Raw genomic sequence first — 72,089 nt, forward strand, 5'->3', positions numbered from 1 at the left:
CGCGCCCGCGATATGCTTCATCTCGCGTTCGCCGTACGGCGAACAGCGCGCATACTCGAGACGAAACGAAATTCCAAGGGATGTGGGATCAAAGGGCAAGGCACCTTCGCATCGTTTCGTCTTTGCCTCTGTTATTCGATATTGCGCCGCCGGGCGTTTAGAGGAAATCAAGCCGCTAGGTTAATGCTAAGATAGAAGAGAACTGATGCATATATAATCCTTTCTTTTTAAGTAAATCTCTACATTGCTCAAATTTGTATTTTTCATTATAATAATGTTGCGTGCATAATTTGCTATACAACTATTCTGCTGCATTAGTATCCCTCTAAAGTCGTAATGATTAATTAGGATAAATATATATATATATATAAGTACTATCGTATATATCTACGTTTTATATATCTTAATTTTATTTGTATCGTTAACATCTTTATAAAACGTCGATGCTGAGAAAAATAAATAAAATAATAAATTACTTGTTGCAAGATAAACCTTATCTCTTTTGCACAAAATGATCACGTTTTATAGGAATCTGTTTCCGCTTACTAAGCTGCCCTTTGTAATACTTATTCCACCACACAGGAGCAAACTCGCACTCGGTCGTTCCTCTTTCGTCGACATTTCGGTATAATCGGGAGCGTTTTACTTTGACAGCTCGTAAAAACCAAATAATTTATGCCGTAATTGCACGGCTATTAACGCAGCAATGAATAAGTAATCGGTTTACGCGACCTCCAAGATCGAGGAGAACCAATTGAATCTTTGATTTGCGCGCATTCGAGAATCGGCACTCACGGTTGAATGCCGTTGCGCCAATTTCTTACTTCGCGCACAAACTGATGCGAGAACAAAACTAACTACTTTGCAATTATGCAAAGTTTCCCGATAACTCGCAAATTTACGGCAAACAGTTCCGTGATTCCGAATTAGGACGCCTTGATAATTGACGCGAAAAGGGATAAAAAAATTATTATTATAAAACTTTGATTGTCAAAAATAAATATATCAAAAAATATAACATGTATTGCGATTATAATATAATTCACGAAATAATTAATGTCAAAGGCCAAAGAGATTTACGAGAGAGAGAGAGAGAGAGAGAGAGAGCCATAAAGCTATTTTATATTCTGATAAGAAAAAAATAGCTAACAAATAGAATAGAAGCGCGGGGAATACATAGAAACTTTACACTTAAAAATAATATCAAATTAAAGAATATATTCCATTCACACACACAATATCAATATATCAATCAATGCAATAAATCCATGTAATATTAATTATTGCAAGCAAAGAAAAGAAGAGATAGCATAATCATATCGGTTTCACTTTTGCCGACTCGTGTCTTCGATTAATTAATGATAGTTAACCGTTTAATTGTGCAGAGTTCACACAATTTTTGTATTTGACAAATACTCGATCAACGAGTAATAGTAGCCAATCTTCGATGTTCCTCTACAAGTCCGCCTCTACACAGACTCGTACTACTTAACTCGAATAAACAGGAGCGTTCTGCAAGAAGATAGTATTGACCATCCCTTTTCCAGCTCGTCACAGTTTCACAGATCACCAGCACGTTGCAGGTTCGTTCTCTCTGTCGCCTTCGGAGCGATCCGTCTCGAATTCAAACGGCGGCAACCATTGAAAAGAGATGGCAAAAGGAGCGGAAAAGGAGCGGGCTGGAATAAAACAGAGACGGAAACACGCAACTCCGGGATAGATCCCGGCTACAACGAGTTAATATTTATCGAGGCCGTAATTTTCTCGAGACTTTCCGAGACTACCGCGGACGATACGACTCGAGATGGCAACGAAAGAAAAATAACTAAAATGCTCGAAACATCGGGATTAACATACATATGATTATGTTATCGCAAATCATTTTTCTACATGACGTAGAACAGTAACGTCGAAGATTTTGTTTCGCGACAAGTCAAATTTGCAAAAAAGACATGCCTCTTTCTTGCTTTTTCAATTAGTTAAATTCAATATAACAAAAGGATAAACGTGATTTAATTCGCGCATATTGTTATATGCATACGATATCAGAAGAGATATTGAAATCTAGTTTATACATCACGCCGCGTTGTCCATCTCATCGTAAACATAGTTATAAACTTGGTACTTGGTAGCAATAATAAACAGAAATATTTTTTTCCGATTTGCGATATGACGCGCGTTTCCGCGCAAAATCACACATAGTGGGTTATGATTTCTAGGTCGTCGACTGCAAAACGTACATCATTGCCGGGAGAATAACGTGCTTTGGTGATACAGAACATATCTCCATATGATGCACGGGCAAACCACATATTTCTCTACGTGGCAGCTCGATCTACCAGTTTTATGTTTTCTTCCATAAAAACAGCTCGCTCCCTTTCACACGAGAGAAAGTTCGAGAAACGAGCTGTCGTCGGTAACCACAACCGGTATCTACTTTTTATTGCAATATATCTTAAAAAGAAAAAATCAGTCGTATGAAAAGAAACATGTATGATAGTATCTTTGTGCACTATAATTTTCAATCTTCGAGAAATAGTGACAGATTGACATATTTTTAGAGAGCAAAATTGAACTCATTTTGAAACCTCTAAAAAAGTAAAAAATTTGTAATTGCAAAAGATTTTTAATTGTTCCTAATAATTAAGAAAAATTTTTACAAGAATTTTGAAAATTAGATTCTTTCATATTCGAGTGCTGATTTCATATTTGTAATTCATTGCTATCAAATAAAAAAATTGAATATGATTTTTTTAATGATTTTTGTGGATTCGAAAAAAGTTACGTCGAGAAAAAGCGGTCGGTTGTTTAGGCCTATAAATCGATTTGTCATTGTTAATAAATAGTAATCGAATTTCTTGCGAGGCAAATAGAAAATAGAAACGATAGCATAATTAGACATGATACCGCTTGTGATTTGCGACCTCGCATGTGTAGTATCGAACATTTCTAGCGTCGATTAATTGAGATCCAAAGATGAACACATCGCGCAGAATTAATTTATAAAAGTGCCGATCATGTTTGTCAACAAGTGGCCGATTCGTAGACTATCGTCCGAGATAATTGCGAGAGACGATCTCTGCATATGTTGCATACATCGGAGTTACGAGCGCTGCTCGCTTGCATTTCCGCCCTCACAATTCTCACCTACTCTGTTGGTAATCTGGACAAACAAACTCCGTGATTACGCAATGGAGAGAGATTTCATGCTAATTTTTATGTGGGATTGCGATTATGAATATGAGTAAGCAGTGGTGCAGAATTCACGTTTCCTGTGGCGTTTCATGAAGCCGAAATAAAAGAAGAAAAAAATAAATAAGAACAACTAAAACGTTTTTTTTCTATAAAGAAAGCACAAAAAAAAGAAATCAATATTAACTAAAGATTAAAACAAAGAGCAAAATAATCTTTTAAATTTCTTTGAGAGAGGGAGAGAGAGAGAGAGAGGGTATAAGAGAGAGATCTTTATCGGGATTGTAGAGCGTTCCTAGATTTTAGACATTGTTGATATTATAGATATTGTGTGTGTATTCACAAAGAGAACGCAAGCAATAAGTTTCAAAAACGATAATATATTGCATTTGCGCTGCAATCCGCGTTGTAATGAACATTCTCAGTAATCTATAAATTCTCACGGAGATATATTATACTTGAACAGTGGTATGTGGTAGCAGGGAATAATTCGTAAAGCAAATATTTACTGTAACTTATATTTATAGCGCCGCGCGCGAGGTCTCTTCATACCACGACTTTTTACCGCAAACGCGAGAATAGTGTGGAAAATAACGGAAAAATGCGAAGACAACGGCATCGCGGTCCTTCGGGAGAAGCCAAAGATGCACTTTTTATCGAGCCGCGGCATCTTTGCATGCACTGCGAAGAGGTCGGATCCGTGCATGCATATTTCCCGGCACGTTTCCGCCGAGTATCCCAATGTACACGCACGTACTTTGTTCCTGAGCCCGGCTATCTGGATGAATAAACCGTGCAAGGTCGATCAAGACTGCATATTCATGGAAGTTCAGAGAGGCGATTTATATATATTTTTTATTTTTTTAGGTTGCGAGAGATGTTTTAAAGTGTGTCGACCGGGTAGAAATACATATCTGTCTCGCGGATCAAATGGCCATATGAAATTTTCCGAGTGATACTTTTAGAACGAGTGTCGTCTCAAATTTCGTCGCATGATCTCTTTATTTTTCAAATACAAATAAAATGTTTTTAAAACATATATGTTTTCGGACCATGCTTAAATTACGCATGAAGCGCCGGTTCCTTTGCAACGGAATTTTCGATTCATTTGAAAAAAAGTCATCTCTTTTGAATGTGTTTTTATGTTCTTCATCTTGAGTCCGAAAGGCCACCCATTTCGCAAGATCTTTTCCATTTCCCGAGCGAAAAGAACTATCTCCTGGTTTCTTCGAAAATATACTTTATCTATATCGAAATATATATAAAGAAAGCAACCACACGTACATTTCATGCTTATACAAAATCACTCTTTTTCAGTAAATCTATCTATTTTTCAAAAATAAGGTAGGGAAATAAGAAGAAGCATTTTTTATAATGTCTTTCTCCTTTATCTTAAAGATTTCCAGAGAGAGAAAGAGAGAAAGTTCAAATCCTTACGTTTTTTTAGAGTCTGAAGTATTTTGAACCTCGGCAAAAAACCACCACAAATATTCCGCCATACAAATATGTCTCGAGAAGCATTCTCGCTGATTGCATCCCTCTTCCCTGGGCAACGTAGCGGAAATAATAAATTTGTGCGTCATGAAGAAAATATGTAATTAGGAATATTTTTGAAGTAGAGCCAGTGGATGGGGAAAACAAAACTTTTTTCCTCTCGTATCCTGCACGCACTGAGGACCATGGCGTCGCTACGAAATTAAGTGCGGTCCACGGTCGCGGTGCACCTTCCGGCAGTTTAGTCACCGAGAAAAGAGCGCACAGGAGGAAAGAAAGAAAGGGAGATGTGAAAGCACGACTTTGTCCCCTCGATAAGCGGATTCTCCAATTCGCCTGGCGTTTTCGCGAATTTCACTCGACCGTTTCTCTCTCTTTCTCCCTCCCTTGTTCCGCTATTGTGGCATACCAAGTACGTAGAGCACGAAGAGCCGAGCAATCTAGCGAACGATGTATTTAAAATCCCCTACAATGTCTTCTCTTTGCTTAATGATTTTATACAGTGTTAGCCAATTTTTTAAACAAAGAATTTTGCACTTAATGGCGATGTATATTATTCGATTATCTCGGTCTTGTTTCGCGTTCAAAAATTTCATGATCAAACTACAAAATTAAGCCTGACAATTTGACGGCTACTTTATTCGCAAGATTGAGAAAGTTACATGATGAAATAGCAGTGATGCAACGAAAGCCAACAAGAGAAAGAGAGAGAGAGAGAGAGTGAGAGAAGTGAGAGATCGAAAAAGTATGAGGGTAAGCCAAGCGGTAAAGTTTCGGTAACTTCATATACACAACGAAAATCCTCGTTTCTCTACACTCGTCTACGATATGTTGGCGCGTGAGTAAACCTATGATCTAAAGGCGCATTCATATCCGCACGAAAGATAACTTTCGAAAGATAACTTTCGAACGCAGCTAAAATAAAGTGAAATAAAGACGAGTATTTTAAAGTACGATCTAATAAAACTCAACAAGGCAGTGTCGTTGAGAATTAAAATAAAAAGTCGGGTAAGCCGGAAGGTAGCTCGAAACGTCAAACGTTTTCGAACGCAGCTAAAATAAAGTGAAATAAAGACGAGTATTTTAAAGTACGATCTAATAAAACTCAACAAGGCAGTGTCGTTGAGAATTAAAATAAAAAGTCGGGTAAGCCGGAAGGTAGACAAACCAGGAGGTGAAAGAGATAAAGAGCAGAAGATTTAATAAAAATGGAGAAAGGGCGGATGGACAAAGAGGAAACGTAGCTAGTCGCCTCGCAAACTTTTCCTCGCTTCATCCATAAATTCTAGTAATCGCGTACTTAAGATGTACTCTGCAAATAGTAGAAGCGCAGTCGAAACGCAGTCAATGTATCTTACGAGCGTTCATTAACAAACTTACACAAATTATGCTTGTGAAATTCTCGCTCGTATGAAGCACTTATCGCAATATAGCTGTAGGACGAGAAACGTTGTGACGCCATCTTAATGTATCATTGCGCAACCCTCTCAACCCCCCTTAATAGCTTATATATAGCGCGTTCCACTGAAACGCAAGCAACACACTCGGATAGTACGAGTCTTTAATCAATTATGCAAATGATTTGCGGACGACTACACTGTATATCCATCTCCTCCCTATCCCCTCCGTCGCACTAGGACGCGCAATCTAGATGTATCCTTGTCTTTGTCTCTCAGCCTTGTCCTGCGTATAAACTCCTCACGGAAATACGTCTCGCTTTCTCTTTCTTCCTCGCACTTTTCTCTCATTTTCCGAGAGCGCCGACCCAGTTGGCACGGTTGTTTATTAAAACTTACAAATTAACCAGCTTTAATTGTGTTTGTTTTACGCGTTTTGTTACCTCGGTTTATTATTTATTACGGCGACCAGTTCTCGCGACCTCCCTCCGGTCCTTAATCCTCTTGCACAAATCGCGTCCGTCTAACCCCACCTCTCGCACTTCGTTCTCTCGCTGTGCGCTTTCATCCGCGTCTCTTTCATTTCCACGCTATTCCATATCCTTTCTCTTTTGCTATGCCGTTTACACCTCCGCCGAGTATCGTTCAACCCATCGTAACGTAGTTTTGGCCTTTGTACAAGTACTCTTTTACCCTTCCGCCTGACGGCTCATCCGCATCTTCTCTCCTCTCTACATCCCTCATCACTCGCTATTCTATTCTATTCCACTCTATTCCTTTCTATCTCTTGTTCTAGCACACATTTATTTATCTTTCGTATTCTCGCATCTCTTCCGTTTCCTCATGTATGTCCAGCGAGTTATGTTTCGCACCCTCTCTACGGAAGTTTAAATACTGAATTACGGCGGTGGTCAAGCACGGACTTATGAAAAATGCAAATGGCGTGGAAATGCAAGTAGAAATAGAAAGGATTTCCGTTTAAAAAAAAAAAAAAAAGGAAAAAAAAACGATCACCAAAAAACGGTGATGAAAAAAAATGTGTAATAACATCCTTCGCGTTTCATAATTATTATAATATACGCATAAAATAAATTTGATAATTTCAATTTCTAATAATTTCTAATAATTGGAATAGTAATAATTTATACAATAGCAGTTCAAGTAATAACAATCTTGACAATTAAAACAGAAACAGTTTAAATAATAATAATGTGATAAATGGTAATCTAAAAGAAGAGTGTGACATGTGAGACTAAAAATAAAGGGTTGCATGAGGTTTCGAGGTTCAACGCGCGTGCTTGTATGCGCGACACAGTTTCGGAAACTCCGACGTTGCCGTGAGCACCCGCGAGACTCGTATCCTAGGACAAACTGGATGAGAAACTGCACGAAACGCGTTCAGACTAAGATCTAACGGGGAACATGTGCTATGTATATAGAGTGTATATAGGTACATGTTTGCGCTCGCATCTTTGTCTCAAAACGTGCTGGATCGCGTGTTCTTTAGGTATTTCCGTCCGCATAACACACGACGAGTCGCGTCGCGATCGTTGCAAATAAAGAATTCGGACTGGTAATAATCTGTGGAATCAAATTGTTCACTTAAGGACAGAATGGCACGTTGCATATGACGTTTCGAATCTATTTGTTAACTTTTAACGCTCCACAGTTCAATAAATCATTGGAATCAATTTTTTATTCGTGCAAATTCGATAGAATATTCGCGGATTTTATCGATCAAATAAAAAACGGTCGTCGCTGCGAATGATTCCGGAATAATCGTTATCGAACTTGGATGACAGTTCGGCGATGAATCGGGAGTCGGCTGACCAAGATCCGCCGTTAGGTACATCCCGTCGGAAATCGGCCGGCGAGTCTGTGCGACGGGACTTCCCATCGAATTAGAGAAAAGTGTTCTCACGGCATCTTGCACATTCCGCCACAAAGACAAACTTCTCCGTTAATCTCCTGGAAACCCCTACGGGGCTCGATTTATCGAGGATACTCGATACGCGGAAGCTTTCTCGGTGGTTCTCGATTTATTCCGGACCCCTCCGGGCCCCGTCCGTCGCACTCGACTCTTCCTTCTCCCTGTCTCCTGATTCTTTGGCAACTTTCTGTCTACCGGGGAGCCACGTTTTTTCCCATTATACTTTACTCAGACGTTTTACAATGAGGCACTTGTATATTCGAGAGGACAACGCGACGGATCTTGAGTCGCGCGAATACGCCGATCGTGGGATATCGTGCCTTTGTTTCGAGATTTAACACGATGTAACTCGAAGTCAGGAATAAGTTAGCATGAATGGAATATCTACGAGCTTCTGAAACTTCGGAAGAGATTGCTTCGTTTACGCATACGTATTTCGAATATATCAGTACTATTGGATCGTGATACGTGATGTTAACGTTAATACACACGGCATGTCCTAAATTAGGTTTCTCACATGTGTATGTTCTTTAATTCACGGATTTATTGATAAAATTTTACGTCACTTAAAAAAAAAGATTTCATTGAACATCATACTTTTTCATACATTTATATGTAATATATAATGTAATATATTATATAATACGACGTAATATAGTATAATATAATTGAAAAATATTACGTTATTTTAATTTCTTTTATCTCTTTGTACTTCTATGATTTGAATAATGTTTCATTGCAATGGCAAAGTCACTGTACAAAAGATCAAAAAATATTCTGGCCGCAGGTTCAATGTAACATTTCTAAAATTTAGAATTTGCTGGTAGACGATGAGAGAATGAGACCGAAAAATCCGCAGCGGCTTAACTCGAACATATTTTGCAAAATTAGCGAATGCAGTAAATGAGACTGCGGATCGAAATTTCCAATTTGTTAATAGCGCTATTCTTTTCCGCACTGCCGGCACGCATCGGTCATTTCGAATATTAAAGAATAAAAATGGTATCGGAAGAATATGTCTCGGTAGTGACCGAGAAACAAATGTTAACTGTTCCACATGGAAAATGGCTCGAACCCGAGACTCCCACACTCGACTCATTAACTTGAATTATTCGAATAATATTTTCTTGCCTAACAGAAAAATCAATGCGTCTGCCGGAGAGATGCATAATTCATGTCATAGTATCAGACAGATCGAGGATTAATAGGCCTGATCTACAATCGAGTATTTAGCGTCCTTTCGCTCTCTATTCCTTTCGTTCCTTCTCTCCTTTTTCTTCTCGTGTTACGTTACTTCGGTTCGGTTAAAAGAAATCGATAAGCCATACCGACGAGAAAGCTTTTAAATGATTCAGGATATCATTAGAACGGTGTTTCTGCAATTCATTTCGCAACATTATTACCCAAGTCCAATCGATCGTTCGTCGACAAGAAAGGATTATTTTGTTTCGCCGCGTCCTATTCAACATTTCATTTTACTTAATATGTTCACATTGTATGACATATAGACAAAACGCAATTTAATAGACCAACTTTTAAACATCGCTACCTTGGTAACGTTCCTTTCTTTCTACATCCACAAAAAATTGATTGCAGAGCAGGAATTTAATTATTCTTCCTGGGTACACGGTTTGTGCCGGTTGAGTTCGCATCAGGAAATATTTAACCTCTTCAGTTGAAATAAAAGTCTTGGCGTGAGCTGCAAATTAACGATTCAAACAATGACTTGATTCTTTCGCTTTTTTAACCTTCCGAGGCAAAAAATGAATAAATACGAATAGAAATGGAATTATAACCAAATCTTGATTTCAAAGATTAGAGAGTCATTGCTTTGAAAAATAAATTTCTACTAATTAAGAATTAATTATCAAAATTTTATTCCTACTGATCCTTAGTAAAATATAAGGATTATACAAGAATTATACACGAATTACACGAATTTTATATTCTATTTATTGTTTAGGAATTTCGAACTTCTATAATTAGATAAAATAAAAATTTGGTTGCGTATTGGAAAATCAAAAGTTTGTTCAAGATTCTAACGGTAAGTAATTTTAACGCATATACAGAGATTGTAGACACTGTTCGCGATCGGTATTAAGATTTAATCGAGTCAAGCACGTACCGACGGATAATTCAACGACTCGTCCCCGGAAGTTAAGTGACGTGACGTAGAAACTAAGCACAGTTGGGAGGAAAAAAACAGTCGGCGGCTGGATTTTAAAAGAGCGGTCGAACGGTAGGTTGAAACGCGGTTAGCTGCGGTCACGAGTCGACCAAACTTCGATAGCACGGGCTAAGAATATATTTCAATTGAAATCGTTAAAAAGCAGTACGGCAAAATAATACGGAGAGAAAAGAAAAGAGAAGAACGTAAAGAATAGCAAGAATATCTAATGTTGAAAGAAGCGACGTGGAAGCGCTATTTAGCTCGATGTTATTCTCGAAGCGTTCGTTAATCTTATTACGAAGTCGAATATTTTTAGATGCGCTTATTTCCAGTAATCAATATAATTTTTTCATTTTTGTGTATATATTAGGTACGTTCAAATTAAACAAAGTGAAATTTTTATGAAACAACGACCTTAGTTCATGTTTCATTGTCAATTGAACGTATTTAATACTTAGAATTTGTATAAAGCGCGATGAAAAGATGGCAGAACAAAAAAGTTCTGAGATAAAAATTATTAAAAAAATAAAAAACATTTGTATGTGTGTGTGATCTTAGAGAAAAATCGCTGTCTTCATTTACAAATATTTTTATAAAACGATTTTGTAATGTGCGCGCGTGTATGTATATGTGTGTATACATATATATCTTTAAAGTCTTTTCACGAATATATTAATTATACAAATTGTTCTAGATTAATTATACTTCTTTTCCATTGCAGAATTTTAAATTAATAATTTTTATTGAAAATTTGATACAACGTTTTCTGTAATGTTTTAATTTTTATGAAGACATCTCAATAATTAAACTTTATTAAGATTTTGTTTAAAAATGTCTACCTGAGAGAGAGAGAGAGAGAGAAAGAAGCTATATAAAGAATAAAACTACATTGTACATTTCCATAATTAATACTAAAATATAAAGCAGAAAAGTTTACTCTACACAAAAATTTCTTTATTTTCAATCCGTAGTTAAAAGAAAGTTTAATTTCCACGCGGAGTATTTTATATAAATTTATTATTTCTTTTATATATTTTGAGAATCAAAAATATTTTTAAATTTCTATGAAATTTGCTTATAGCCTATTGCTCATACGTGAAACTGATATCAACTAAAGACCTATCGGATACATTTTTATAGTCATTTTATTTCCTTTTTTTAGACTACATTTTAATATTAAAAGTTTAGCATAGTTGTTGGCTATTCATTTATATCATAGCTAGTAAACGCGATAGCATACATTTAGATTCCTCATACATATTAAAGTCTGTGTTTACATCAACACATTAGAAATTCTGTGCTAACAGAATGCTAGTCGAGAATTTCCTCAAAATATTCATTGCTCAGTAAAATCGCTATCATCTTTCATTTTCCTACAAAGTTATTGATTAAGAGTTTAATGATAATTATATTAAAGATAAGTAGTTATACCGCCGTTAAAAATAGAATATTATATTGTATATACCAAATCTTTCTTTTGTAAAATTAATTTTTGTAGAATCTATTTTTCAAAATCTATATTTTTTGTAGAAATTGTAAAAATTTGTAAGGGTTGTAAAGTTATATTATTTTAAAAATGCTAATTGCTTTATCATTGCATATAATTACTGTATATATTATCATGTAAGTACTTTAATATAAGTTTCTTTAGTTTTACAACAATTAACAAAAAACCAATCAAGTTACAATAATCGTGTGGACGATAAAAAAAATTTTTTTGATTACTATTCTAATACTGTTATCTTTATATTCCTATAAATAAAAAAATTGAGATATATTAGATATTTTGGACTAATTGCGAGGTTCTTGATAAAAACGGTTACAATTTAAGTAAATATGAATAGAAACAAATGACTAACTAATCTTCTCTCTGTCAAGCGGCGCCTCTTTACTCTCGTCGGCCATCATGCGATTCAGTATCGATTCAACCGGATTTTTAATTTCCCCGAAAGCCGTGCGGGTATCCTATATAGCGTGTCACGTGGCCCGAAGAGTCTCCAGATGTTGGCTATACATCACGGTTGTTCGAGCATTGCGGTGCCCGGTTATATCAATTTTGCGCTGGCGCGCGCGCGTCCGCGTCCGCTTCCCGTCGTGAAAACCACCGACGTCCTTACAAATTGCCATCGCGGGTGCTAACTAAACGTGCACCGTACCCGCTCAACGAGAAACGGCGACCCATTAATATCGCGAGAATGGCGCCGCGGGATCGCCGATGCTCTCGTTGGCGCTCGTACGTTTTCCCAACACGGACTGATTGCAATCCACGAGGAACGTGCTGAACGACGATAAAAATTGGACAATCTGTGGTCGTATTTTTCTCTTTTTTTATAATCTAACAATTGATTCTCTGAGAGAGAACAATTGTACCGAAGTGTCAAAATAAATATCTATTTATATACTCTTGTTCAGCAATATATATATATATATATAATTATTTCTATAATATTATCACATAACTCATCATTTTGATAATATTTTTGGAAAATTCACACACACATTATCAATTCATTTAATAATTTTATCGTTTCATCATAATTCATCGATTAAAGTCCATTTTAGGCCATTTATAATTTATGAAAGAGAAATTCATTCAATACACATACACACACATATACATAGCCACAGACTTTAATTTTTTTATAATTTTACGTGCCATGTATTCTGAATATATATCTGTTTTTATTCTTTTTTAATGCTATTTATTATATCCAAAGCACGTAGAATTATAAATAAAATTATATCTTATCTTTTATTGCAATTTATAAATCATCCAAAGTATGCTTGAAATATATAAAAACATAGTAAGAGATCTGTCGACTAAAATGTAAAACAAAATGGCAAATTGACAATGAATTGGCTTATATAAGTGGACCGGATCACGCGCATACAACGATGCCTCCGAAAATTTCAAGGTCGATAGATATCACAAACGATTCGTAAGCCCGATATGATATTAAGAGGGGCCAGTAGCACAAATTAATGATTCCTGCCAGCGGCGTTCGATAGTATGGGATGAGACGTATCGCGCGAAATCACGCGACGGCGCACGTAGCTACCAGCGTGGCAACGTTGTTTCCCGCACAACACAACGCGTTGTTCGCCAGCTACTCATATTATATCACCCCGCATTAGATTCGTCGAAGGTGCGCCAAGAGTCCGTGCATATAGAGAACCGAGAAAGAGGGAGGGTGAAAGACAAGCGGGCGCGGGGATCAGACGAGAGAAACAGAAAGGGTGTGCGGGAATAAGGGGACATATAATGGCGAGTATTACGGGCACTTAGTCACTTTTGTGCCGCGGTCGCTATTGTGCTAAGACAAAAGATGACGAATCCCCCGGAGCGTTTCAACCAACTGTCCCGTACGAACCAGTCGCCGCCCGCGCGGCATCGCTCCGCTCAGCGCGGCTCGGCTCGGCTCGGCGCGACGCGACGCGAATGCTCGAATGAGCATGATGCTCGGGGCTAAATTAAGCCCCGTTTTGCTTCGGTGTCGGCGATATATGTTCGCCTTCGTTCACAAGGCGAATTGCAAGCGAGTACCAAAAGCGTATTCGCAGCACGAGCCTTCCTTCCTTCCCGAGCAAACTCAGACACACATTGTGCGCGTACCAGCTTTTGTTATTGCACTGTTCTATTTTAAGCTTAAATAGGAAAGACCGTGCGCCTGCGCAGTTATTGCCATTGCCACTTGTAATTTCTGTCTACTTGTTCTCTCTTTGATGTTCTTTTACAAGGTATATAAGTCACTCTGACAGAATGATTTCTCTTTTGTTTTAAATATATAATTAACAAATTTATAAAATATTAAGAGAGAATAAAGTCCTAATCAACGCGTGTAACTACTATAATTTTCAATAAGATTGGCTGCGAAATGGCATACTAATCATGTGTTAAACGTATTAATGAATTGCCTTGGGAACTAATCGCGAAACTCGTCAAAGTACGACGATCTCAACCGTTACACGGTTTGCTAATCGAAAATTCGGTAGGGAAGGGGAGATTATCGTCTTCACTGAAACGCAATGACGGATTTTCGTGAAACTCTCGTTTCATTGTATCTTTCAGAACTTTTCGATTTTTTTGTTCACAAAACAGCTACGAACAACAAGAAAGACGTGTTGAATAAAAGAAAAGGCGAAGACTCGCGCGTAGGAGGTTAAAGCATTCAGCATCGCGGGGCTTTTATCTCGAACATCAAAAGACAATTCTCGAAATTATGGTGATTTTTCCGAAGAATTTCGCGAAATTGACGTTATCCTACTGACAGGTCACGGACTCTTTGTCAGTGCTAACACGCTCTGGGACGTCACTGACAAAGGAGGGAATAGGTTGAAGGAACAAATGAGACGTTACCTCAATTGCCGTATACGTGCCTCGTCTAAACCGTTAGTTTCAGTTTACTTCTTTGCGTTTCCACAGCGAAATTCTTGTATATTTTTATTTCGATGTCCGAAACAAATAGACCAGTTGTTTTTTGTGGGACATTTATTTCCAATGTAATCGCAATATATTTTCAATATATATACAAATTTTTGTAATAATAATCTTATAACAATTTTATCTCAACAAGATAAAAAGTATTAAATGCTATTGGTAATTTTAATTATAAAAAATATGTATATTTATTATTTATGTATATTTTAAAATAGAGTGAAAGTGATTACAAATAGAAATAATATATGTATAACGAGCAAGACTTATATTTGTATGATAACGATGCGCCAACAACCTCCATATTGATTGTTCTAGCAATTTCGCTGGATTCTGAGAAAATAATAATGCATAGTTAATGAATTTGCGATTATCAGAACTATAATGAGCGACGCAATGTTAACGCGTTAATCATGTTCGCGGTGCAACGAGCCGCGATTGCGCTGCGCAGAGGCCGACCAAGATAATCCATTTCCACTTTATTCAGCATCATCCGGCTGGCTGCTTCGAGCAGGCCGAGTCAAAGTCGTTCGATCAAATCGATCCGCGCTTCGGCTGTGCGCTTCGTTTCTAGTTGTCGGATCTGTCGCTTTGAGAACATTTGCGCTTACAGTTGCATCGACCGCAACGAACGTCAAGATCGAATTGCCGCGGCCGTTTGTGTTTCCATCGGGAATTGTACGTTGCCGAAGAAAAGGGAAACGCCCTACTGTTCCCGAGACAACTTGTAATGATAACAAGAGAGATATGGATACATTCAGATATTGGAAAGAATTTATAAAAGTCTTACGATTATCAAATTATCGCGCAATTTATGATTTCTGTAATACATTGTTGTGTAATTCTTTTTTCTACTTTTTATTATTTATTGTATTTCTGAAATACATGGTTATACAAAAGAGTTTTGTCATCATCGTAAAATAGAGAATTTGCACCGACAAACTGTATATAAGTATAAGTAATCTCCTTATAGAAACGTTATACCTTCAATACACATTCATGCATGTTTCTCTCTCTCTCTCTCTCTCTCTCTCTCTCTCTCTCTCACACCATTCAAGCGCATTTCGTCTTGCGATATCGTGCAATACGCTTATTTTGAACGATGGATGATATTACGCTTTTGGAAATTGTGGTTCCCAACAATCGATAGATTTCTACTCGCCGCGTGCAATCAGCCGTAATCACTCGACCGCGTACACAATGTGTACTTTCTGCACAATCGGCGGTAAAAATTTGCGTCCATCGTAAAGTATCGAACGACTATGCATCGCTCTTTGCAGTATTTTTTCCATTTCGATAATGACTACTTTACCATCAGTCACCGCCGGTTTTTTGTGTTTGCCTTTCTCTCGTACGGGCCAACTTTCCTAAAATGCGAAGCGGGAGGATGAGTTTTCTTTTAATCGAGCGTCGAGATGAATGCAAGCGTATTCGCGCGTAGAAATATCCTCACGAGAGATGCATATAATGCGCTTTATTTTCAGCGACACTATATCTTTGTATATAGCTTTTCTCTCTCTTCTCGCGTAAAAATAATCGCAACATAAAAGCGTATAACGACCGCTGCATATCATAAGCGGCTAAAAAGCAAAAGAAAAAGTCGGGAATTTCGTTAAAGTACTCTGTTATGCTGATAAACCGAAAAAATTGTTACCGCGTCGTTTGTTAAATTAAGAAAATTAGCCACTCATGTATTACAAATACTCTTTATGCCAACCACTTCAAACATCTCGTCTTCCCAAAAATCGATCAGTCGCGCGCGCACCCGATGGTGATTCCCCCTCGATTGATCGCGTTATAATCCCCTTGTTGTAAAAGCGAACTTTGATTAAAAACGGCGCTGAATTGATCACGCGTAACGACGACGCAGCGTGACTGACTTTGATGAGACAATTTGAATAATACCGATGGCTCTTGACTTTGAAAAAAGTGTCAACCTCCAATCGTGTTGCATTGAGAATCATCTCAAGTTCTCAAGATTGAACGATCGTTGGAAAAGAAGAACTATGGGGTTATCCTCACTTGCATTCGCTTGTTTCGGTGAATTGCCGTCGCGAGAACGGCAAGAACGAGAAGTAGTCGTCGTCGACCGCACAATTAGCGTTAATCCTCGTTAATCCCTCTCTTCAATCTGCATTTCTTTGTACGTCCCCCCGGTGACTCGATTATGAGAGTATTACCGGTTAAAGATCCTATATACGGGGGAGTGAGAATCAACGCGCTCTGACGAGGCAACGATAAAGACGTTCTGAAATGAAAGGTCGAAGGTAAACGAGGTAAGATACAGTTTATCCCACGAGTCTTGGCCGTTAATACTTTAGTTTCCTATATTTATGACACCGATCAATATCCTATTCCTATCCCGCTCTATGCCGGAAACGACCCAGATCCGCGCAAACTAGGCAACAGTTTAAGGTCTCGTGTGTGTTGCAAGGAGAATATGTGACAAGTCTTGCCACTTGGGTCATGATAAACACACGACCTAACGAAGTAAATGTACTTTAATGCAGCAGCATCTATACGTTCGGTTACAATATTTTAATAATAAATATATAAACGTGCTTTTATCATTGATACTCAATTTATTCCTTTCATGTCGGGCTTTTGTATCGTTTGAAAAATCACAAAATTCCGTTCTCTCAAACACTAGATCGAATGTCGTCAATGTGGCTTATCGAATCGTCGGAACAAAAAAATACGTATAGAATGCAATGTTATATCACCTAAAAAGACGGGTTACAGTTTTGTCCAATCAAATGGTTCTATTGGCACATGTCTCGTTGGCTCGTAACCAGAGCCATGATCGATCTCTATTTGTATCGGCTGGCAATCGAATATTGGCCGACGAATGTATGAAAAAGAGGAAGGCGTCGACCAAGGCAGTAAATAGATGTAAGCGAGAGATATCGTGGCTATACGGTGGCAGGTATAGTAATGCTCAAGTCAGTAAGTAATATTTGAAATCGATTATCTGTGGCTTTATGAATTCGATATAGTTTTACTTTAATTACGACACGCGCTCTTGTCGATGGATCAATGTATTGACGATGGATGTCTAAAATCGAGAAATGACAAACCGCGAAAGTATACATGAAAATGCGAGAATGTACATACGACGTGTATGAAAGGCGAAATAGAAGCGCAAACTGCAACGCAGACAATCGTCCGTCGCTGCGTCGCTCGCTGCACTCACATTGTTGTCATAATCTGACCAGACTAGGTCCATTGTTTGTCATTCAATTTTTCCGCTGAATTTCCATCACGGACAATGGTAGCGGCGCTTCATAAGTCGCGTGAATTACATGGGCGAATGTAGCTCGTAAATATAGCCGTAAATATATCGTGCAAAAGCACCACCGCGTTCACTCCCTTCATACTAGAGAACGATGCTTCAAATTCTCTCGATTATATTTTATTCCTCAATGAGATTCGACGATGATGCATTCGCATTTTTTTTTTCCCCTAGTTCAAGCAAATCTTACATTTATCGAATATTACTTCCATGCAAAAAAAAACAATTTAAAAGCAACTTTTGATAAAAATTAAATAATGCAACTACAACACAGAATACGATTTATTATTACTAAATTTTTCATTGCATTCACATATATAGTGACTATTAAATTCTGATTTCATTTTACTCCCTCGCCCTGTTACGTCGTGTATTTTTTTCCGATGATGGGTGTTTTTCCCGTTTGAACCATCTTTATCGAGATCGCCGATGAAAAGCAGATAGTTCATCTTGCGAGAGAGCCGGAGCGAAGTCGCCAACGATTGCCAACGAATAGATGGATAACAGCTACGGATGCCACCTGCGCGAGAGAGGAGAGTAACACGAGTCGCGGTGTCGCTCGTAAATCAGCGCAATTTCGCAAACGTTCCGGGACAATTTTATGATTTAATCCAGTGGATGCGTGAAGGCTGCGGTCGCGAACGGGGACAGCCATGGAAACGCGAGACACGTCGCTTGCACGGTATACCGGGTTGCACTCTTCGAGATGAATTTCCCCGCGTATATCGCCGACATGGTAACCGCGAGAGTGAAAAATCTCTGCGGCTAACTGCGAACTCGCGGTATAACGGGAAACGCACTCGCTCGTTCGAATTTTCGCGTCGATTCTGTCGCGGCGTTGCGTTTTACGAGTTATACAGTTATCGGTGGCGGATGTATCGCAATAAGGCAAAATAAAATACCGATTAGGATCTACATCGGAAATTTAATTAACTCGGAACGGATGGTCGCGCTCTTGTAAATTGCATTTTATTATATCGGAAATCGATTTTTTTCAACTCGGCTTGAGGCGCTGGTCTCTCTCTTTCTCTCTCTCTCTCTCTCTCTTTTTTTTTTGTCATAACAACCTGCGTTCGCCACTTAACACGTTCCATTCTGTCGGAAATGGATATTTGTAGCCGACGTTATATTGCCTAGTCAGAGGATAAATACGCAATGAACGTACTTAGCTTCACGGGAGGTCTCTCCGGTACGGAAATTAATTTACCTCGCGTCTCTTAACTGCGACAGGGATCGCAATCATGTATAAAGTGTTACCCAGCTGGTTTTTGCCGATAAGTTTATTAAGTTAGACTTTTCACGAGCGTGTATTTTAATGCTGACGTCGCACAAAACAACGAATCTAATAATCGCGATTACCTTGAATAGAGATTATGATACATAAAAAGAAATCGCGCGGCGAGGATCGGTCGCTTGCGTGTCGGACAAGCTTCGCGTCCTAGCAAAAGGTTTCTCGCATTCAGTAAATCGCAAATCGAATTAAGCTCTCAACCGGCACGCCATCCTCGATCCGAAATGTCGTGGACGTATAAAAGGGAGCGATAACAACGCGGCCAGACAAGTGAGTTGCGGAACGGGCCCCCATCCCTTCGCGCCGCGTCTCACTTCAATCTAGGAACCTCTCGCGGCTATTACAGCTTTAAAGTGTACAGAACTCCAGGAACTCGTCGTCCGTGTCCAGCACTGACAGTCAATCAGGCGGAAAGAGAAAAGAGAGAAATCAACGTCGTCCAACGCATCCGCCGTATTCGTCTGTACGAGTTCGCGAGCTAACTCGGAGAACTAGTCGAGCTTTATCTGGGGTGCGTTAAACGGTGCATCGACCGTCAGCTCGTACTTGTCAGCTCACGACTCGACTCGCATCGAAGGATGTTGATGCATAACGTTAGTGGTATCGTAGCCGAACCATTGGCTTTCGCTAGCAGAGTCGGGTAGGTGTAACGTCGTACCATCTTTCACCGTATCATTCACCGTATCATTCCCCTCATAATCATTCCACATTCTATGGCGGCTGTAAAGTGGATAATACTGACGTCACGAGAGAGGATAGATCGAATCACAGATAAAGACGGTGCGAGCGAGAGGCACGAAAGTTCCCGGCAAGCGCGTGTATACGTATTCGCAACAAATGCGTTTTATTTACGGATAAGATCGCGATATGATAGTGGAGGCGATTATCAAATCGTGCGCGCATTATAGTATCACGCCGCTACCTCGATCTCTCGATAGATCGAACTAATAATTACTCGACATTCCAATTAGCGCGCGGCCGGAATTAATCCACCGCCACATGCACAACGACGCTTTGCTTAGCTTTCATCATTATTAATGTTGGCCGCACGTGAAAGCGCATCATTTTCCTCGCGATGAATGCGAATCTTTTTTTCTCCATATAGCTGCCGGCAGCAACGGTACAACAAAAATAACAATGCAGGCGGTAATAATATATAATATCGACTGCACGCGGACGCAAAATTCCGCGATATTATTCGTCCTGATATAAATCTCAGCTATATGCGATTATATTGTTTGAGTTCCTTCGTGTTCGATACGTCAACTTCTCGTGATGTTATGTTCTCTCGGTCGTATCGATGGCGATTTTATCGTCGGAATGAACAAATTTGCCGCGCGTAAATGGATCACGTTTGTGTTGCATCGTACTGCGATCGATATAGTGAATTTGCGGGTCGTCTTATTCGGGAAAGTCGCAACTCTTATCGTTGACGCGAAAGCTATTTGTCCTACAACCTGCTTTACATTTGCGATGTCGTGACGGAGTAATAATGTCGGTCACGAAGGAAGCGACAGAAATTACCCTCATATAAGTCTTATGGAAATTCTTGGCTGTTTGTTTAATTTCTTGAGATAAGAATTCGGGATTTTGTTCTATCGCAGTTTAATCAAACATTACAAGAAACAATCATTGTGTTCGTCTGCTATCGTTGCGTAAGTGATCATGTTTTTTTATCTAAAAGCAAGTTTTTAAGTATCCTAAACAATTCAATGGTATAATCTTATAATGATAGATTCTACGCTAAATTCAATGTCGATTCTGATTTATAGACAATTTTACGAGATAATATTTCGGTATTCAATATTAATCATGCCGATGATTAAACCTCAGATTAAAATTCTGAGAGAATCAGATCCACTGAATTTAAATGAACAATAAGCCCTCGTTATTGAATCTGTGTATCGCAGAAGCTTTATTTATTACGCTCGAACAGTTTCGCAAATTTCAATAACTCGATAATCAAATATTGATTAGCCCGTGTATTTTTGAATAACAGAGATGTACAGCCTCTGCAAGAACGATTTCTAGGATGGAATTTTCCTGCCGAGCACGCAGACCTCGTGCATCCACATTGGCGCGCATTTCTCGCGCCCGGAAGACTATGGCATGTCGGCCTTGCGCTTATTTACCTCCTGCTCTTAATTCTCTCTACCGTCGGGAATGGCATCGTCATTTGGATTTTCAGCACGTAAGTTTGCATTGTTTAAGAAATTTTATTCCATAATAATTTGAAAATGTTATTTAAATTTGACAATTCAAAAAAAGCTAATTATAAGCGTCGAAAATTTAAAAAATTATGAGCAAAAATTGTGCAATTTAAAAGAATTTAACTTAAAACTATCCGATACATTTTTAAAGCATGTATTAGCAAAGCACATATATATCTAATCGCAAAATAAATATTTTATGATTAGATATGAATGCCTTGCAAATACATGCTTTAAAAATATATCGGATAATTATAAATTAAATTCTCTTAACTGCAACATATCTAATCGTAAAATATATATTTTACGATTTATAAGTGTGTTTTATTACGTACCTAAATAAGATAATTGTATATAATTTTAATAGTTAGTATAAAAATATATATAGAATTATTTGAAAATTTTCTGTGTTTTTTAAATTCGACACTAGATTATTTTTTAAATTTATCGATTAATATTGTAAACGACAATATGGTGGTGCTGCCGCCATCTCTATACATGAGGCTGAATCGTTTTGGCACAATCCGCGAAGTTCTTATCGTACGACGGGAAATACTATCGCATTCCCCGTTCTATTTTTACTCAAAAAATAACTTTATCTAAAATTTAATATAATGCACAATGTATAAATATATTTGTTTCTATATATTAATTTCTAGATCGAAACCATTGAGAACGCCATCAAACATATTCATTTTGAATTTGGCCATATTCACGGTAGACTAAACGGAAAGCAAGCTATGGTGGTAGTTCTCCTTACGTGGATCTGGGCACTGCCTTTCTCGATAATGCCTATGACAGGATTGTGGGGTCGATATGTGGCAGGTAAACAAATAGTATCCTTTCTATTATCCAAAAAAATATAATAAAATATTTAATTTTCGCATAATCTCCATATTTTAATTCCGAGTGATTAATCTCTCTATATTTTTATTTCATATATTATCATCAAACATATTCATTTTGAATTTGGCCATATTCGATCTTCTGATGGCAACAGAAATGCCTATGTTAATTATAAACAGCTTCTTGGAACGAACAATTGGTTGGAAGACTGGATGTGACGTGTATGCTTTGTGTGGCGCAATTTCCGGAATAGGACAAGCAATCACCAATGCGGCGATCGCCTTCGATCGATACAGGTCGGCATGGTCGAGCTTTCACAATTTTTATTGATTATTACTAGACAATTACGAAAAAATAGCTACATGTTTGTTAAAATTTAGTATATTCTCATCAGATTGTTCGTTCTAATCAGATTTGTGCATTGCGCAATAATCATAAACGATTGTTTCAATGATAATAGATTGGGAAATAAAACAAAAGATTTTACAATCCACTACAAACATTTCTCGGAATCTGTAATTAGGCAATTTATAACCGATAACAACAATGGGCTGCACTTGAAGTTACATATATATATATATATATATATATAAGATAGATGTGTTTTGAGATGATTTTACTATTATCTCTCTCTCTCTTTTCTAGAAACATGAAATATTTTACTTAGAAAAATATTCAGTGAATCGTACAATTTTCAGAGGGTTTCCTCACCACGTGCAGTTTTGATTATCTTACGGACAACGAGGACACGAGGACTTTTGTGATATCGATATTTTTCTGGGCGTACGTCCTGCCTATGCTGATGATTATTTATTTTTACTCACAATTGTTGAAGTCTATTCGTACTCACGAGAAAATGCTCCGCGACCAAGTAAGCAACAACTTTGTGCATTGTAATCTTTTTCTTTGATGTCGCGATAAAGTATGCAATTTGTGGAGGATTCCATTTTTACCGGCGTATTGCGTGCACAGGCCAAGAAGATGAACGTCAAGTCGCTCGTATCAAACCAAGACAAAGAGAGGAGCGTCGAGATGAGAATCACAAAAGCCGCTTTTACGATTTTCTTCCTCTTCGTACTCGCGTGGACACCGTACGCGGTTGTCGCTTTAACGGGAGCCTATGGAAATCGGTAAGATGGTCCATTTCCAAAATTATTCTTCGATTCAAAAAATATTTTTTCTGTTTTGACATTAATCATGCTTTACGTATATTATAGCGAAATGCTTACTCCACTCTCGACTATGTTGCCAGCCATATTTGCCAAGACGGTATCATGTATCGATCCATGGATATATGCAATTAATCATCCTAGGTGAGGCATCCATATGTCTCTAACATTTTGTTATTTCTAACCGCAATTTCCGAGCAGCTGTTAATTTCGATAATCAAAATAGAGTGTCTCAAATAGATGACAACTAAATAAATAATTTCTTTGGCCCTTTTTTTTTAATTTAATAATTTTTGTATTGTCTAGGTATCGACAAGAATTAAATAAGCGCTGCAAATGGATGGGAATCCGAGAACCTGCAACCGCAGATACCGTATCGGCGCAAACCGAGAAAGTTACAGCTGAAGAGATGTAATTTCACTGATGCTCATCAAGTGTCCTCGATGACAGTTGCCGAGAAGATGTCGATCGATTGCGTCGCATTCTGATCACGAATGTTACTTTAACTGATCGTCTAAATATTTTTTCTCTTAAAACATATTTCATTTATAAAAAATGTAGACGGAAAATTTCTCTCTTTTTGTTTTGTGGAAACAAACTCGAGAATAAAAAATGATTGCGTATTGTTTAATTAACGTATGTCAAGCTATTACATAAATATATATGCGAGCAAATATAACAGTTTCTTTTTCATCTCTTCTTAAATTCTTCCTCCTCCCCATCCATATCCTCAATAATAAATTTAGCCTTGATGCAATTCAAATTTTTCTTCAATTAATTGTCATGCTTTCTGCAATTTATCAGAGATGGCACAGTATGAAAGCCTGTCTTGTGCTGCCATCCTTACTGACTGGCCTATTTTTTATTGATCGTTGATTGCAAATGTCAAAGAAAATTTCAAAGAAAATTGTCTTGCTCTTTTGTTAACATAATAGTAAAAAATTATTATAATTAAAAATAATTACAATAATTTATTGGATTCAAAATATATAGATCCTAAGAAAGCAAATCGTATTTTGATTTTTGGTATTATGTTTTAACAAAAATTTCTATTATTTTATTTTTCTAATATTTTCAATATCATGTTTCGTATTAAAATAATATTTCTTTCGTCTGATAAAAAAGAATATTTAGAATTTGAATAAGCTTTCTGGTATAAAGTAGTTCTGTAATTGATAAAGGAATCTTACAAAATAGCTCTTTTGACGATATTCAAAGGCCAAGCCAAGAATCACAACAAATCAATCATTTTAGGTAGTGTGAATTTTCTATCCATCTGTGGACAAAAAACGACTTATCTACTGGGTGAATAGAGTGAATAGAGATCTCTTTCTGTCCTCCGAGAGTGGAGAAACATTGTTTTATCTGGGAAAGAGGTCACGTGCTACCCGAAGCGCGGAAGAAGCCCGGATAGAAAAGAAAGTCGGTGAGAAGAGCGAGGATGGATGAAGGAAAAATGAAGAAAAAAAGACAAGCACAACTTGAAGACAGCTCCAAAGAATACCACAGCACGTTCGCGTTTATGTGTTATCTTTTAGTCTGGGAAAAATATTGTCCTACAAATCAACTCCAGCTGAGAAAATGCTCGCTCGTGAGAAGACCGAGGCTTTCGGTAATCGTCGATCGCGTTCAAGTTTTATCCCGCAATCGAATTAGTTCTCGATAACAAGCTCAGCTGTTGAACGCGTAAAAACGGATTGTTAGTCTCCTACGTAATTCGCACACACGACGTACACGCACACATAAATATCGTCCTCTACAAAAGTTTTACATTCGCCGAATATAAAGATTCACGCATAATGTACGCTTTCCTTTATGCGCATATAACACGGATGAGACGTATCCCTTTTTTATGAGAGAGCCTTTGGATGGGCGCTTGTTACGGAAAATTGAGAGGATCTTCTTACTCTCTCGTTATCTTGATCCTCTTAATTCGCCCCGCGGATTTCCGTTCTCTGCCGAGGGAAAGCGATACGCTATATGAGTAGCGTTCACAGAAAATGACGCTCCACGTGTGTCACGAAACATATTTTCAGAATATATTTTGTGGGGAAGATACGTTATGTTATATTTGTTATCTTGCATGTTCTATCTTCATGTGCTATTTTCGACGTATTTCGGTGTATCTCGATTCTGTAATATTGGTTGCTACGCTAATTATAATTGCTACTGCATATTTCCGGCGCTACCGTATTATGTTGATACATATATGTAGTTATATATGTATTTCCAAAAATTACCTTTTATTTATAATTATTGATTACTTGATATTATATTACACATAATTAAAAATGAGAAATTTATTTAACGGTGTTAAAAACTACCAATATATTAACTCGTGAAGTACATCGTTGAGAATAATCGCCACAAAAGTCAGTCTCATCTAAACGTTCAACTTTAAGAATATCATAACACCGACGAGTGAGTTTGGTTGATCTTGGGTTCCGCGGGACGTATTTTTTTTTTCACAATTGTCCGGGATACGATCGCGCGGAAGGAACAAAGGTAATGAATAACGCGCGACAGCGTGCTAACTTACCGTCCAACTTTCTTGCTCGCAAGAAACATTGCTCCATGAATACGTATATATACGCACGAAGCGTCTCGTGAAATATACGACTACCGAAGCGCAGCGAAGAACTTTGAAATCTGACGGACGGAGACTGGAAAGAATCGCGCTCTTTCGAAAAGAACATTGCGCCGAGGTAATATTTTTATTCACCAAAGAGAGTGTACCGTGTCCGCGTTTCCGAGACTTTGACCATGGCGAATGAAGCTTTTATGTAAGATTACGGCAGAATATCATTTTCTTATTCGCCATTTGTGTGAAAATCGACATTTTTTTTTCCTTGAATTTGCGCACGATGATAAAATAATTAGTTTGATTCCGCCGAGTCGACGCGAATAGTGCAAAGGGATGCTAATTGGGCGATTTCGGGTAATCCCGGTCAACCGGCATGCTGTCAATAATTGTTTCCATCGACGAGTATCCTAATCCATCAGGGAAGACAAGGTGATTACGTGCCCGGCGCGTCGGTCGAGAAAATTTAGTCCAGTCCGTGAAACGGCAGTGAATTGCGCGGTGCAGATCATTGAACGGGCGGATCATAGACGAGCTTCACAGACAATTTAGGCAGTTCGGTTAATATGCAGTTAGTACGTCATTTGTTTCTCGCCGAGAGAGTTTATCATTATCCTTGACGTTATGGCAGTTTCCGGATCTCTGGCTGTTATCACGGTAATGGATAACGCGTCGCCGATCAGCCGGCATCCGACGTAGTCGATTCCTCCAAGTTTCTCGAAGCTATGATTTTCGTGGTAGCGGCTGTCTCGTTTCTACATACGTATCGCGACGGAAATAAATCGCGTCACGTCGATATTACAAAATGTTGAAAATGATAAAAGCCTTTGAACGAATTTATTCGCGTCGAACGTGGAAAGATTATCGTAGGAAAAAAGCATTGGAGCGTCGACTAATGCGGTTAAGAAAAGAATTTCCATTTTCCGTGAGCAAACGCGATTTCTACTCGTCAAGTTTTCCCACCGCGCTCGCGTGTTCTTCTCCTTCACAATCATTCTTTACGTAAGTGCATCGCTATGCCGACCGACCGAGGAAAATATATGTGCGGGCTATTGAATGACAGGATTTCCAATCAGCAGAAATTTCATCGTGCTTAAGCCGGCTTTCGGCAACCGTCGTCAATCGATGCAACCACTCCATAATATTCTTTTTTCGTTCCCGGCGCTTCCGACTTACATACAATCAAAGTTTTCCGTGCCAAGTCTATGCGACGACAATGTCGACAACACGACGCGAAGACAGAGATGGCAGACGAACGCGGAGAAGGATGAGAACGAAGGTAAAAGGAGATGGAAGGAAAAAGTTGGAGTCAAATCGAGGGAGAAAGCGGGAAAGATAGGGGAAGAATGATATAACTATAGAACGGGATTCGAGCGGGACAATGACTCAAAAATCGAGGAAATCCTTGATTAGATGTTCGCGTCAAAGGAACTTTTCGCTCACCGGGAGTCAAAGAAAGGAAAAGACTGGAAGAAAAAGCGAGGAGGAAAGACGGCTGCTGCATCGCGCCGCGGTTCGATCTTGAAGGCGAGAATTAAAAATAGTCTCTGACTATGAACGTCGCGGAATCGATTGCCATTCTGTCTATCGCGTCGCAGGGAAAGAAAGAGAAGAGAGAGAAAGAGAGAGAGAGAGAGAGAAAGCAAAGAAGAAAAAGTCGAAAAGGGCCGTGTCTTTCAAAAGCGGAATGGAATCATCTAACTCCCGTTCAAGATACGTTCATACGTTCCCTATTTCCTGACGCGCCGCGTTCTTGAAGGCGAGAATTAAAAATAGTCTCTGACTATGAACGTCGCGGAATCGATTGCCATTCTGTCTATCGCGTCGCATGGAAAGAAAAAGAAGAGAGAGAAAGAGAGAGAGAGAGAGAAAGCAAAGAAGAAAAAGTCGAAAAGGGCCGTGTCTTTCAAAAGCGGAATGGAATCATCTAACTCCCGTTCAAGATACGTTCCGTTCCGTCCTATTTCCTGAGGTCGCGACGGCCAGTTATGGATGTTGAAAATTCAATTACGCGGGATTTATGGCTGCCGGCGCTGGGCATATTTATTATCGCACTATCCTCTTCTGTAACTTCCGTTATCCTCTCCGCGCTCTCACCTGCCCCGCCGCCCCCGTCGATGATGTCCGTTTCTCATGACATCGATGATTAAATAAAAATTCATCCGCGACATTGGATAATCGGCAGTCGATTTTCATTGCATCAGTGAAAAAAAGAAAAAAACATCGTCGTAATCATCGATATCGACCTTTTCCAATATTACAGTGCACGATTAAGCTATCAGAAAAATAACGCATAAAATGATTGTCGAATAAAAATTTATGACTCGACGACGGCTATCCAGATATTTGAGCCAGAAATTGAACTCGAATCGCGCATATAATCATATCTTTTCGATCATTCGCACGTATGACATTGCGATTACCTGAATAATATTCGCATCAACCGCATATCGAATGAATATGAGCGAATGAACGTTGTCACTATGAAGAGCGAATGCATAACGGTATTATTAAATATACAATGTGTGGCACCTAATGATGTGACAATGTCCATATTATTATTAATTTGTACATAATTAATAGATATCACATTTCGATTCCGATTGCGATGCAAACTGCTCGCCACGGCGGTTTCATATGGTCGAGGCACTTTCAGCAAAAATTATATATATATTCCTCCGTCGGAAAGGGGCGAGGGAGACGGGAGGGATACACAAATGGAATAAATTTGCTTAATCGCGGTGCTCATTAGCACCCAAACTTTAGTCTATGCGCAGCTCTATCGTGTGTTACTCACTATGGAATTATATCCTCTTTTATTTGTGTTGCTGCGGCTTATCGATTCCGTATATCCTTAATTTTAGAATCATAAATTTCCCGTTATTTCGAATCAATAATGAAGAAACATACGACTCGATGCATTTTTAATCAAACCCATCGAAATTTGAAAAACCGTGGAAATAAGTCTGATTTTTTTTTTTTTTTTTTTTTCTTTTCGAGCTTTTTCTCTCTATCAAGTTATATATGAAGATTGAGATGCACCGACGGCCTGAGTTAATTTAATCTAGATTAGCGATTCGTTGCCTTTTCAGAGATTATAATCCCAATTATAATATAGAGAGTAAAAGAAAATTTAGTTAAGTAAATTTACTGCTAAGCGACGCTGGCATTATTAATCTAAGATTCTCTTCAAAATGTCAGTTTCCTAGAAATTTCTTAAATATGATTCCAAATATTGTATATACGACGGGATATATATAAATATGTCATTTTTTATTTCCGTATATCAAATTTGATCTAAACGAAGGGGGGACTACGCGTCCCCCAACGCGCACGCAATTGATATTTAATATTAATATCTAATATTTTTTGTAGCGTAGAATATAAAAAGCACCGCCGTCGTAAAAAATATTTGTTCAAAAATGTGAACGCTCCTGCAAATGTCGCGTAACCCGTTATCGGTCTTTTCTTTTTCAGACTGGAAAAAATTCTGTTTTTTTTTTTTTTTTTTTTTCCTTTACGAGCATATTTTTCTCTCTATCAAGTTATATATGAAGATTGAGATGCACCGACGGCCTGAGTTAATTTAATCTAGATTAGCGATTCGTTGCCTTTTCAGAGATTATAATCCCAATTATAATATAGAGAGTAAAAGAAAATTTAGTTAAGTAAATTTACTGCTAAGCGACGCTGGCATTATTAATCTAAGATTCTCTTCAAAATGCCAGTTTCCTAGAAATTTCTTAAATATGATTCCAAATATTGTATATACGACGGGATATATATAAATATGTCATTTTTTATTTCCGTATATCAAAAATTAAAAATCTATATAGAAAGAAATTATAAATTATAAATTATAAATATAGATCTTATACACTCTCCAGCACAATTACAGACATGTGCCATTGTAGAGAAAATTATTAATTATGTATATATTAATATGAAACTGCGCTACCTCGAGAGCGATCAATTTCACCGAGCAGAAGATATCATTACCGCGATGCGCCCTCATATAACGCCGTTGTCCGTTAATACCATGACGCGAAGATGTAACGTAACAAACGTATCGCGCCGCCGACACGGAACCGTTCCAGCGCACACCGACTCTATCGACTCGATTACACTGGCTGGCTGGCTGACTGTGTACTACGGTAAACTACTGACTGCGACAATCTGCATTGCGCGTGGCTCACACATACGGTGCATTCACGGTAGCCAAGCCTATACTCCGTCCGATAGCGTACTCGCACACCGTACTGGATCGCTATTACAAACGTAAGGGACATATAACTGCTATCGACCATGTGTTCTCCACCTGTCATAGCGGTCCGATACGCGCAGAACTACGGGAACCGACGACCGTGCACTGATACGAATTATTGTACTTCGGCTTACGGTAACGTGCGGCAATTAATTTCTACGCGCGAGCTCACAGCTTCTGCGATGTAATTACCAGAGTAAATATAATCGCCGGATTGCTCAGCGTACAGTATTTTCTGCTTTTCGTTGCATCAATCTTATTTAATAATCTCTTAAATAAAATCGAAAAGTTATTTCTTTGTATAGATATTTTAATTGGTAGATTTGTCAAATAGTGTGTTTGAGAAAAATAAATAAGTATGTTTATTTATTGTAATTGGAAATATATTCCGCTTAAGGGGGCATACCCGTTTGAATCTTCGAAAATTGAGTACATTTTCTAAATTTTTTGCAGCGTAACGATTTGATGAAAACTTTTTTTCTTTTTTTACAATATTAATACAATATTATTAAATACTTAAATAAAAATGTTCAGCTTAAAAAATTTTTTTTTTCAAAGTTATGCGAATATTTGCAGAGTTATGTTTTCGTGCACGGTGTGCATGAAAACTCGGGATACGTTCAACGGACTGATTTCAAATTTTGCGAATTCCTAATAAGATTCCGCATCTGCTAACAAAGCTTTTTTTAAATCCAATTCCAATTTTTTGTTATAAACAAAAAAGATGGATTTTTTTTTCAAAAAAAAATGAAACCTTTTTTCAACACACAATTTTTTTAAATTTTGAAAAAACGCTTGGATAGCAGATAGCTATTAATATGTTTAATAAAAAAGAGTTTGTATTTTTGATTTCGGATATGATCTGCGAACGTTTTTATGCACAGCTACCTAAAATTTGGAGGAGCTCTGCAAATATTTCCATAACTTTAAAAAGAAATCTTTTTTTAAACTGAAAATTTTTATTTATATGGTTAATAATATTGTATTAATATTGTAAAAAAATTAAAAATTTTTATCAAGTCTTTGCTCTGCAAAAAAATCTAGAAAATATACTCATTTATACCCTCTTCATTGTAAAATTGTAAATGTATTTATTTATTGCAACTAGAAATGTTTTGAGAGATTGTAGCTGTATATAATATAGAGTGTACGAATTCAGAAATTGTAGCTGTATATAATATAGAAATAACGCTATGCCTACATATTGTTTATAATTTATACAAATATTCAAATATAACGATTAGAGATTATAAATAATAAATCAAAAAATAATTTAAAATTTTGTTATAATTATTTCTATAATTAAAGAATAAATCAATAATTATGTAAGTGACAATCTCTCAAATATTTTTTATTTTTATACTGAATATTTACCACAAAATGTAATTATATTAATAACTGAATACGCGCGCGCGAATATATTAAATAGTATAATACTATTTAATACTAAACTACAAATACTATACTACACTCACTCACAACTGCTGATTATAATTACTGTGTAATTAATAAATAAAATTAGTAATCAAATTGTAATGAATTATAGAGAAATAATTATAGCTAAAAGTATAATCGTTTAACATAATTAGATTATAAATTACTAATAGAAAAATACAAATTGTACCAATAACCAATTTTATAATTATAGTTATTTGCATAAATTAAGAAATAAATCAACAGTTATGAATATATAATAATCAATTTTACTCACCAACCGATGCACTGCGGTTGCATATTTTTTCTGCATCCGATGACTACTTGTCGCTCCCTTATGCTCCTGGTTGCTCTTTTGCTGCAGTCAAATATTCTCGTAGATGCCATCCTTGGTCATATATGCACTTACACATTGATATATTTCGCTAAACGACACGAATGTGTATGTGTATATTAATTGACTCGCTAATACAGTAAATTCACTTGTATTCCGCGAAATCGAAACTTCCAAAAGTTTGTCGTGGACAATGACGCGATAGATTATTTCGATGTTGCTTACGAATATCGAGATAAAAAGATTCGGAGTGTTTACTTTTTCGCGGATTAATAGATATGTACACTAAAACGATCGTCCGTCTTTCAATTCAGCACTTCCGATACTCCTTCGAAATCCGCCATATGCAATAACGCGATAAATTATTTCGATGTCGCCTACGAATATCGAAAAACGCATTAATCGCGATCGCGCAGCTTAATAAACGCACTGAGATGATCGCCTTTATTCAATTCGGCACTTCCGACACTCGTTCGCGTGCGAAATTCACTCTTTCGACCGATAAAAAGATACGAGAAACACGGGGCGATGATGTGATCAAAACCGGTAAAAAATACAACTGCGTTTAAATCGACGGACTGGCGCTATAAGTGCTTTAACTCGAGCGAGCAGGATAAAGAAATCTTTGCTCTGATTGGTCGAGCGCCTATAGCTCTAAGTCGAATGCACGAATAGACCGATCGTGTAGAATTGTAGGAGGAAGAGAGAGGAAAGGAGGGAGAGAGAGAGAGAGAAACATTTCGCCGAACTTCTCGCCGGTGGCGAGCGCGTCTCTTCCAGGAAAAAACCTTGGGCATGGGAAACATAGATAAGGAAGCGAAGTTTGAGCGACGAGCTAAATAATTTTTACAGTTATATATTACAGTTGGACGCAAGGAAAATACAAATAATATCGCTATCTCTTTTATTGCGTCGTTTTACGTGGCTTTTTTAATGAAAAATCTGTGCTTTCTACGTTTATGATATTGAAATACAGTACACGACGTATTTTAAAGTACATTTACGCACTTTAATCAGATCACGTTCCATGTGTCAATTCGTCGTATATACTAGCTACGTCCAATAATGTTTCTTATCTAAAAATCACTAGATGATCTATAATTCGCGACAAAACTCGAAAAGAATTTTGGTTTATAATTTTACGCGTCGTGTGTAATATAGAAATATTAAGATCGTGTAGAATTGTAGGAGGAAGAGAGAGGAAAGGAGGGAGAGAGAGAGAGAGAGAGAGAAACATTTCGCCGAACTTCTCGCCGGTGACGAGCGCGTCTCTTCCAGGAAAAAACCTTGGGCATGGGAAACATAGATAAGGAAGCGAAGTTTGAGCGACGAGCTAAATAATTTTTACAGTTATATATTACAGTTGGACGCAAGGAAAATACAAATAATATCGCTATCTTTTTTATTGCGTCGTTTTACGTGGCTTTTTTAATGAAAAATCTGTGCTTTCTACGTTTATGATATTGAAATACAGTACACGACGTATTTTAAAGTACATTTACGCACTTTAATCAGATCACGTTCCATGTGTCAATTCGTCGTATATACTAGCTACGTCCAATAATGTTTCTTATCTAAAAATCACTAGATGATCTATAATTCGCGACAAAACTCGAAAAGAATTTTGGTTTATAATTTTACGCGTCGTGTGTAATATATAGAAATATTAAAAAATTAATACGTTCATATATAAAATATATTAAGGATACATATATATTACACACGACGCCTAAAATTATAAATAAAATTCTGTTTCGAATTTTGTTGCAAATAATAGATCATCTAAAGTGGTCTTTGGATAAGAAACATTATTAGACGTAGCGAGAATACGACGAATTAATACATGGAACGTGACCTGATTAAAGTGCGTAAATGTACTTTAAAGTCGTGTATATATAGTCGTTTCAATATAATAAATATAGAAAGCACAGATTTTTCATTAAAAAAAGTCGCGTAAAACGATGCAATAAAAGAGGTAGCGATATTATTCGTATTTTTCCTGCGTCCAAAATGTAATATATACCTCTAGAAATTATTTAGCTCGTCGCTCAAACTTTGCTTTCTTATCTATGACTACGTTTACACGTCACCCCTAATCGGGTTTAATAACATCCGTAGTTCGAAGGCTGGCCAATCACAGTCGTTCCATTCTTCAGAGGAATAGCTGTGATTGGCCAGTTTCACAACTACGGATGTTATTAAACCCGATTAAGGGTGCCGTGTAAGAGAGCTCTATGTTTCTCATGCTCGAGATTTTTTCCTGGAAGAGACGCGCTCGTCACCGGCGAGAAATTCGGCGAAATGTTTCTCTCTCTCTCTTTCTCCTCTCCTCTCTTTCTCTCCAACAATCATACTATTCCTGTATCGGCCTATCCCTACGTTCGACTTAGCGCTGTACGCGCTTGATCAACCAATCACAGCAAAGATTTCTTTATCCTGCTCGCTTGAGTTAAAGCATTTATAGCGCCAGTCCGTCGATTTAAACGCAGTTGTAATTTTTACCGGTTTTGATTACATTATCGCCCCGTGTTTCTCGTATCTTTTTATCGGTCGAAAGAGTGAATTTCGCACGCGAACGAGTGTCGGGAGTGCCGAATTGAATAAAGGCGATCATCTCAGTGCGTTTATTAAGCTGCGCGATCGCGATTAATGCGTCTTTCGATATTCGTAGGCAACATCGAAATAATTTACCGCGTTATTGCATATGGCGGATTTCGAAGGAGTATCGGGAGTGCCGAATTGAAAGACGAACGATCGTTTTTTTCAGCGTACATATCTATTTATCCGCGAGGAATTAAACACTCTGAATTTTGTGTATATAACGCGCTGTACGCGGTGACCTTGTTATCATTCGTGTGGTGACCGTCAAGCGGGAAGGTACCGGTGCGATGTAGATTTCGTGTGTCGTCGATAAACGTCGTAAGTCGGGTAATACGTATCGAAATACGATCGTAAAAAGTACGAACACACACAGACACTCGATATACATACACGAGTACGTGTGATTAAGAAAGCCGTGATATCTCAATCATTTATTAATTAATGCGTATATCGCCGATTTTATGCCCGAAATATTATGTACGAATAATAATCCGTCGAACGTCTCGCAAATCAACGCAATAAACGAATCTCGAACGACAAAAGGAATTCGAAAATCGTATGGCTATTTACTCATCGAATCGATATTACAGCATTATTATTTACTAACTACACTTTTATGTACTCTTATGTTCTTGCTTTAAATAATAAAATAATATTCATTCGCGATTTAGGTTAGAATATCGTGTATTATCAGCAAATAATGTAGAAAAATTCAACGTAGAAATAAGTATTCGCATAAAAAACATAAATCCGAAAATATTAGGTTAAATATTTGCCGATTGTTCGCGCGATGAATACCAATATTTTTTCGCGTTATTCTATGTCGCAATTAGAATAAAGTGCGCGCCGAGGAGTGCGATTATTATCGGGAGTGTCGTGCAAAATGTCGTGCGATCATCATATTCGAATAATTAATACGTTCACGATCGTAATTAAACGCGAGTGTTGTGTGACTTTTCGAAGATGTAGCAACAAAGGATTAGGAGAGAATGAGCAGGCCTGGGATGGCATCGGGTTTTGTCGCAACAATCATAAGGTAATTTATTGCGAATTATTGGTAGAATTAATTTTTTTTTGTCGCGATAGTGGTATAACGTATTTCGTGCAATTCCACCATTTGGCATTGTATGATATACAATACTTACCGTTTATATGACAAACGTTTTTACTTTTTAAAGTGACAAAAATATCCTCCTGTGAACCCTCTGTCACTTGAGAGAGCGTGGGAATTTCGAAGCTATTATTTATTATTATATTTTGTCCTGCTCAGTCGACTTATCTCCCTGCACAGCACCCAGTGATATAGTAATTCACCGAATGGATCATTTTATAACAAAGAATAAAATTCTTAATACAATAATATAATATTTAATATATTTTTTATTCTAATGTGTTTGAAAATAATTTTAGTGTGATTTTTGTTGACACTTTTTAATTGAGATAACATCAAGCACGATATTTGAACAATTTTCAGTTAAATACATAACAATACATTTTATTACGTATTATTATATAACAATATATTTTTATTACATATTACTGAATGATATATTTTTATTACATATTACATAACTGAAAATTATCGGAATAATATCGTGTTTGATGTCATCTTAAAGGGGCACATCTGTTTGAACTCTCGAAAAATGAGTTTAAAGTTATGTGAATATTTACACATTTATATTTTCATGCACACCATGCATGAAAACTCGAGCTATGTTCGACGGATTGACTTCAAATTTTACATGCGAATTCCTAATAAGATTCCCCATCTGCTAACGAAGCCTTTTTTAATCCGATTCCATTTTTTTGTTATAAATAAAAAAAGATGGACTTTAAAAAAAACGAAACTTTTTTTCAACACATCGCTATTTTTTTAAATTTTTGAAAAATGCTTGGATAGCAGATAACTATTAATATGTTTAATAAAAAAAAACTTGTATTTTTTATTTCGGATGTAATAAACGAACGTTTTCATGCACATCGTGCAGCCACCTAAAATTTCGAGGAGGTCTACAAATATTCCCATAACTTTAAAAAAAAATGCTTTTTTTAAGCTGAAGATTTTTATTTAAGTAATTAATAATATTGTATTAATATTGTAAAAAAATTAAAAATTTTTCAAGTTGCGCTGCAAAAAAATCTGGAAAATGTACTCATTTTTCGAGGTTTTAAACGGGTATGCCCCCTTAATCGCAAAAGTCTCATTAATTTATTAACATTATTTAAAAAAATATATAAATTTTAGTTTTTTTTTTTTAAGGATGAGTAACAGTACAATACAGCACGCATTAGTGCACACCCCCATACATCACATATTCGTGAATTACTATAGATGGTATTCGTTGTAAGAGACTCGGATATCTTTGATGATAAGCTATCTCGTTCGCTCTTTATTCGTTCTCGTTCTCGGCACGTGAGTTGCCAGCATGATTTATGGAACAGCCTGGGAAGATCAGCGGATCCACACGAGGTACTTTTGTCGGGAGATCACTAGTGACCCCTGATCTATTGTCACACATGGGTATTATTTACTAATGTATAAAGTATTTCTGATTTTAAACATGTTTTTTTTAATGTTTAATAAAATATATTTAGAGATTTATATAATATTATATGGATTATTTATATGTATAAAACAATATAGCAGGTTTTTTTTTTATAAATTTTATGAAATCTTTTATATATTTGAAAGATCTATTTTAGAGAAATTATTTTATTGAACGTCAGCTTTAAAAGGCATAAAAATTTCAAAGCGCACACACACACACAATAATTCTTTTTTAAGATATTGTTTTTGGATACTCTGCTATAATTTGGATATTTTGTATTTTACAGGACAATGTTGATGTTACTGCTTGACCGGTTTCGCATCATATCGGTGAGTTAACTTATACTTTAATTTTGAATAATAGATCTGCGAAGAAGCATTATGGATCAAGAAATATCATTGAGAATTTAAAAAATATTGTAAACAGATATAATTTGTCATAGATCTATTGTCCTAAAATGTGCTTATTAAAATTGGTTACTGTCATTATTTATTTTTTTAATGTATGTAATCATTTCTATTTTGATTCCTGTGTATGCGAGATATCATCCTATATATGGCTACATTCCATGTGCCATAAAAATGCGAATATAGATCGAGATTGATTTTTATGTGCTTTCTTTATCAAATATGAACATATATAAGATTAAATAGAAAATATAACTGTCATTTTTTACAATATATATGAACGCTTAATTAGCGAGAACTAAAAAAACAAACGAAATTACGGGAAGGCACACGCGCGACAAGGCGATTCTATTAAAGCCTATATGCACAAGACAAATCAACGCAAAAGCTTTTTTTGTGCTCGGTCAAACTGTTCTGATGGCGAAAAGAGTGAAAAAAGTACCGCGAAAGCACGACGTTCGATAGACGCTCGCGAAGCATCGTAAAAGTTCACGGTAGAAAAGATAAAAGGTAAAACTGCATCGTAACAGTGCGCAAACTAGCAACGCGAACGAACTTTTGAAGATAAACTACCTGATCTGCTGACGACCCTCAAAAACTTGCTTTGCAGCGTATCTTGCTTCCTTGTAACAAACGCACGCCGTTAAACAGTCGATTTATCCCAGAGTGACATAAACATTTACGTTGCACAGAGTTCTGTGATTGCGTAACATAACTTGATAACACTTTTCATCTAACTATAACAGATTTTTATTTTTTAAACAAAATTCTCGAATATCTTTGTGCTCGTCAAGATAATAAATTTCATCAAATTTAAAGCAATGCAAATAAAATAATTAAATATAATCGATGTGGATATATTTTCAGTTTATGACAGTAATCAAAAATTTAATAAGTAATAAATATGATGATCCATTTCAATAGTTTTCTATATTAAAATTGAGAACGATCATTTATCTTAATGTTTCTATAATAATTGCGCATGCTATAACTAAGAAATATCGCACTCGCTCTTCTATTGCCATTACTTTGAATTTATCGTATCTTGTAATATTTTTGAGATCAATATACGATACACACCGATACCTGTTGTATCGTTGATTATATTTGCTTTGTTTAAATGGAAAATAGAAATGGTAAGAAGGAGAGATGTATCTCGTTTTCATGCATTTTTAAATGAACAAATATTTTCCGCTATATTTATCGTCGTTCTATATGTGTATTTATTAAAGAAACGTAACAATATGTTTAACGTTGTTATACAGGCTTCGTGCATCGACTCACTGCTATATCCTTAAAGCTATCTTAATTCGCAGTTAATCCCGGGATAATAAATTTCATAGCGGCTCATTAAGATGAACTTTATGCTCTTTTTATTTCACTTGGCACGATATATATTTACATTCGCAGTAAACATCGCTCTTATCGGTACATTTCGCCACCTTGTTAACGCGCATTGATTTTTCTTGCTGCGCCGGTCAACGAACAGGAGAAAGGGGATTGCGGGTACGCAGACCGTCGCGACGAGTCTTGTGGATTTTGATAAATAGCGTTATCCCGTAAACGGTCTAAAAACGTTCGCCGTGCATCCCGTTAAACCCAAATAATTCAGGCACTCTCCCGGCCCGCTCGTCTCCGCGCTATTATACGATGTTCGCAAACTATAGCAGTCGCTTCTACTTGCCGGCGACCCCTTATTCCGGTTATTAATCTCTCGTAGGCATTTCCGCGGAAATCCAATGCACCAAAACATGTCGTAAAAAAAGTATACAATCGCAAGTCGCGCATAATACCCCTCGTATTCTCATCGTACATTTAACATCAAAATGATTAAACTGTTGATATTCGCGATATAATAATGGTTGTATACATTATTATATATGTATGCGATATTAACACAATTAAAAAAAAAGAATCAGAGGGCCATGTGCAAAACTAAATATAGAAGCATAACGAAATATATAACCAATATTGGTTACGTTTTCCGTTTTTATGCCATCGCTTAGATTACTTCGTAATTCAAATTAAAGTTGTGCACGATGATCTCTTTCTCTCTTGCCCCTTCACCTTCTCCCTCTCTCCGGAGAACCATTTTATATTTAAAACGGTTAGTAAATCTAAAAGTCGTAATAGCTCGTACTAAAGATGTCCGCGTTGAAGAAATAGAATTAAAACTTGAACGTGTTTTACAAGCCGGTACGCGCTCAGTTCGAGTAAAAAAAGTCAAGCTAGCGAGAGTTGAGCCAGGGTTATATCGGACGGAATTAATTGAAGCACTTTAGAAGACTCTATCGTGTAACAGTTTACATAAGAATGTTGTGCAGCAAATAGTCCTACCGCGCCCCAGTAATAATGTAGGTAGTATACTGAGAGTGCTTTATATGCAGTCAACATAAAGGATGTACCGTAGTTCTCTTGGTATTCCTGTTACTTTCGACTAAAATTGTTTGATAACAATCCAAAGAATTTTAGCAAATCGGATAGCAAATACACCGTAAAAATGATTAATTCGTATAAGATAAATAAAACATTTCTCCATAGGGTATCTTTTTGTCGTGAAAAGGTTCTATATTTTTGCAATATTGAAAAATATCATGTTAAAAGTTTATATTTGTATTTATAAAAGATATTTAATAATAACAGCAATAGGCTCAGGGTAAGCATAATTAAGTGGAAAAAGTAGCAGATAAGAGCCAAAGCGTGGGTATCGGTGCGCGAACTTATTACTGTTAAATTGTATTAACTAATGTGCATTAAAAATATACGTTTCGGAAGTTTTATGGTTCATCTTCAGCATGGATGTAAATATATAAAGATTAGATTGGAATTTTATAACTTACACAGCATTGAAATTTGATTGCAACTGCAAATATTATGTATGTCAAATTTTAAAATTTCAATTTAATTTATATATTTATATCCATGCTGAAGATGGACCAAAAAACGGTTCAAAACGTATATTTTTAATGCATATTAATTAATAAAATTTAACATTAATAAGTTCACGCAATTAATACCCGCGCTCTTATCTGCCAGTTTTCCCACTTAATTAAAACATATTTATTGATTTTTGATGTAACTGTTAAAACTAATTTGATTGTTACACAAATCAAACAAATGGATTACAGAAGTTGATTAATTCTATTCTCAGAACATTATATTTTTTCAGTTCGTTCTATTTTACTCGTTTTTATCTAAATCCAAATTCGTACCAGAGCAAAAGGTCGAGCCATCCATCTATCGTACACACACAATCGATTTTCCTATCTACGGGTTTAAGTACGAGAAAATGTCCTGCCAGTCACGTGTTCCGCCGATCGATATTTAATAGCGGCTGTCACAGTTAGGAATTCGATCGTAAAACTTTCATCTCAATGGCGCTGAACTCGCAAACTACGTTGAAGATCTTATCGGTGACTGCTGCAAGAATAACTATATGGCGGACGCGATGTAAAAACGGTTCGTCCTCGATTCGCGTCGACGTAGCCAATTTTGTGACTATATCGAGAGCAAATTAATAAGCGCGAAATCTTGGAACGACTTGGCTGCCATACCTTGACGGTTTGACGATAAATCGTATATTGTAAACGCACGTAAATTCGTCCTAGCGAGAGGAGAGATAAAATGCCGGATCAGCGTATTCTCGCCGATAGCTGTTATCGATAGTGCATCACGAACACTTCGATAGCTGTAGTTATGGAAACTAAGGTCTCGAGCAAACACGATCAACTGCTGTCGGAGTGATACAATGTAGGAATTGTTTCCTGTGTACAGATACTATACTGTATTATTGTACGAAAACGACAGACGGTCAGACAAGAGCTGAATTAATTGAAATCTATATCGTTCAAAACTATAATTGTTTTATAATTGATCTATCATTTATTTTCCGATATAAAATATATATCGTATATTGTATAATAACTATATATTTTTTATTTATTATTAGTTTATTGTTTTTATTTTTAGAAAGAGACATATGTCAAAATTTTATCATTTAAATAATTTTTAACAATTTTATTAACTTGTTTTGTTAATTTAATGAATCTCTGAAAAATTTCTTAAAATGCTTGAATGCGATCTGTTTTTCTGATTTTTATTTATTTAAGGGAATATGTGAAAACTTTTTTACGGATTTTTATTAAAACTGATAAATATAATAGAAATATTATAAAGGAATATATTACACGAAATGAGAGCATAGATATACAAGAATAGTTTTATGTATTATGACGCAATAAAAACTGCGAAAACTTTACCAAATCGGAGGACGAACGCGAATTGAAATAGGGGACGTCTCGAGAATAATTCGAAACTAGTTAGTTAAGGGAATTGCGAAGGCATATCCGGGGCAGATGTTTTCGCAAGCGCACTTAGTTCAGCGTTTACAAAGCAAACATGAGGAAATGCCACGCGGCAGTTAGAACAGCGTGCGACAAAGCGTATAAGAACGGCCGATGCGAAGAATATACCCTCTCTCTTCTGTGCGCCGCGTATATCTAGCGACATTCGTGTGTTAAATCTATTTAGAACTTGAGCTTAGGTACAGAATAGACGGAAATGCGAAGGAAGACAGACAATCGTAGACAAGGTTGGCGAGATCAAGAGATGGAACGAAAGAGACAGTTACCCGAAGGCGTGTAAACAGACTTGTCCATCTGCGCGCGATGCAATTCATACGCGGGGCAATACTTATACCATCATGCAAACGTCGCGTCCGAGACTGAAATACTAAAGTGAGTTTAAGTGCGTTGCCATAGGGACGAGAGGGTAGGGGATTGGAAATCGGCGAGGTAGATAGGTAGGTAGATAGATAGAACGCGAGGGTCGTAGGACGGACGGGGCGCGCACAAACATACCGTGTGCTCGACGAGGACGAGGACGACGACGATGTCTTCCGTGCCACCGGCGGTGTCCCGTTATGCGCGCCGTCGTGTTCCCTTCCCCTTCCCCTTCTCTCTTATCCCATCCACTCTGCTATTTCATTCGTTCGGAGAAATCTCTGAGGGTTCTCTTTTCTCCCCCGTGACACCTAGCTCGCCACTTAACTGTCCGGAAGTAAGTGCGATCGAGATTTTCATGGATTCACGCGCGAAATTGAAATCCGCCCCGTGAGATCAGCTGCGGATGCGGCGGCGTACATTCTCGAGTCCGGGTCCCCCTCGTCGCGCATCTCGCCATCGCCTACGGGTGCGACGCCTGCTCTTACTTTTTACAAAGTACGAAAGAGGAGGAATAGTGAGAATGAGCCGGGTCTTAGGGAAGTTCTTTAGGAAAGTGAAATTCGCGCGTTTAAGAAATTCGCGCGCGTGGCCGCGGTTGCGAAAAACGGAACCATCGCACTCCGTCGTACATATACGTCGTTATTCGACCGAGTTATCTGAATTGAAATTTGCTCGCGTACGCGAATAAATTACCGCGAGAAGGAAAGCGTTTATTATAGTTTTTTCCTAGCGAGGAATGAACGGCACGAGCTCGACTGTCGGACTATCTTGACAAATTTTCCGCGAGATGCGAGCGCGCGGCAAGAAACGTAAGCGATTCGAAGAGAATATTTTATCGGCAAGAGAAAGACTTACGGCGGAGAAAGAATTGCGGAGAAGATATTGGTAGAAACGATCTATATACGAGCTGTACAAAGTTCTTTGTAGAGACGAGTTCATAAAAAAAGCAGGAGGGAGGAAAAAGAATAAAGAATTTCGCCGAGTTTTGGTACGCCCTAAATACGTCAAATGCGTAACGTACGCTACATGCAGATACGTTACACGTAAGTCTTCGTATATTTCGCAGGTGCATTTCCGCAGCGGATGCACAACGGCGCGGAAGAACTCTTCTCGGGAATCTTTCTAAATCCGTTGATACGATATCGACACAAGAACGTTCGCGACTTCGAATTCCGATAAGCTTCTTTCACTCTCGCGCGATATCGAGATGTCATCAAAGTATTACGCTCGCGCTTCGTCAATGATTACAATTGTTTCATGTTTTATTTCATTTGAAATACAAAACGAATCGTTTTACTAATTACTCTACAAAAACTTTAAGATTAGAAAGATAAATTAGTACCGAGAAAGAATTTGATATAAACGTTGTGTTCCAAGTTCTTTATTATTCGTGTGTAACTAAAAAAAATCATACTTTTACGAAATTTCCTGTTGGCATTAAAATTCTTATCTGCTTTAATCATTTCCTTATCCAAAAACTTTTGCACTATACAAAAAAGACGTCGATTCGAGAAATATGACTGCGTACGAGGCGACGCGCAAAGTGATAAACAAGTAAGCGGTGAGTGCAATTTTCGTTTTATATTTTACCGTACTCGCGTTTCTCGATTTCCGCAAAGCAAGACGGATAATAGGGGTAACGGCGGATATTTATTCCTGTCTCGAACCGACATCCCGAACGCGGGGGCATCGCAACCGTTTATTATTTGCAGCGTAAGCCGTCGCACGTCGGTAACAATACTTCGTAAGTCCGTAATTTGCATCTCGTTCCGGATGTATTTCGTGTCGTCTGCTACGTATCAGCTTCACGAGGTTGTGCCATCGTTAAACGAGTTTTCCCCGCGCGCATTTCTTTCTTTCGTTCATACGGCGCCTTTCCGCTCGCCTGGAGTTTCCAGAATGTTTTTCTTCGTATTTACTTCGGGCAGCTTGTCGAGAAGGATAAAAATTCCTGTATTCTCACCACGACCGACCTGGTCAAAATTACGAAGGATATAACAGGCCGGTAGAGGTGATGTCGTAGCCGCAACGTCGCGAAATAAAGTGAAACGAGGAATACTTTATTAAATCTGGACCTGTCTGATGTTGAATGAGGAGAGTAACGATGCTCTGTAAAGGGGATATGATAGGACGAGGTCCGACAGCAAATCGTGCTTACTTAGAACGCGGGTTGATGACCGCAGGATGAAAGGAAGTAAAGGGAAGGTGAGAAGCTCGGCATCACAGTTACTTCGTTAACCCTTTGCGCATAGTCGAGTGTCCAGTTTCGTTGCATTCAGGCGCGCGTAACGAAATTTGGCGCAGTCGTCAAGAGTGGACATAGACACAGGCGCATAGATATCAACATATACACATAGTAGTAGGCATAAAAAATGCATAGCGAAACTGTTTTTCGTTTCATTTAACGAGCGCATTCAAAATTAATTTATAATTTCTATCTTTGATACAGTTTGCTCGATGAACATTGTGCAAAATACATATGAGCATATATATGTCACAAACGATATTTTGATTCCTGGATTAAATTAACATGCGTTACACGTAACTTACGCGTAACGAAAGTCGCGAGTCGAGGTTACTAAACAAAAGATGTAAAAATTTCAACGCGCCGGTCGTTTTGAAGCATTCTCGGCTACGCCTCAAGAAAAGAGCAGCGTCGACGAGGGCACGCTGCTAGGAAGGGTGGCTAGTAAAGAGGAGAGAGGAGGAGCGGAGAGAGGCGAAGTAGTGCGAGCTTTTATCGCGCCATTCGACCGGCGTTGACTGTCGGATGCCTTTCTTTTTTCAAGTGTACTTCAGCGCATATTTTCACGTTTTCAACGCCTTTACGCGTAACTTTTGTTCTCCTTCCGTCTCTCGGTACTCTGCCTTTCGTCTTTGATCCGCCGTGCCGTCATCTCGCTCTTACTCTGTCGACAGCGAATTGCGAGAGCGAAGGCTTCTTAACGGGGGACAGAAGGTGCACGATCGCGACTGCCGTAGAGAAACCGGGGGAACCAGACCAGCTGCAATACCGCGATACACAAACTTATTGGCGAAACTCGCGAAACTTGCGCGAGGCTTTCGGAATTCCAAGATGGCGCGTATCCGCATAGCGGATTAACCTGAGAATACCTTTGGCAGATCGAAAGACAGAGAGAGAGCGAGAGAGAGAGAGAGGGAAGGGGAAAAGGAGATGCTTGGAGATTCTACAGATGAAAATAAAATGCCGACGAAAATTCATAGCATGTGATGCAATTCCAGTATTGTACTGTGTTCGCAACATTAGCAAATTTGATTACGGTGTGAAAAGTATTTTTCACTATTCTAAATGCTGAAAATAATATAAGAATCATAATTTTTTTAAGAACAACAAATTCGAGAAATTATATAAACCAAATGTATTTATTTACTTTATTCTGCGCATAAGAAAAAAATTTTGTTAAAATATTAAATCCCATATTCTTTATTTTTTGGTTCTCTATTTGATATTATTTAATTCTAATCTTATAAATATAATTACGATAAATAGATAAACTATAATTTAGTTTTTAATCTCTCTCTTTCTCTTTTTCTCTCGACTTTTTCTCTCTTAATCGACGTACTGCAACAAAAAGCAACTGCATTGGAGGAAGACAACACGGATTTTCTCGCTGAAATTCGTTCGGTGAGTTGTTCCACTTGTAAATGGCATTGCTTAATTAGGTCGACCGTGTGACAATTCGGTGCAATGGGATTCGAGCTCGACAATGATAATGGATCGTATTAATTATAAATGTCGTACCATCATAAATATTCACGAAGCAACCAAGTATTTTTGCATTTTCCGCCCAGTTGTCTGGCACAAATTAAACATTACTTTATTATTAATACCTTGATATCACATAACAGAGATTCCCTAAAATTACGCGTGTTAAATTATTTTACAACGTTAATTTTATTTTCGCAGAAAAGATTTGTTTGTTTTGTTCTATTTGCATAATAACGGTTTTACCATTTTATCTCATTTTATATTTTAAATTAGTTATATGCAAATTTCTTAACATAACTCGTTTTATTAAGTTTAAGCCGACTTTTTTATTATTTTATTGTCAAATAATCAATATGTTTTCTTGCTGTATTTTCTTGATATTTTCTCGAATCACAAATTTGAGATTCACAACGTCATTTACTTCATCGCCTCCTCCTCAAGGTTTCCCTAGAAAAACTATAAAGCAGCCGCTCTGGTCGCAACTTATCGTTCGTAGCTGCGAGCTACTTGTTACGAACACTCGTTTATGAGAGACAATAGGGAAGGGAAAAAGGGCGGTACAGGAAACGTTGGCGGTTGCAGGAACAAGATAGAGGGAACAGAAAAGTCTCGAGAGACGTATAGCGCGCTGGCGGTCGTAAATACGTCGCAGATTGAGAATGGGAAACCGGAAGGGAAAAATGTAGACTGGTCGTCAATACACGCGTTTTTTTAGACAATCGTTACAAAATGCAATCGACAAAACGCAAGAAAACATGAATCGACAGGCAAATTGATCTCTTTATTCATAACAATGATTAAACGAACACTGTAAGTGACGGTTTCGCTGATACGATGAAAGCGGGAAAGAGAAGAGTAAACATACAGCGTTATTACCTAATATATATAATACATTGAAATATAACGATTGTTGCCTTTTCTGACAGTGTCCGATTTGTGAAAAGAAATGCTTTCTTAATATTTGTTATCAAGAAAAGAACAAGAAATAGTAGCATCGTTATATCGAGTATTTTAATATTACTATCACTCTTTTTTTTTATTTTTTTTTTTTTTTTTTTTTTTTTTTTTTTTACAGATTTTATGATCCCGAGCTTACGCGGATACAGTTTACTAACGAAAGGATCAAAAATCAATTCCGGAACCTAAAACACGGCACATTGCATTTATTGTTGCTCCAACCATGCACGTGCCTATTCACGACACGGTGCTTGGTACGGCTCACCATAGCGATCCGATGCCTACAAACACCCACATGTTTTCGTATCCACGCGGGAACGACTGGGTGAGACTGCTGTAGGGTGGGGGGAAGAAGGGGGAAAGCCGCGAGAAAGAGGTAGGGTGTGCATAGTGTCGGTCGTAAAGTTGCAAAAGCTCGCGTGCTAAAACGCAACTTCGGCCAACGCGCCGACCAACGAGAGTGGCAAAGCCCGGGTTTCATCGTCGTTTCAAATTTTTTTATTTTTTTTTTGTTTGCTTATATCTACGCATTATAATCGCGACAAAATCTCGCAAAACGATTGGGATCTCTCTTGAGGAGATAGTCGATGTATTAAGACAGCTAATGTTGCGAAAGCTTCAATTTAATCTGACAGCGCGAACGATCGTAGTGCCAACTCGTCGTCAAGTTGATTGCTCCGATTCTCGACCATAAAGAGCGTATCCTCTCTGATGATCGTGGAAAGCTCCTAGCTCGTTGATGGCCGTATATGTCACTCGTCGACGTGTGTTCGTGCGAACAGAGAACAACGAAATCGTCGGAAAATAGAAAGTCGCGTTTTCTTTCTCGGGCAGACTTTTCGCCCGCGCTTTCGTAGATTTTATCTTTAACCCTCGTACATGCGCGTATCTTTGGCGAGATGCCGGCAATCTCTTCGAAGCTACGGGTTGCGATTATGGAGTCAACGGGAATGGATTTGCTAGGCCCAGATGAAAAGCTGCCGGCAAAGTGATCTCGCGGGTCGAGTTTCCATCCACCAAAAGATCTTGCGCGGCTTGACGGATTTCGTGAAATGGCTTTTCTTGCTTCTTTCAGACGTTGTATCGTCTGCCAACAATATGAATCGCGTATGATAATGTAAATGTAATTTGCGAATGTAATTGTATATTTCGTGCATGCGATGTTAATTGCCGTTTCTTGCAGCTAAACGCTGCAAGATGTATGGTTGTTTTCAACACATAATTTGGAGGAATTAAGTAGTCATTAGCGAAGGCGGAATAAGCAACTAACTGCTTTAGTACAGAGATACAAACTACATTTTTACGGAGAGTCTTGCTCTCGGAATACTATTTTCCGTTTTCTCCGCGTATAAAATGTATAATAAAGACGTTCGATGGACATTTAGCTTTGTGCAATATTCTCTTGAGAAAGAGAACTCTTCTCTTCTACTTTGATAGAAAAACGAATAAGATTTCCCGGCATGTTAATGAGTTCGTTCGCCGTCGGCGTTTTAATTTAATATTAGCTGTTTCCTCACGATTTTTACACTAGCGTCGTTTTTTGCGCTGCAGCTTAATTCTGTTTCTTCAAATACGACGACGGTAATCTCAAGGTGTGTAGAAATTTAATCGCGCGGTCCTCACGGACATTGGATAATTGCTGCGCTCGCTTTTTATTCGCGAGAGAGATAAACGCGATTGAAAGATCCTTTTCGCGAAGCCGCCGTTATATCCTCGAGTTAAATCTTTAATCAAAGTCGCAAAGACGCGGCGGCATCGTCTTCTTTTCTGCCGAAGCCCATATTCACGAAGGGGGATTCAAAGCTTCGTTCCTTCGAGGCTTTCGGTGAGCTCGAAGGAAATGGGTTTGCTAACCCGCGCCGGCAAGACGTCTGCGTCGACTGAATACAAGCTTCGTACGTATTATATAGATATATACGAAATGATCGAGTTCCTTTGCGGCTTCTTGGGGGTTCCCTTCCCGGTGTCGGAGTTTGCCCGTCCATCCGGCGCTCCGGAAACTTTTCCCGCATCATTCACGATCGAGAACAAGGGAAGTTCGTTTTGCCGCGAGAAGGCATGCCAAAAACTCCGCGACACGCGTCTCAACATCGAGATATAATTCGTGATCGACAATCTCGCAACGAACGAGCTCCGTATTTTCACTTGTGTTTCTCGCTCGTTTTTTTTTTTTCGCCGCAGATACGTTTTCAATTTTCTCCGCAATTAAATTCTCACGTGTGAAATATCAATTTGTCCAGTTCGATTATTGCATCTGTCATTAGAGAGAATATAACGAATAAACACATAATATCATTATATCTCAATTCTATTAATACTGTGATTGATATTAATTGCTTATTGAAAATAAGAATCTAATGCTAATTTATTTGATCAAAATACATTTCATGGATATTGATGAGTATAGTATTAACTTAGTCTTTGTATTACTTTGACAGTTTTGCGTTATATAATATATTACATGGAATATTATATAGGATATTTTATTTTATTGATTATAATATTATACAGAAAATTATGAAATCTTACGAGGATAATGTACTGTACAGATTTATATATATCCTTAACTTATCTTTATTAAATTATATAGCGTAAAGTTTAATATAAATGAGGTATAAACTTATAAAGTAATGTTTATAACATAATAATATATTTTTTAAGATACACATTTCGCGCTTTACACGTATACAACACGCTGGCGCGTATTCTTAATCGAAATTAATGTATGCCGAAAAAAATAAAAGTTAAAAAGAAGGATAGGTTTACATAGTTCTACGAAAATTCTGCCCATTAGTTTACATTGTTTTTCTTGCGGATGATTTAGCGACTTTTCAATGGCATAAGATCGGTTAAAGCGTATATTACGTAGCTTTCTTTTTTTATTTTATTTGCCATATAAAGAACCATGAAAATGCGACAAAGAGAGAGAGAGAGAGAGGAGAGAGAGAGTACATGGGGCACATGTTTATCCAGTAAATTCGAAGCATACTCGTTTTTAAAGCAGTACACTCGGGTTAATATCATGGTCAGGCGTCAACGATGGTCCGTAACTTTGCAACGATCTTTTCATCGAAATCGTGAGAGTACAACGAAATTTCTCGTCTGCGTGCCGCTCGCTACACGTGTCAGTTGACACAGTGTTTTAAATTAAAATCACCGGCGCGGTTTTATCGCGAACGGAAGAGTGCGGAATTTTTATCGAAAAATACGAGGCGACTGTTGTAGTCGCGACAAAATGCATCGTCGGTGCGACGCGATGCCGGGGCGGCTGCTTGTTTCAGCGAAACGTGAGTTTCCCTTCTTTGCGAGTCTACACCACTGCCGGGTCATTATTTCGTGCCTTGTTGCTAGAATAAAAAAAAATGAAAGAAAAGGAAAGGGAAAGAAAAAAAGAAATCAAGTAATTCGCGTAAAAACGAGCTGCTTGCCATTTTGCCGCGCTGAGAAAAAAGAGTTTACAACGAGTTGCCGGCACCGCTTTCCCGTATCTTTACGGCTACGTCGGCGTCGGCAGTCGAATTTAAGGGTAGAAAGAGCGAACGCCGATAAACGTGCGAGGGGTTGCGTCCGAAAGCCGTTTGGCTCTCCGCGAAGCGAAGAAGTAACGGGTGCTACCATGAAGGGACGATTTTCTCTTAACGGGCGAGGATTTTCTTGACCACCCTGTATAGGCGCACCGTGTGGTGTATATATATATATATATATACGAAGTGACGTGCCGCACGCACACAGGCCAAGCGACAAAATGCGGAGCATGCGCTTGAGCGTCTATGAGCCTACGACGGTCGCTTTTGGATTCAGTTTAACCCCCGACGTCAACAGGGGTAGAACGCGTTTCAGCACCGTCCAGCAACGTGGGTTTGTCGTACGGCATCGTTCGTCCCGACAAAGCTCGCATCGTTTTCGTCGTCTCTCTTCTCTTGCCTGTTTCTCCATGACAAAATCGCGTAAAGTAGAACGAACCAATGACAAATCAGACGCGACGCTCAAGTAGTTATTCGCGCGTCTGGTCGAACAGTCGACGCGACAAGAGCTTAGGCGCCCAAACGGAACTGTAATCACGATTGTGCTACGTCGAATGGACGTCTATGTTGTTCTGTAACGACGCGAATTCGCGAGTGAACGTTTCCTGGCCGGTCCAAAGCATCAAATATCATCACGCGTCTCGGCGAAACAGAAAGCGTCAGCGTGAAACGGAGTGAGATAAAAGGCCGTCGTTGCTTTTCGCGTTTGCTATTGTGGTGCTGGTGCTGGTTGATAATAATAATAATAGTAGTAGTAGTGGGTTTTGTCGGTGGTGGTAGTAGTGGTGGCACACGTGAACACTCGACGACGACGTATACAGCGTGGAAAAATGCGGTGAACCATCCCCCTTCTGTCTTGTCGTGCGCTACGAGGCATTCCTCAAGCAGCTCGCCCATTCAGGTGAGTGCGGGAGATATTCCTTTTTCCGCGCCCTTCTCAACGTTTCCCGCGAGAGCATTTTTCTTCTCGTACCCGACACAGTAATAATTGCATACCTAAATGACATTGCATTGAATACATGATGACGATCGACAAATTCAATGGTTCGTATTTTCACCGCACACTCGGCACGATAAATGTAATTATTTGATTTTCGTTTAAAATGTTTGTATTAAATGCATTGGAGAAGCAAAACTCGCGACCAAACGATCGTTTTTAGCATTAAATATACATTGAAAATATTTCTAAAGTGCGAGTTTATTGCAAGTATCATGCGACAGTTTTCGCGAAAGCAGAATTTAATATTTATATTCGTTAATAAATATAAAATATAATATTTTATATATAATGCAACTTTATATATTAGTTTAACTGCTTTATTCGTGCGATATTTGCTCGCAAATAAATACACAGTTTTAAATTAATACACACCACGTGTAATATTTTTTGTTGCTATCAAGCGAAAATAATCGTTATCGACAGGATGAAGCACAATGAATGCCTTTAGTATTTTTACGAGTTAGATATAAAAACATGTTGGGCACATCAATGGTTAGCGAACGACATAATGATTGACTCTGTCGAGGCGTGATCATCGATTCAGGTCATTGCGCAATTATAGTATTTTTAACCATGGTACGATGAACTCGCTCGAGTACATAATGCACGAGAATTGTGTGATCAAAAACCGGGTTACTTTGAATACATACTAGCAGTTACTTTTTAACTTGTGAATGAGGTTCATTCACACGTGTAACGTGCAATCCGATTATATTTGAAAATATACGACGATTGATCGAAAACGATAATGATCTAAGCTTTTAGTTTTGCAAGACTTTCCCCCATAAAAACGTTAAAAGCGATTGTATCAAAAATTTAAGTTCTAACTTTTATTGAAAGCTTTAAAAATTAACTTTGGAATCGTGTTTGCGATCGCAGCGGTAATCGACAATCTATTTAAGGTAATCTTTTTGTAGATACATTACATATACACACATGACAAAGAAACATGTGTATAGATCTGTAATAATTTATTGCGGCTGTCTTGAGCAAATGCGGAACATGGCGTTTGATACTCTAACCGCGCCGGTGCTTACGCCACATTGCCGTTATCGCGTAATTTTATCACGTAACCCCGAAGCATAGAACCTTTTAGCTGTTATCTTTTAGCAGCGGATTTCATTATCTATCCTTATGCATTTTAAACCGAAGAATTTGTTTTTCCTCTAGGAAAACCAGGAAAATCATTAATTTACTATAATTTTTCTAGGGAAAACTTATATTGTACATTAATGTGTTCTCTTTCTTCGTATGCAAATGTCAAACGAAAGACAAATATAGACAAGACACGCGGAGAAACAAGATTATCGAATTAGCACATATTATACTCTTTATCTGCTTTATTTCAGTCTGACTGCGATAAATCTCTGCAAAGGTTAAGCTATCTTTATTTAATATTGATGCATTATTACAATTCGAGGTTTGAGATTGCACTTCTGTATCTCTAAAATTGTAGATTCCGTTTATATATTCCATACATGATTTCTTGAAAGTAATATTTTGATATTACTGGGATTTTGATATTACCATATAAATGAATTATTTTAACTATAATATGCATTAATATAAGCTTAAAAATGGGATAAAAAATTAGTGATTATATGAGATAGTTAAAGAAATGCTATATATAAATATTATAAATATTTAAATGACATATAGAAAAATACTTTTATAAGATTGGCAAAATTTTACATAATTTGATCGTGATTTATGTATAATTTCTATTTATAATAGCTCATTTCTTTAAATGACATCATCCATATGTCATTTATTTCATAAATTCTTTATTTTAATTAAAATAAATAATTAAAATAAATAAATATATCTTTATTTTAAGTTTGCTTTTATAACAACAAGAAAAGTACTATTTGTTATAGCAGAAAGATTAAAGCATATATATATATATATATATATATATATATATGTACGCAAACTGATCGTCGACGAAGTAGTATTTACGTTTCCGCACCTAATTATGCTTGCCATTTGTCTTGAACGGTAGCTTACGAATATCCGAGGTATTAGCAAAGATTACAGAGATGAGGTACGAGTTTGATCCACGAAAGTACGCACAGTACACTCGTCTACTGCACACACGGTCAAACAAAGTACCAGGTGTACCGAGAATTCTCCAGCAATAAGTTACAGAACTTTACTTCTCTGATCCCTCTAGCGGTTTTCCACAGATACGGACAGCTATTTCAGTGCTTGTCTAACCTCCTTTACATTAAATGAAGGCAATTCATATCCTTTCCTGATACATTCTTTTAATAACAGGAAATTTAAAATTTAGCGACGGTACGAAAAAATCTGTTAAAATTTTCACATATTTTGATTTGTCTTGATGTAATTTTCTATAGTCTATTAAAATTATATTGATATACATTTTGGAATTTTAATCCGTAAGATGATAACGTAGATTAAATCACACAAAGAAATATTTTAAACAAAAGTTATTTTAAAGATATTCATTCTCTCTTTCTCTTAAAAAATTTTGTTTAAAAAACACATGTAAGAAGAAAGTAACTATTATAACTATCTCTATATATTTTTGCATGAAAAATATTAAGATCTTGTTTATATTGCTTTTATGCTTTTTCTTGGCTCATAATTATCAATTATCATAATTATCGGAAACAATCCATTCATAAATTCAATACTTCGAGGCGTGAGATTTTGCTAGGAAAATGCAGTCTGATACTGATTATTATGTTTCAAATGCATTCGCACTTGATAGGATTACCAACTGCGTTGATATATCGAATTATATATCGAACTTGCTTTATGCGCAGAGCAATTGTGTCGTTTAAAGGTGCAATATCACCATGAAATATTTTATAAATATAGTATCCCGAAATCTAATCATAACGATAAAAGTAAGTTCACAGTCACCGGATGTTCGGTATACATACATATATTATAGAGTACAAAACATGACGCGTGAATTATATTCTTGACTAATGTGAGAGTGTACGATTAATTTCAAGTAGCAATTGTACATGGTAATTAAATTGAAAGGAAATGAACGAACAGATATTATTTGTGTTTGTTTCATTTTAATATGCTAGGATTCGCACGTGAAGCAGTATTTTCTTTCGTGTTAGCGATGACGTTAATATCAATTACGAAACCCATTTGCGCATTTAATTTTTTCTTAATTATTGCGAAATACTCGTACAAATAAATAAAAGCGTAAAATTTAAAGCTAATCTATTTTTTAATACCGGACTCGATGACAATTTTATTTCGTCATTAGGAACAAAGTCTATGCGATAATTTCAATATCGTTCTTCTCCTCCCTTATTCAAGTATACCTTCATATTACCAATACAAGCTAGTAGAAGCTATCGCAGCAATATAATATTTGCCTATATGGTCTCTCGAAACTAGGCAGCTTCGGCTCGCTCATCAATTCTCTCGAAACATAACCAGAAATTCCAATAATTTCAATTAGACGGAATTTTCGAAAATTGCTGGTATTTCGGATAATTTGAATCTATTAGTGAACACCTTTGAATTATTTAAAGTTTATTGTTTGAAATATGTTACTTTGACCAAGTACTAGTATAGAAGCTTTAAAAAGTTAGATAAAATTGTTAAAATTTTGTTATTTTTCTCTATTATATTTTTGCGAATATTTGTGTAAAATATTACTTAAAAAATATCTTTTCTTAATTTATATTTTCTTAATTTTTCTATCTTTTTTATATATTAATCTGTTATTAATAGCATTTTTTTTAACGAGTTGCAATTTCGTAAATATTGTATGGGTTATAGTAACGTGTGTGTACATCTCTCATACGCTTGCTAACTTTGTTGCTACCTCTCCAATAACATTAATATCATCGATGCAATTATGGTTATATCTAATGATTATACGATCAATGAATATATTCGTCATGGCGGCTTAAGTGCACACGGTGTCAGTTGGGCGTCATCAAATTCTCTTTAAACGCTTCACCTCGAGTCACTATTTTATTCGTATGGTATATTGATTAATCCATATTTATAGCTACTATTATTTATAGCTGTTTATTTTTATCCGTAATATCGCACGACTTTCTTCATTCTGCTCGCAATACTGTCATCGCACGCACAGGGAAAAAAATACATAACGGAGAACGATTGCTCCGCTATGAACTTGGGACTTTGAAGGCGAAAAATATGAATACGAAAGTATAATATAAAAAAAAAAACTTTTAATACATACAATCGATTTGCACTTTCAACAGATAACAGCTATCAAAGGCTGATTGCATAAAATATCTTCTCGTTGCTTATTATTTTTTTTTCTTAACAATATCTGTGTCCTCTGCTGTTATTGACATCTGCAATGGCGTTTAAGATATCGAATTGAATGAAACGGTGTTATAACTTATAATCGGTAGATCCAGGCAGCGTTTAGCGTGCTAAACTCGCGCGTTACATCCGAGCTCGAGTGTAATCGTTAACGGCGTTTTACGGCGTTTAACAAATGCCGAGGGGCGTCGAACTACGGAGTATGGTGACCGTTGGTGGTGCGGGTGCGACATTAATCTCATCGACAGGACGTTGAGGGTGATTATGGACGGTGGAGCAGCTCGTTCGGCGTCCCAATGGTGCGCAGGATGGTAACGTTATACCGGCCAGTTCGTCGAAGGGAGACGCGACGCGAATGATAACGTTTACGGGAGGGACTTTAGCTCTCGACGAAGGGAGCGAGGAGCCATGCCATGGGTATTCCAAAAGAGAGATAGGGAGATAGAGAGGGGGAAGGGGGATGCATCAGAAGCGGGCGTACGTGTGCGTTCCGCGTGTTGTGCGATCCTCGCTTACACGCGCGTTCTCAGCACCGCAAACAGTTTCGGGAATTTCTAGCATGTGTTGCGAACGCAAATATTTATGCGTCAATTGCAAACAATATGCGACATGCACGTAGATATTTGACATTCCACAAAATACGCGGGTGACAAACAGATACCGCGGAATTTTGTATAGAAAAAAAAACTAATAAAAGATAATTTTTTCCATGCTACTAGTATCTTCCGTCTGTTCAACGTCGCCTATTTTTAAATTACACCTTGTGGACAATTCTTTTATGCCAGAGATTAAGTGAATAAGTTTTGCTCACGTTCGGCCCATCAAATAATTGAATTTAAATAAACTCGATAAATTGTCAGTTTTTCAATCGATTTAAACACTCTGGTAGCTGGATTATTTTCGGAACAATGTGATAAGAGAGGGAGAGAGTTATGTTTGTACAGATCTCATATTTTTTTAATAGATCAATTTTTTCACCAATCATAACTCGAAAGAAGATATAGAGGCGTGTCGATTTACTTTCTTATCGATTATAATAAATTATTCGCAATATGATAATTGCGCATAAAGAGCTGCATACAAATTCTCACGCCAAACTTTGCTCACGTGTAATATTATTATTCCATTCGCATGATTTCACTAAATAATTGGCGAATCAGCCGAAGCTGTATATTTCTACGCGCGCGTTAATTCTGTTATTTGCGGTCCATGTTAAACTTTCGCGATGAGGACGCAATTAGTTTGTATCGCATTCTCCATCATTTGAGCCTTGCATTTTATTCCTTTGTTGCGTGCCGAGCGATGGCTGTCGGCGAATACCAGCAGAAATTTTCTGCGTGTTAGTCATGCCACAATGTACTATAAAAAACGGATTTTCGCTTGTCCGAGCATAAATACCGCTGAATATTTGTGATAAAGTTTTCTCCTTCTCTTTCTTTCTATCACAAAAAAATTCAGTCATTTATGAAGTGAATAAACAACGATATTATTTCGATAATTATTGGAGATATTCGATATTCGTTGAATTTTTACGTAATTCACATAATCTATCTTTGCAATCGCACGCGATGATGACGGTGACGTTAGGTTTACTCGCAAATGCATATGACCCCACGCATACACTGTCGATTTAACTCGAACCTAAAAAAAAAATGCATTGTTACATCGGGGACATTCGTGCAACCTGATTTTGCGCAAAACGGTGAGCGGTCGGAAACAGTCTCGATAGGGGAAAAGTAATATCAAAAATGACACATTCACGCGGACGAATGAGAGACGGATATTTTTCAAACACCCTCGGTCCTTAATTCATTCGTTTTTTGGCAGATGCTCCAGCACCGTGAAATCCCTTTTTCCCCATTGCCCATCGTTCGCGTTTCGTTTTTCCTTTTCTTTCGTACCGTTCGATGCTACTTCAGCCTTCTCCCAGGTTACTCTTTACTCCATCCCTACCTTTAACGGTCGGTGAATTTTTCATCGCGCACCTGTTTCTTCGGATTGCCTGGGGGGAGAGGAGGATGCGCGAAAGGGCTTAAAGATCCCTGCTAGACATCCGTTTTTTCTATTTCTACGGATACTTGCTCAGATTTCTCGAAATACGATTATATTTGTATGATTTTAATATTGCAGATGATATATAGATTAAAATATATACAGGTAAAAATATCAAAAAATGTTATTACAAAAAATGGTTTATTGGTCATTGCTTCTGTAACCGTCCAATGAGAAACAAATATAGATAATTTATTACATATAATAGTTCAGCAAATCGATTATTTCAATCTCCGAATGCGATCGCACTGAAAATGCTATACAATGTCGAAAATTGTGATAACGCCGAAGTGGCATAATAAAGTCTCGTGTGGATCTAGAATCTAGACGGTTCGGGACAGGCTTCGTCGACAAAACGAGGCCGAAACAGCCGTGACGTACATTCACGGAGCGTGAAGTTACGATAAACGGCCGCGATGTTGGGACAAGGCGGATAAGAGGCAACAGTCGCGGCTGCGCGGCGGGCGGGTGACTCGGTTTTTGCGAGAGTGAACGTTGCACGAAATAGCGCTAGCAACGAGCGCGTGTCTAAAGGTAGGCAGGAACCCAACCGAGAAATAAGGGCGACCGGGAAGAGAGCGAAGCTTATCGCTCGGGGATAAGCTCTCTACAAAGCGAACGAATAAAATAATACAGAGAGTGTGACGCAGAGAAACAAGGAACGTTTACGAAGAAAATCGAAGAACGTGTCGGAAATAATGATTTATTTCATTTATAATTAATTCTTTCAGTTTTTTTTTTTTTTAGTATCCGGTTAATCAGCTTTATCAATTTACAACATATATTGAATTCTAATAAAAAAATTTATCCGAGCATTGCCGAATAAATAAAGGATTTGTCGATCTCAATTTAGTTTATATAAAAGTTTATTTTTGCATGTGATTATAATTTGCAATTTTCTTAAAATTACATAGGTTAAAAGTCTCGATATATATTTATTAACGCAGATAAAAATATTAACCTTAAAGACGTTCCATATTGAAAGAAGCAAACTACTTATATAGAAAGACATGTTAAAGAAGCGAGAGAAACGCGGGGAGTATGAAAGTGGGTCATACAGAGTAAAGTCGATGGGAACGAAGATAACGTGAAAGAAGGAGCAATAGAGAAAGATTGAGGGTGAAAGGGAGAGAGAAAACGGGCAAGGATAAGCGGCAAGATTAACGAGCTAAAGTCCAGAAGAAGCGATGGATGGATGGTGCAGGCCGGAAACAGGAAAATATAAACGGACGGAGAAGAGATGAGAAGGGAGTAAGAGAAGGTACGAAGAGAATGTTAATGACAGAGTACCAGCACACGAGAGTGACGTCGCGGGGAGAGGTCTGACGCTTTCGCTCCTCGTGCGTGCCTATGAAGCTCGCACATCCTGTAACGTTCGCCTGAAAATGATAGGGTAAATGTACACGGAGCTTAGATTTGATACAGCGACGGTTGTAATTTCGACTCTCTCTTTCTCTCTCGCGAAGCGAAGTGAATGGTCCCCTCTCCTTTTCTCTCTCTTGCGATCATCGTGATTAGTAGAGAGATCGCCGTGGGCTCGAAAGACGGCGGAGAGAAGATAGGCCGTTTTCGTACTTTGAGCAAAGAGGGTTCGGCAAAAGCGGAATTGGCTTTTGGCCGAGTCGGGACTGACATTTAATCTCGGCAATTCCACTGCCGTCATCACCGCCGCGTGCGTATCAGATCAAGTTTGATGCGTGATAATAAATTTATACTAAGATAATAATTTAGAAATAAATTATTATATTTGTGATAAGTAATCTTTTATGTATATTAAGCATAAATGTGAAGTAAAAGCAGAGCGAATAAAATCGATAGAAAGAATTGCAATTGTGATGTGAAGGGCAAAGTAAAACGTTTCCATACATTTATCTAAATTAATGGCGTAGTTTTTAACTAGAAATTTTTCAATTCTAAAAAGCAATATGTGAGTTACACAATCACATTTTTATATATAATTTTTATCATATATTTAGAGATTATTCTATAATGATAATAAATGTCATTCTCTTTAAATGTTTAATAACTGGGTATATGGTTTATTCCAACTATATTTCATCTTTCTAAAAAAACTCATCTCGTAGTTAGAACAGATATTTATTCCACTAAGCGCTTCAATCAATCATCCAAAAATGCTCTCTTTTTTGTCATAGTCTTCGATCGTCCCCAACGTGAAGAAAAATGAAGCGAGCGTGGCTAAAATCGCGCGTTCGAATTTACGATAGTTCTCTGCGGCGACGACATTGTCTACCAACCGCGTTAATTGACGTTCGGTACCGTGCCAGGTAAAACGTACAGGTTATTGGCATATAAACGATAGAGAAGCGTTAACAAACATGGGAAACCTACAAACTAGATCTCCGCCGAAAGCCTCTCCGACTGTCGTTACTGTCTATTTATGAATATGCAACAGTCGCGAGTTACGCGTTGTTGCGCGTGCTTGTGTTCGCGAAGGTTTCGAGACCGTCATTTGCTTTCCAGCGCATTAATTATCGTCATCGAACGTCGATAACGAGAGAACGTTATCGAGGTACGTGAAAAAAGGTTTCCGTCGTCATAAATCTAAATCAACGCGACGCCCGACTTTGCAATAAAATTGTCAGAAGCATTATAATTTTGAGTTGCGATGGTTGTGCATAAGCACAAATAATTCTATGCGTAGCGAATTATTTACGTAATAAAAAAAATGCGCGCGAAAAAAATTAACGTATTCAAATAAACAAGCCTTTGCGTTTTTACGTATTTTACGTATTCTCATGATGAATATTCCTGCAGAGTATTGTACTTTGAGATGTCGGTTGCTGTACTTTGAAATCATCTCAATAAAGTCGCTGCCTTATTCATCAACATTTGACGCTGTACATGTCAAGCGGGATTGAATCGTATTATTTTAGGATACAAATGTACTGACTTGAAATATCTAATTTATACTGATGCAAATCATAACACTGTGTAAAATACACGCTGTCGAATATATAATACGTGATGTACATACACGTCAATGTAAAGCATATAATAATACAAAGCTACGTGAAATAATGAAAAAGCTAATGCATTTTCATTATTATACATTTTACGAGATATGCATAATTTAATATCTTGCGTAGAATGCGAAGAATCATAACGTCAACTTTGATCAGTAGTCATTACTCGCAGAGTTAATTAAGCATGCTAATTCAGTATCACGTTTGATTTCGTCGCGAGCCTTTTTTTCCGCGATAAGGTGACTCGCTCACGCTCTCGTGCGCTTGGCAATTTAGGGGCGCGAGTTATTTTTATTATTAGACTGTGGAAGAGTTCGTGAGGTTCCATGGTCGACCTTTCCATGTCGACGGTACTGTGACCTATTGAGGCAGATTAAACTTCAACTTTTCATGTTGCTTAATATAAATAGAATCTTCCTTTAATTCCATTATCCGCGACTTTAGGACAACTGACCCGCCTTTAATAATTAATTTGCTCGGAGCAGCTCAGATTGAGAGGATTTGTGAAATATCACTAACTTTTGCTCTTACCTTATTACAAATATATCCTATGCCGCAAAATTTCTCTTACTTACTGACACGTAGAAATGTCTTTTGTCTTGTTCAGTAATGAGGCTTTTCGTATTCTCGGGAACGTGTACAGACTTTTGCCGAGTTCTGTCATATGGATCGCGTGAAAACGCATGCGAAAAAAGCTTTCGGTGAGCTTGCTCGCGCACGACGTCGCGGTATTTACGGGAAAATGGTGCGAGACGAAAGGAAGTGGAAGGGATTGGCGGTATTTTACAAAGAGCTTGGCATTAAAGCACGCGCGTGTGCACCAGATCGAAAGTGCGAAAGGGAGACGTAGCGACTAGACGCGCGGGAAGCTCGTTTCGACATTGCGAAAGAGACGGAAGGAGGACTGTACTTCCCTCCGACATCCCTCCGCGCGCGCTCGCTCGCCTTCGTCCCTTCGTGTACAGTGCCAGTCAAGCCTGCATTGTTTGAGTTATCACAATGGCGGAACAAAACCTCAACCGGGGGATCGAACTCCACTCCAAAGCACTAGCGCTTTCTGTTGCTCTTCCCCTCGGCTGCCGAGGCGCCGCTACCGCCTTTCCCCTCTCTCTCTCTCTCTCTCTCTCTCTCTCCCTTCGTATCATCCGTGTTCACCAACTCGCCATGCCATCCTACGGTCCCGTCTGGCCTTCCTCTCAGGGTTGGGTCCGCAAACAACAAAACTACTCTCGGGCGTTGTGGCACCGCCGCGTGGCGTGCATTTCATCTTTCCTCTTCTTCGCTCGCGCTCGCGCTCTCTCTTTCTCTTACTCTATCTTTTTCTTTTCTGCATCTCCCTTTTCCTCTTCCTGTTCGCGGTAGAAGCTGCCGCTTTTCAAATTGTAAGTGCTAGCCGCGGAACAAAAGGCAAAGGTTGGCGGTGCAAAATGAGTCCATTGTATCGGCATGAGCGCGCATACATGTCGATGATTTTCGAATTTGCGATACGAGCCTAGTGTTTCTTGGCATGCCAGATAAATATTTATATTGTGGTGGATCGCTCAAACCTCGCAGAGATATTTAAGAAAAGATTTTGATTTAATTGAATGAGATATAAGAAAATTACATATTGTAATATTTATTTCATCATTTAATCCATTTAATTATTTCCACATGTAATAGCGCGATCAGAGATAGCTAATATTAAATTTTATTCTTGTCTTACATTTTGTATAATATACTGTAATAAATGCAATATATATTTATAGGGAATTGATGTACCATCGAACGACATTTGTTGATGCATAATTAAATAACATTATTATTAATATAATTGATATTGAGATTCTAATAACATCTCGAAAAATTTAAAATGGGTTAATAGCAGACATTTACGTTTATATACATGTAAAACATTAGAATCCCATTAGAACAATTGAACTGTTCTTAATGACAAAATGTTATGATAAATTTATTAATATGCTGCTTATTCAGCTATATTATTTTGTTTTTGATTATTTGATGATTTCGTTTCTTTCACTCTCTGATGATATGTTCATTTTTTTTTAACCTCGCACTGCACGCGATGATCTTATATTTTCGAAATTTTACCGAGATAAATGTTATAATTTAATTACTAAAAATTTAATTATTGAACGATATACATTTTTCGTTTTTGTTTCCACATAATACAATGATCTTTTATTATTATTATCGATTACCGTTTTATAAATTCAGCATGTCAATTTTACTCTCTCTTCAAAATATTTGACAGAAACTGATTTCCTTTGTTGCATGCAAATATCGTATATCAACGGTTGCCGTTTAATGGTACATCAATTTTTCCCTGAGGATATAAAATATACTATATTTATTATAGTATATTTTATAAAGTAGAAGACACAGGAATAAATTAATAATGGTTATCTTTAATCGTTATTATAAATCAAAATAATTAAATGTTAAAATGTTGACAAATTTTATTGTCAATTACATTATACTTTAATACAATTAAAATAATTAAGAATGATACATTGATTTTTACCCGCTTGTTTGAATTAATTACTTTAATTATGTTCCTCTGACAGTTAACTAATAGAGGACTTGAAATAAGCATATAAATTAAAAAGACATGCGCAATTGTAAAAATTGTAAAGTTGAGGACTATTGTACACAATGTGAAATCGAAGTTAACTGATCAGAAAAAGAACACAATTGAAAAGGGCTTGTCAGGTATATCGCAAAAATCTTTCGATCGAGATTGAGCGTGTCACAATGTGCTGTTCGGATACGATATATTCCTATTATATATAAATTCTCGTAAAGTAATACAGTCCAGATTTCTCCATCTAACTATCGCAAGAAGTGAAGATTCCTCTCTTCATCTGTTTTCCATCGTTTGTGACTTTATTACAACAAATTTCATTGATCTTGGCTACACTTCTAGCTCTTATAGATCTTTCCCTCTTTTCTTTCAATAATCTTCTCTTTGGTCACAACTCGTCGTGTTTTTCTTACGGTTTTTATTTTTTTTACGATCGTCTTCTTTGCATTCTTTTATAGCCTCTGTTGTCCGCGTCCGACATTGGGAGTTTTAGCGAGTATCTTATATTATTTTCCTTTCTTTATTTTATACTTTTTATCTCTTTTCCTTATCCGCCGGTTCCGGTGTCTTCGACGGCCACATCGACGCCACTTCGATCGCCCGTTTCTCTTAGGAAGAAACTGGATTTCCTTTCGCCACCTTTTCGTTCGATTTTCCGTTACTCTTTCATGCGCCGCTTTTCCGCCGCATGATATCGTCACTTTGAAATAGACTTTAAAAGATTTCTTGCGCCTTATATGCGATAAAATATTTTTGCAAAGATATCTTCATTTTACAGGGAAAAATTCTCGATTCATAAATACTAGTATATAAAACATTCACTAACAATATTGTATTCTCAAATATACCATTTAGGAACAAATCTTGTGCTAATCGCGTACGTACGATCACAGCATAGAGATTTGTACCTTAAACTCGGTCGCTAACTTGGAACGCAAGCATATTAATCTACGGATATGTAGAGCGTATGGGAATTAATTTCAAACAATTGATTTGCACGAAGTTCGCGCAGAAGAGGCACAGGATGGGGTGCGGTTTGTTTTCCAAACAGACTCGATTCAAGTTATCGATCAAGACAGTGCATTGCCTCAATTATACTATAATATATTCGTTTTATTTTTATCCTGTAGTTTGAATCAGAACGAATCTCGTTCGAAAAATACGATGTTAAAGCCAATTTTTTCATGCTACTACGAACATTTTAGTGATCTTACTTTGAAATTAAATTAAGGCTTTTTACGCGGTTCGCCTAATAATGCGGATAATAACGTGGTATAATTCAGTGAACGTGAATCGTCCTGGGCGTAATCGACTAGGTTCTAAATTAGTGGCCAAATCTTCGGGCGTCACGAATTTGCGGTGCACGTCCGCGACTAAATCTCGAAATTGATCCTACTTGGAGATTGCATTGCGGATAGAATTGCGCTCGCTTCTTGGCATGGAGGATCACTTGGATATGACTTCGTGCAATTTTCAAGGTGTAACCGTACGACGAGAATCTAACGGCAAGATATTTTATTGATGTCATCTGTCTGATAGTTACATTTGTAAATTAAAGATAGAAAAATCTTTATAGAGAGAAATTTTTTAACACGTATTTTGTATATAACTATTTCTTTTATTTAACTATTTTTATGGTAAAACAATATTTTCAACTATTTATTTTAAACCATATTGAAAATCTGATATTTTATAGAAATAATTTTCAATTATTAATTTAATTTTATTGAATGATACTCTTATTTTTTAACGTATACATATAAGTAAATAAGAGCTAAAATTATCAAAAATATCATACACATCTTCAATTCTATACTACAGAAATGAGAAAAATATTTAATTTATTTATAACATATTATTCATATTAGTTATTTTTCAATAACATTCGGAATATGCGATATTTGTTTTGAGATATTCTCCGCGAGTTTGCTTGCGTTTATTTTATGTTTTAACTTACGGCATACGATTATGTTTGAGAGAGATAAAATTATGATTTTAACGAGTGCCGATTGTATTGTATTATTGAAGTGTAATCGATACCATTCTTTATCGAGTAAACTTAATTATTCAAAAATGTGGAGAAAATGTAACGATTTTGCTCCTATCATATATTGACATAGTAAAATATTTCAATATAGACTCAGCAAATTAAAAAATAATATATTTGTGACATATGAGCAGGTGAAAATTTAATTTTGAAAGCTATTAAATTATGCACTCCTTTTATTCTTTCTGTACTCGTGCAAGGGATATATTTATTTAATGGAAATTCATAATCTGAAATGTATCAAACGATGAATTAATTTTTTATTGCTTAATAATCGTGTAATAAATTCAGACTTTTGGAAACAAATGAAAAAAATTAAAATTTTATTCATTTTTCATGCATTTTTCTATACACAATAACAATGTTCAAATATTTGTAAAAGCTACTTTGTAATTTATTTAAATTAGTGAAAATATTGATAAAGACATAATTAATTATACAAATATAATAATTATTTTATAAAAATCTGTTGTATGAAATTTATGCATCTAATATTATATTGGCGCTGCAACTTCGCCAGATGCACTCATATTTGATCGCTTGAACCACTCGAGCTCTATGATGGCTATTCATTCAGGAATATCGAAAAAACGCGCGCACTAATCAACATGACAATCGCCTGATTGCCCGTTCGACATATCCAATACTCGACTATACAAGCGATGAACTTCGGACGTTGACATATGTGACATACGCGATCGGACACTGAGTAGGCATAATACAAGCACAAATTATGCACAGTTAATTGCTATTGCATATATCATCATTTGAGTGTTCTTATGAGTGTTCTTATTTGCAAACTAGAACGCAACAATTATATTTTCAATTATTGTCGCGAACAAAATTTGGAATGCAGAATAGCAGTTGTCAACTGTCAATTACATACAACAACAATGTAATTTATTTCCACTTTATAAATAGACCAATCATCCTCCGATGATCTCTCAATGGTTTACCGCAACATATGGCTACCACGTACTCCAATGCATTTCATGGAATTGTCAATGTTGTAATATGATGAGAAAGCACCTGTGACCGCGTAGAGCTCAGCTATATGTAATGCATCTTGTAATTTCAAAAGTCAAGCTCTACATCATCGACGATCGTCACGAACGGAAGCTCGAGATTATTCGAGAATTATCAATATACGTGGAGTTTTTTCGCATCACGTGCGGATAGTCGATCCGTCACCAATATCGAATTTATCGCCATCATGCGCGTTTACTAACGTAATTTATCTCGCGACGGTAACGGCTTTCTCGTAAATCAACGCCGATTGGTTCGTTCGTTCATCGTGCCATTCATTTCACGCTATGTAAAATTCGCATTTCAACTACTTGAGGAACAATCTTAGAATGAACAATTTACCTTTAACGTTATTATTCGTAATTCTTAATAGATTTTTAATAATAAATAACATATTTTTTCAATCTATCGAAAATTATCTCTTACAAATTACTAGCAAGTCAAGATTAAATTGCGACTATATTACGATTAGTATTGTAATATTTTTGTTATAATTTAAGATAATTTAAAGGGGAAGAAGTAAGCAGATTAATCAATTTTAAAATATTTCGCATTTATTGCCGAGACCCCACTCTTGATACCATCACTAAAAAACTGTCGTGTATTATCGGGTACGATGTTCTTCTTTCTCTCGCACATCTGCATAAGTAATCATGCTCAATGCGCTGTTTCATCCCTCATTCTCTTTGTTCCGTACCCTTCCCGATTCTATTTGCTATGCTCTTGTAACATTGGTAGGTAGAATGTGCAAAATGGAATTTGCTGGCGTTAAGTCGGAGTGCTTACGGTGCTTTATTTCTTTGCCCTCCCGTCTCGTCTTTTCTTCGCTTGCGCGCCGCACGATGAACGACTTTCTCTTCGTTAGCCGCTGATTATTCGGCTCGTTACCATTGGCATTCCTTTCCCTTCCTCTTCGCCTTCTTTTTTGCCGAGATAAGGACGCGCGACTTGTGAAATTAGTAGTCGCCGTTTACAAGTTCTTTGGCGGGGATACCGCACAAATTGAATTTACGCGAGCAGATGGACGCTATCCTTTAGTTTGTATGTCTCGGTGGCAGAGAAAATAATACGAGAAAAGAAAACAGAAAAAGAAAAGAAATCAAATGTATCGTTTCATGAAGCACGACTTACAACAATATTTTCAATACGAAAGTGCAACATACATATGATAAAATTGAAGAACACGCGATTAATGAAAATATTGAATGATTTTTAAAAGCATTATATTTTTTTATCATAAAAAGAAATATCCAATAGAGGATAATAACAGATTGCTAAATTCTTATAAAGAGATCGGATAAGAATAGAGAAAAAGACGGATGGCGACGTAGGATCAATGGAAAGAGCCCTACCCGTTGATCTTCTCGTATGTACATCCGATATGTGGTCGATAACGAGCGACTCGGTGGACCGTGGATGCACTTATACGCTTATATGGCCAAGACGACGCAGAGAAATTGGCGAAGGCAACGAGGTCGGAGGAGATGGAACGAAGGGAGATAGAACGAAGGGAGATGGCGGAAAACGTGTAGGTTCTTCTTGTCTACTTGGATGGGAGGTAACGGGAGGTAAGTCTACTGCCGATAGAATAAAGTTGTCAGCCACGGCTCGAGACATCCCGTCCGAACCGCCTCGTAAATCTCTCGAAAGTTTCACCGACGAGGGACGTTTTTTCGGCACTTTTGCTTATGCGCTCACACACACATACACATTCGCGCGCGCGAAACAACGCTTATCAGATATTACGTCAGACTACATGTTCGACAACCTTCCTTCGATTTTGATGCACTTACATGTAGATAGAGCGGCAGACATTCACTGATGGTATTCAATTTTTCTCAGGAGCGACAGGTTTTCAGCAAAGTAACAAATTTTATATACTGTTAGATATTTTCTGGATGAATGATTATAAATGTTATTTTATTTAATTTTTTTACACATCTCACAAATTGTATGAATTCTAAGAAGTTGCCCGATATATATTTTTTATGTTTTATTTACAACAGTCGCTATCTCTTCTTCAATTATCGATTACTTAAAGCTTGTGCATTACACGTTCTAGTTAACACGTGGCAATCATTAAAATGAAAATACGTTAACGAACAATGATTGTGTGTGACAAATACTAATTAAAGTACTAATTAAATAATAATACTAACTATAATGTTGCTTCATGTTGGATCATCTATCTTTGATATCAAAAACGATTGTACTCTTTATACGTACGTCATTTATCACAATAAATCAAATCATCACAACAAATTTTGTGATGCAATTTATGATACCAATGTGCATTGTTGGCGTATATTACGATTTCACTTTTTTGCATTGTTGCCGGCCTAAATCGGAGGATTTCTATTGCCGCATAAGAAATCGTCGCTTTGCGGACTAACGACCGCAGCCATTGCGGTCCACGATGTTTTACTTGACTTCCTAAGGAGAGTCTGTAAATCACGACTAAACGTTGCGATCCTCGAGTGTTATATCGAATTTTCGCATAATACACACGAGACCGCGTAACGCTAAATTTATACCGGTCGTTACAAACACTATGGTTTATGCAGTTTCTGCGTCGCGTGTTAATCGAAACAAAAATTGTTTTCCCGAGTGGCGTTATTCACAAGTGAAAGCCGTTGATCGTAGCTAACTTATTGTTAAATAAAAACATTTACAATGTTTATTTTGCGAAATTAATCGACATCCTGTACAAGCATCGCGCGCGATACTAGTTGAGTAATTATTAATTATTACTGATATTCTCTTGCTACAGTATAGTAAATTCTGTGCATTTAAATTCTGCCATCTAAATTATGTAGTAAAATAAGAAAATATTTTCGATAAACACATTTTTTAGATTTAATTTACGTAATTGTCCAGATAGACGCAGAGAGTAATGATATTACTATTTAAAATACAACATTTGAAAATCTGCACTTATCGCAACATATTTTTTTTATCTTAAAAAAGTATCAGAAGAAATTGCAATCTCTTCGTGTTGGAAAGGTAGCTTGAAACACTGATGCACCGTTAGGTTTTCTGGCTAATGTAAGAGCGACATAACTCCGGGGTTATCTCTTATTTGCTGCTCGCAACGTCAGGAAATACGTTTCTTTGCACGGATCTTACTCAACGGTATTAGGAAGAATTACACCGCTCTTGTCTCTAAAGAACGTAGATTATTCTATTCCGTGCTAAGAGACTCGGAAATGCTCATTTCATTCGAGCGTGAGAAGTTCTCTACTTCACGCTTAAATCTTGATATTAATCTTAAATTACGCGAAAAGCACGCCCTTTGACATCTTACACGGATAATTCGGCGACCATGTCATACGAATTGCGGTGAAATCGTAATCGCGAGTGTGTATTTGCGTCGACGAAACTCTCGTACGAACCAGCGGACCCGAACATGTCCGCCAACGCCGGCGAACACGTTCGAGACACGTACCAAATGTCACCGCGGTAACGCCGCTGTTGAAGGGTCGCAACATTGCACGGGCGGCTCTCTCTTCCCTTCTTGCTCGGTCGAGTGGCGCGCCACGTGCGTCGTTAACGGCACTTCCTGAATGCGTCCCTATTTCAACGCACCCTCTTCACCGTGAAACAGACTACGAGGATACAGCCCATTTTCGAGCGAACTTGTATGCATTTTGCGCGCGCGCGTATATGTATAATTTAATAATGAACAAATTCAAAAAATTAGCAATTTATAAACGAATTTGATCGTATAACTGGAAATAGGGCAAACTTGAATATTTATGTTTCGCTACTTTTATACGAGGGATGCATATCTTTGCATACTGTTAATTCACGATAGCAGTATTTCTTCTCGTTAATATTCTCTTTCACGAACGTATCAAAGTTTTTATAATATCTTCAGTTCGAAAAGTATATTATATTGTTGATGTATCCATTTATGCGGAGGCAATTATGTACAAAATCGGGGTGTTATGTCAATTATGCGACTGAAATCAATTATGCTCTGTAAAGATGCGCGAATCAAATACGACTGTTGTCGACGGATGACGCGAAGAAACCTTAACATTTATTGCCGGCGAATACAGTAGTGCGCCGCGAGAAAAAACCGGCGGAATATTATTATACTGCATCATAGTCACTTGCAAGGCGCGGAGAAAAATGCTTTTGCATCTGCAGCTGACTAACGTTGGGATATAAGTAATGGTTGCGCGAATTTCCTGCGGGGTGATGTGTTACCAGTGTGTTTTCCACGAACTAGCGATACGCCAGTTTCTTATTACCTGGGAAACCGCTGGCTTTTATTGCGAGCAAAAAATGCATATCAAAAGGGGAAACCGCGAGAGGGAATAGCACCGCTGGCGGCATAAAGGCCGCATGGAACGTCAAAAACTCTTGCAATTGTTACTGCGCTGTCGACGAAAGAAACTGTTCGGAAATATTTGTTTGTCTATTTGAAAACGCTGTTACGAGTACTTTGTAGAATGGTTTAACGATGATAATTACAAGAGAGAATTCTCTCGAGCACTCAGTAGATATCACGTTTTCGGAAAAGGCATCATATATGAATAAAATGAAATCAAATTATATTATCTTGAATATTTTTCACAGTAAATTGAGAAAAACGATAGTATTCCCAAGCTTAAATGGAAATTCTCTCTGAAAGCTCGGTACAATCTTATCGGTGAAATTTCTGATGTCACTAAAATGTTCAACACATTTATTATTTTATCATTATATTATTTTTCTTCACGTAGTTAAATATTTTAAATAATTCTGAAGCGTAATTTGATCATATGAAGAGAAGAATCAGGTTTTTTTTTTTTTTTTTTTTTTTTATTTTAAATAATTCTGAAGCGTAATTTGATCATATGAAGAGAAGAATCAGTTTTTTTTTTTTTTTTAAAGGCCAAAAGAGTTTTGCATTTAATAATTCAATCTTTTACTTAACTAAATATCATATTAATAAATTGGTTGTCTTTTATTTAACAAGGTTTATTATATTAGTGTATAAGTTGTTACATACATATAAAGTTAAGATAAATTAGTCTAATAATAAAAACGGATGAAATTTCGCTTTATGTTAGCAAGAGATCGGCACGTTCATTAGAAAGAATTGCCGGTCTTGTGTTTCGCTGGTCCAGTCGCGAGTTGAGACATACCGATTGCGACAATAGAAAGCTAGCCGTAACAGCAACGTCGCGTGGCATTCTGTCGAGAATAAACTCAATTCCATTATCATCCCCTAAATCACAACGGTAACGTTTTTGGAACGGTCGTAACTCGAGACTCTGATGTTTTTGGCCTCATTAGTAGCCGTCTCTTGGCTTGATGCGCTACATGGAGGAGGGTCCCGTTAGGCCAAGAGGGAGCTGAAGGACTTCGCCGTCGGGATGGTAGTCGGGGGTGGCAAGGGAAGAAGAGAGAGATGGCGGGAGAGCGAGAGAGGGAGGGAATGGAAGGAGCTAACAGTGGCTGCGATTAATATTCCCACGTTCTACCGAGAGAGAACTCCGCGTCTCGTGTCTTCGTCCCTGTGCCAAGCCTTCTCCCGTGTGTTTGCGCTTTGAGTCACAATCACCGACAACGTCGA

The 72,089-nt window shown here is 37.3% G+C and overlaps 1 protein-coding gene across 1 annotated transcript; it reads left to right on the plus strand.

The window, feature by feature from the left end:
• Nucleotides 1-19,527: 19,527 nt before the first annotated feature.
• LOC115233487 (opsin, blue-sensitive-like) lies at nt 19,528-24,158 on the plus strand. Its single transcript, XM_029803965.1, is given in 8 exon segments — nt 19,528-19,841; nt 21,201-21,392; nt 22,071-22,098; nt 22,366-22,651; nt 22,947-23,128; nt 23,230-23,387; nt 23,475-23,570; nt 23,733-24,158. Coding segments are annotated over 8 exon segments (1,113 nt in total). The 5' UTR covers nt 19,528-19,779; the 3' UTR covers nt 23,842-24,158.
• Nucleotides 24,159-72,089: the final 47,931 nt, after the last annotated feature.

This window comes from Formica exsecta, unplaced genomic scaffold (genome assembly GCF_003651465.1).
Source record: "Formica exsecta isolate Colony F162 unplaced genomic scaffold, ASM365146v1 scaffold105, whole genome shotgun sequence".
In the NCBI taxonomy this organism is placed as follows: domain Eukaryota; kingdom Metazoa; phylum Arthropoda; class Insecta; order Hymenoptera; family Formicidae; genus Formica; species Formica exsecta.